Genomic DNA, 72,089 nt, shown 5'->3' with positions numbered 1-72,089 from the left:
TGTTCCTATCATGTGTACACAAGTCCATCACACAAAAGTACAAACACTTATGCTCGGACTCAATGCTCGCTAAACACGACATTAGCAGAAGCTGCCCAAAGGGTGGAGCTCAAGAGCTGAAATCCCACATAGTACATCACTACGTTCATGTTTGTTGGCTGATAATTGTGTACCATTTGTATGCAAGACAAGTTCTTGGCACACACCCTTCGGACAAAAGTCTGATGCTTTGTCTGCTGAAAATCTGATCGTGTGTATGAGGCTTTAGTGAAAAAAATAACATAATGAAAACTAAGGAACACACCAGACAGGTCAGGGATAAAGTTGTGGAGAAAGGACCACTTCAATACTGCCCACTTTCACCCCATTTCCTGCCCAGGCAAATTTTCAGCTTTCAACGCGTCGCAATTTGAATGACAATTGCATGGTCATGCAACACTATAACCAAATTAAATTTTTATAATTTTTTTCCTACAAATAGAGCTTTGCTAAATAAAAAAAAAAAAAAAGTCATCAACAAAGAAAAAATGAATTTTTTTCAAAAATGTTGGTTATAAACTTTTGTAAATAAGTACGTTTTCTCCTTCACTGATTGTGGGGCACTGATAAGCATCCCAGGTGGGCTCTAGTGGGCTGATTATCAGCGTAGACCCCCACTGTCAGGAGAGCTGCTGATCGGCTCTCCTCTACTAGCGCCTTGTCAGTGTGAATAGAGGAAAAGCTGATAAACGACACATCCTGGTTTACGATGTGACCAGCTGTGATTGGACACATGGTAAAGAGCCTACATCATAGGTTCTTTACCAAGATTGTAGATGCAGTGTGTCAAAGCGACATACCACGCTACTGATTAAGTGTGGAGATGGGGGTGCACATGTGGCTTATCCTGTTGGACGCCATATGATACCCAGTCAGAATAATAGAGCCACCCCGCGGCCGTCATTCTGCATACGGTGGGTGGGAAGTGGTTAAAGCAGAAAAAAATATCCCACGCTTTGAACGTCTGTTGGAGCACTGTTCAATCCATTATCTAAGAATGAAAAGAGTATGCACAACTGCAAACTTACCAAGACCTAAATTGACAGGCCGGGCAAGGAGAGCATTAATCAGAGAAGCAACCAAGAGGCCCATGGTAACTGGAGGAGCTGCAGAAAACGTCCAAAAATGTCCAGAGACCTTAAGAGTACTTAATAAGACATATTCTGGTAGGTTCTGCCCCCTGGACAGCTGGACAATGAGGTCCCTCTTCTGTGGTTAATATAATGGACAGCTATTTTTAGGAACACTACACTGTTTTTAAATTGGGTGCTACTGTGCCTACAGGGTTATTGCTGTTTAGGAAACAACTATTCCCCTATTTCTTCCTGAAGAAGACTGGCCCTTGGATATTTAAATTGTGCAAATAAAAATCAAATCTTTTATATAACTAGTTCTTGGCTTGGTACCTTTTTAAAGAGATTGTAAACCTCCATTTTCAAGTTGTACCTATAGGTAAGCCTATAATAAGGCTTAGCTATAGGTATGGTAAATATCTCCTAAACGTGTACTGTTTAGCAGATATTTAATTTGCACTGCGCCGATGATGTCATCGGCTCATGCGCTGTGAAGAAAAGGCCCTCCGTGACATTTCTTCACTAGCGAGTGCCAAGACTGGCAGCTCCCGCACGCATGCACAAGTGACGTCACGCGACTCCAGCCAATCACAGAGACAGTCCGCGGTCCCTGAAGGATGAGGGGCATTCATGAATGCGGGCTTTGTTTGCAGAGAAGTGTCACATAATGTGCTAGTTCCCAGGGAACAAAAAAGGATTTACTTCCTCTTTACAATCCTTTTAGTTTTTTTCTTTTTGGTTAGGGAACGTTACCTACATTTGGCACGTTTGCATAGGCTTTGGAATTGACTCTCTGTCCTCTCTCGGTCCCCTGCCTACCTGCTCAGTTCATACAGGGCTATATGGAGATTAATTTACAGAGGGAAGTTCTAAACACAACCCACTTCTGCTGTGCTCTTCCTTTAGAAAAGCCCGTAAGGCTCTGTGACACAAGAGATGTTGCTCACATCGCTTGGCAAAACAACCAAGGGCACTTTGAAGGTCAGTTCACCCAGGCCGAAACATCTATTTTAGTTTTTTGGCAGAGGATGGAGTGGTAAATCACCCAACAATTTCTTGTACCTCTTAGGCCTTGTACACACGATCGGAGATTCCGACGGAATGTGTCTGATCGGAGCGTTGGATATTCCGACTGTGTGTGGTCTGCATCGGACTGTTTCCGTCGGAAAAAAAAACGTCGGACCAAATTTTCCAACTTGCTGGAAATATTTTCCGACAAAATGCTCCGATCGGACATACTCCGATCATGTGTAGAGAATTCCAATCGGACAAAGTGCCACGCATGCTCTGATCAAATTCCTACATCCAAGCTATTGGCTACTAGCCTGAACGTAGTCCCATCGTAACTAAATTACGTCATTACGTTCTGAAAGATCGGATTTTCCGACAACTTTGTCCGACCGTGTGTATGCAACAGTTTCGGACAAGATCAGTCAGGCCGCGTACACACGCGCGGACTGTTCGCCCAACTTTGGCCACACACGACGAACGAACAGTTTGCTGAAACCGTGCGCGATGACGTGAACGGCACGTACGACGGGACGAAAAATACGACGTCCTATACACTGCATTATAACTTTCGGCGTGAAAATCCTTTCTGAGCATGCGCGCAACTTTGTTTGACGAACAAGCCTACATACGAGCGGACTGTTCGCTGAAACAAGGTTTCAGCGGACAGTTTTACGGAATTTCCGAAAAACCTTGTTCGTCAAACTGTCCGCTGAAACTGTCCGCTGAAAGCCCACACACGAGCGGACTGTCCGCCCAAACACTGTTCAGCGGACAAAGTTGGGCGAACAGTCCGCGCGTGTGTACGCGGCCTCAGACAAAATCTGACGGATTTGGTTGTCGGAATCTCCGAACGTGTGTACAAGGGCTTAGGTGTTCTGTTTGTGAGATCTCTTTGCTTGTGCTTTCAGGTTTGCACTCCTGCCAAGGATATTATAAGGGGTGTTTCCAAATGCCATGTTCAAATGTGTATAACACAGTATCAAATTAGTGCATCCAATCAATGTGTTAGCAAATGACAAAATAACATAAAATGTTCAAATAATTACCACATAATATATAAAAATCCAATAAGTGATCATATGAGCCTCCACTAAGGTGAAAAAGTTGTCTATATAGTATTCGCAACATAAAAAACAAAGTACATAATCTTCCTAATATATGAAATAATAAAGTTCTTTATGTGTGAAAATAATGGTGTCTTGTACCTTAAATTGCACCACCAAAAGGATATGCAGTACCCACCGGATATAAACTGGGACTGCACATATTGACAGACAATAATAGGAATGCTCCAGAATCAGTAAGTGGTTTCTTCCACCAGAGACATGTGCAACACACAAAGTGTCTTTTCACACCAACAACTCTATTTACTCATCAAATACTGTATAACCCTGCACCATGCATGGCCATAAATAACCATTATTTATGTGTTTTTAAGCATTTTTGGTACCTTTCCCATTCATTTTAATGGGGAGATGCAATTTTAGTGCATTTTTGAAAAGCGCACCAAAGATGCAGCATCCAAAACTTTTCAAAACGCACCGCACCGCACCGCACCGCACCGCACATGCAGCTAAGTGATGTTAACAGTCCTGTAGGATTTGAAGGAAATATTTTTATGGCGTATCAAGGTAAAAATGCAGTAAAAATACATCAGTATGAAAGGGCCCTTTAAAACCACACCAAAAACGCAGCTACCCATTGAAATAAATAGAAAACTTAGTGTAATAAAAAAATGGTTCAAAAACACATAAAAAGTGCACCATGGTTGCCTTTTTGGTACATTTTTTAAGTCACATGTCCATGTTTCAAAGGTACATGCCAACCGGAAATGCACTGGACATGCATAAAAAATTAATATGGGATTTTAATGCATTTTTTTCAGAGGTGCAGTTTGAAAGCACCCTAACTGGTGGTTGGAACATGACTGCAAACCTGACTGCTTTCTAATGTCTATGGCTTGCCTTAATAAAGGTGGTCATAGATGAGTCGGTTTTCTTCATTCAACCAGTGGGTTGAACAAAAAAACTAGCCTGATTCCCCCATCCACCTCAAATGTGTGTCTTCTGAGGAATCTTGCCCATTGTCTTTGCATTCTGACAGTGGAAATACGTCCCCAGCATCAGTATACAGAGATCAGCGCTGCTATAGAGCATACTGTATATCAAATGGAAATTTCCAACAGGGCGGTTGACCAGAATTCAATTGGTAGATCAACTTCTGTTTAACTACAGTGCCAATACAAGGATTGAATCTTGGCTAGTCCCTGCTGAACTGGCTGAATCTTGATCCATGGATGACCAACTTAAAGTATAAAAAGAAAAACCTACAGGCTTCATTCAGCTTTTACAAACAAAAAACTGATTCTTAACCAGTTGCATCTGTGTGTACCCCAGGGGGCATTTCTGCCAGATTTGGGTGATAACTGTGCTTGTTCAGATATATTAACACCAGTTGCCGGGTACCCTAGGCAGCAGGGCACTCTAGGCAGCTGCCTAGTGGTAGTGCCGGCCCTGCCTGTGCAAACAAATATGGCCCTCACATTTGCATATTCTTAAGTATGTGAACGAGGCCTAAAAAACTTTTTTTACTTCTGTCTGTGTTGCCACCAAAGAGATTTCCCCTCAATTCTTGTCCTGGGGACAGGTAGTAAGAGGAAATCTTTAGAAGCAACACAGACAGAAGTAAAAAAGTTTTTTAGGCCTCGTTCACATACTTAAGAATATGCAAATGTGAGGGCCATATTTGTTTGCACAGGCAGGGCCGGCACTACCACTAGGCAGCTGCCTAGAGTGCCCTGCTGCCTAGGGTACCCGGCAACTGGTGTTATTACCCTCTTCTCTCTGCAGCAAGCAACTAAGTCTCAACATCAGCCGGCAGCTGCCGCTCCATTCACACATAGTGTCATAGGCGCTGCAGCGGCGAAGGACTGTCTCTGTGCCCCGACTCCTGAATGAATGGAAGCAAACAAACATTCATTAATGGGCAATGGAAGGCTGCATTTGATGGGCGCTGGCGAGGCTGCATTTGATGGGCGCTGGTGAGGCTGCATTTGATGGGCGCTGGTGAGACTGCATTTAATGGGCACTGGTGAGACTGCATTTGATGGGCACTTAATTAAAAATGCGGGGTATACATGGGCAAGGCAAACGGGTGGAGTGAGGGGTGGGTGGAAAAATTAGGTTTTGCCTAGGGTGTCAAAAATCCTTGCACCAGCCCTGTGCACAGGTGTTCATTCCAGCCCTATGAAGGCAGTCACATTCATGTATATTGGGACTCGTCGGCTGCATGGACTCAGCGGCTGCTCCTAATTTGACAGCCACGTGAGTACTAGTGCATGAGATGTGTATCTTCAAATGCAGACTTTTATTACTAAAGGCAAATCCACTGTGCACTGCTGTAGATCTGAGGGGAAGATCTGAAAAGAGGGGAAGCTCTGCTGATTTTATCATCCAATCATGTACAAGCAAAAATGCTGTTTGTTATTTTCCTTGCATGCCCCCCCTCATATCTATAGTGGGGTTGATTTACTAAAGGCAACTCCACTCTGTACTACAAGTGCTCTGCAAGTGCACTTGGAAGTGAAGTCGCTGTAAATCTGAGGGGAAGATCTGAAATGAGGGGAAGCTCTGCTGATTTTATCATCCAATCATGTACAAGCAAAAATGCTGTTTTTTATTTCCCTTGCATGTGCCCCTCGGATCTACAGCGACTGCACTTCCAAGTGCACTTGCAGTGCAAAGTGGATTTACCTTTCGTAAATAACCCCCAATGATTTAGAGCATTTAGCCTGGGGAATAATGGTCTCTGATGGACAAGTTGCTTTCGGTTACCATGCTGTATCTATTGTTGTATAACAAACCCCATGGGTTATCAGAATACAAGGTTGGCTCTGCAAAAATACTTTTCATCTCCTTGCAGCAGTAAACAGTAATTTTTTTTTTGTATTCAGTTCATTAATAAGGAATATTTTTAAGCTACGTGTCAGTTCTGAGGTACTATAGTCTGATGAATCTGGCATTTAAATCTATGTGCTTAAAACACTTCAATTAACATATGCTAGGAGAAATCACTAATGAACTGGATGAATGAATGAACGAATAAATGAAGAAATAAACAAATAAAATAAAAAAGATGAATGACACACAAGCAACAGTGCTTATCCTGTTCAATAGGCTTGACAAAATGTGCGTAACAAATTTGAAATGAATGGTTCAGTAATTCCAAATGAAATGAAATATTGTGGAACAAATATACTATAAAATATTAAGCATTTTTATTCTTGAACTATTTCTCATTTTTCAATTTAAATAGCAATGACAGTAAAGCAATGTTGCATGTACTACAGTTCAAAAAACTGTGCAAAATAAAATAAAAATATGTGGCCTTAAAAATGCTGCACATTGAAGTTGGGGCTTTGATTTTAATGTCGCGTACATACGGTCAGAATTTTGGCCAGCAAAAGACAGGTGAGAGCTTTTCGTCGGAAAATGCGATCGTGTGTATGCTCCATCGGAATTTTGCTGGTCGAATTTCTGCCAGCAAAAGATTGAGAGCAGGTTCTCAATTTTTCCAATGAAAAAAGCTTCTATCGGAAATTCCGTTCGTGTGTATGCAATTCCGACACGCAAAAACTCATGCATGCTCAGATTCAGCTACGAGACCGAACTTATTGACTACTAGCTATTGAACTTCCTTTTTCTAGTCCCATCGTACGTGTTGAACGTCACCGCGTTCTTGACAGTCGGAATTTGGTGTGACCATGTGTATACAAGACCGCTTGAGCAAAATCCCATCGGAATTCCGTCAGGAAAACCATCAGAGCTTTTTCCGACCAAAATTCCGATCGTGTGTACGGGCATTACAGTTTTTAGCAGGATGAAATAAAGATCAGAATAATATATGTAGGACCTAACCTCCAACATTGCTGCTTCTGGCTTAAAGTGGTAGTAAACCCTCCTAAAAAAAATGATTTTAACAATATTATAAAATAACTATTAATTTAGATTCAAATGGGCACTAGTAACAGGCATAAAAATAGTGTTTACTGTATTTATTATTTATATCCAAAACACTGCTTCTTCACAATAGCCAGCACCATCTCAACTGTGGTCTTCCGCTTCTGAATAATTATTTATTTTCACCCGCAGTACATTTTCGTCTCGCCAATATTGCACGTGCGCAGTAAAAGCATTATCCTAGCCTCTTCTTTGTTTCCGGCTACTACGGAAACAAAGCATAGTGAATTGGTGCTTGCTTACTCCAGAAACAAAGCAGAAGCATTGCGGGATGTCGGGGCCGATGTCGACAACAGGAAATGATGCAGCCCGACATAGACACAGCATTTTTCTGGTAGGGTCTCGGCTTGCATGAACCAGATAGAAGTTACGGCACATGCGCGGGCGACGTCATCACTAATATATCGAAAACTCTCAAGGCAAGCAGCTAAATAAAAAGTTACTTATGGCAAATTATTTTAAACGCTGCAATTGATAATATAATAGAAAGTCATAAGAATGGGTATACAATTGCTTTAAAGGGAAATCATAAAGATTTTTGTTCAATTGCATTTTATTTATTTTTAAAGTTTAATGGCCTTTCACGCTATTGTGATGTAATAACGCATATGGTAATAAAATGCATGGTAAAATGGATTACATATGGTAGTGGTGTGATGCGGTGCCATTCATTCTGAATGGTCCCCCAACTCAGTCTTTGGGCAAACAGTCCATGTGCTGTCTTTTGCTTTGTTATTATTGGCAGGTTTTTGTCTTTCATTTTGTTTTGTGGTTGATTTGAAGACAGCAGTCCCTTTCAGTTGCTGTCCCACCCTTACCAAACTTTTTTGCTGCAAGGCAACAGTTGGGCTGTTGGGGTTTTCATGTATTTTGCAGGTATATTGTTTAATATTCTACATTGATAGAGCCTTTGTTTTCCCTTAAACTGCTTTTTGCAGTAGAGCTTCCTTTTAAAAAAAAGTGGGCTTTTGTTTCAGGGGTGGTACTTTGATGTTTTATTTGTGTTTTTTTTTATTTTATGTTGAGTGGGCCTTTTCAAGTTTTGGGTGCTCAAAGCGGAGCATTTACTTGTTGATAATCTGCAGTATCTCAATTCTTGCCGTAAAATCTCAGACTCTTTTGCAGCTAGTAAATTTGGGCTTGGCCTTACTCATTAACCACTTCAGCCCTGGAAGATTTTACCCCCTTCCCCACCAGAGCCCTTTTTACAATTTGGCACTGCGTTGCTTTAACCGACAATTGCGCGGTCATGCAATGCTGTACCCAAACAAAATTTTTGGCGCTATAAACAAAAAAAAGAGCGACCTTCAGGTGATGGACACTGGCACATCCTAAACAGGAAGTTGCCTCCCTATATAACCCCTCCCATACCGGGAGCACCTTTTTTTTGCCAGTGTCTAAGGTGTTGGTCACGAGTGAAGATGTGCTGTGAGGAGATCCAGGAGTGATCCTTGCTGGATTTGAATAGCATCCACAGACCGGATCCATTCAAAGTGCCACTGAAGCCAAAGTGGATGGTACCCGGGCCTCGTATACGAAGAACAAGGTTTTGCCTTTAACGCATCTCTTTGTAGAGCTGGACCCCGGGATCCAGGGCTTTGGTCATGCTTACGTTACCTAAAGATTTTCCTGGCGGGGTGCTAATACAGGGAGTGGAACCCTGCTAAAAAAGGGAGAAAAATCGGGAACCCCGATAAAAGGGGTGAAATTTGGATCTGTCTGTTACAGCATTATCCTGCAGCGAGGATAAGGTAAGGGAAGAAGCCTAGGAACTGAAAAAGTCCACCTATGGTTTTTATTCCTTAGGGGAAAATGTTATCATGCCTTAACCCTCCACTAGAGGGAGTATATGCACATGCCTTAATCTGTTGTCTTCACTTCAGCTCAGTGTCAGTCCGTGTGTGGCAGCAGCAGCTTGCACAGTAAGGATTCCTCTTGCAGGTAAGAGATCTGCAAACATCCTGCATTTCTCCCCCCTGGAGGGACCAAGAGGGGTTAGGGATCAACAATTGTTGTGGCTCCCCTTGTAATACCCCCCCCCCCCCCGCAGGGGGTGCGGAAGTCCCGGTTTTTGGCTCCAGAAGTTTTATTCTCCTGCCAGGTGTCTTTAGGCTCTGCCTCTCCCCCTCCCCTCGTGTTGGGTCTGCGGGACCCAAAGGCTGTGCGCACGGGAACATTTTGAAATTTTAAACGAAAGGGGGGGTGGGTTGTACGGTACGGAGGGGGCAGGGCCTAGGCACAGTGCCCAGTGTGGACATAATGTCCATGAGGACGCACGGCGCAGCGAGGAGACATTACGTGGAGCAGTTTCTCCTTGGCTGTGTAGCAAGGAGAAGCAAGCTGGCTACACTAGGGACACAGGCGCGGTGGGGCATGTAAGGGTACAAAACGGGCATTCCTAATATGGAAAGGACATTTTCCCCAGTGCTAGGCTGAACTTGTTTTAGTGGCATCATACTGTCAGACTATTGTTCAGCGATTAGTGCATTTAAATGGTGCCTCTGCTTTTTGTGCTTAAAACTATGTCTGCCAAAAAAGACACCACAAAGACCTCAAAAAAGGTACCAAAGATTTCCCTCCCAGGTGCTGGGAACTCCAGCCATGCCTCCACACTGTCATCCTTGCCTGAAATGCCAGTTGTGGCAAGGCAGGGTGAGTCATTGGAACAAATTGGTGGTGCAGCTGCTTCTCACATCTCAGCCCCTGTATACATGACTGAAGATGCCTTTTCCTCTGTTCTGCTGGGCCTAGAGGGAAGATTAGTGACTTTAATTGCATCCTACATTCAAAGGGATGGGAAGTGTGTTAGATCCCCCTCCCCCACCTGAGACCCTATACCAAGGGAACAGTGGATAGTGGATGAGGTGTTACCCTCAAGCAGAGAGAGAAAAAGATTACTCCTCTGTGGAGGAAACGACGGTAGATGAACCCTTTTCAGCCTCACAATCTAAGAAATTGCTGGTACAATCTCTTTTACGGAGATGGTTCGTTCCACTTTCATGCTACCCCTAAAAGAGTCAGCTGAAAGTTCAGTTTCTTCCTTGGGTTCCTTAAAACCTTCACAGCCTTTGCATGCATTTCCTGTCCATGCATTACTAGAACAGCTTATTTATGCTGAGTGGTGTCACCCAGATAAGCATTTTCTCCCTCCAAAGAGATTCTCAGTTCTCAATCCCATGGAGGAGAAATTCACCAAAGAATTGAATGTACCAGCAGTTGACGCTGTGATTTCCAGTGTTAATAAAAGTCTAACTTGTCCAGTAGAATGTACAAATGCTTAAAGATCCAACAGATAAAAGGTTGGAATTCCTGTTAAAATCCTCTTTGTCTTTACTCAGTCCGCAGTTGCTGTAATAGGCATCTGTCAATCCCTAAAGGACCAGTTTAGACAGGCCCTTAAAGAGGTTCCTGTGCAGCAAGCCCGGGATTTGGCCGAACTACCAAGAGCATTATGTTTTGCCATAGATGCCATTAAAGACTCTATTCATCAGGTAGATCAGCAGCGTTTACAGTTTGTAGCCTTGCCCTTCGGGCTAGCTACAGCACCCTAGGTGAACTTTTGTACAAAAGTTCTGCCCCCACCTCTAGCTAGGTTAATGGCACAGGGCATAACAGTCTTGGCGTATCTAGATGATCTATTGCTAATAGACCAGTCAGTGGCACGTTTGGAGCAAAGCGTACGCATTACAACCAGTTACATGGAAAGTCTAGGTTGGATTCTCAGCCTAGAGAAGTCTTCCTTAAAACCACTAAAAAGCCTGGAGTACTTGGGTCTGATCATAGACAGAGCCCAGAAGAAGGTGTTCTTGTCTCAGGCAAAGGTCTATGCCATAAGAGAGCTGGTGCAGATGGTCAGGTCAAAAAGAGATCCCTCGATTTGCCTTTGCATGAGCTTTTTAGGAAAGATGGTGGCTTAATTCAAGGCAGTTCCCTATTCCCAGTTCCATTTGAGACTGTTGCAAAACAGTGTCCTGTCTGCTTTTAACAAAACGGTTCAAGCTTTAGATTTGCCCATGCGGCTGTCCCCAAGGGTGTCCCAGAGCCTCAGTTGGTGGTTGGTAACCGGGAATCTGCTGAAAGGAAAATCCTTCAGACAAGTTATCTTGAAGGTGTTAACGACAGATGCCAGTCTCTCAGGTTGGGGAGCAGTGCTAGAAAAGATAACTGTCCAGGGTCAGTGTTTGAGAACTGAAAGGACCTTAGCCTATCAGCATCCTAGAGATTCGGTCAGCAGGTCTGGCTCTGAAGGCCTGGACATTCAGGGGTTTCCTGTCAGGATCCAATCTGACAATGCCACAGCTATGGCCTATATCAAGAACCAAGAATCTCTTAGCACAGAGATCGTCAGTCTTCATTATGGGAGTAGAGAATTGGCAGGCGGACTACTTGAGTCGCCAGCCATTGTTCCCGGGGGAATGGTCCCTTCACCCCGACACTTTTTGGGCTGTTTGTCCAGATTCAAAAAGAAGTTGGTCAACTTTGTGTCCAAGGGAGAGACTAGCATGCGGAATAGATGCATCGGTGACCCCGTGGGATCAATCCTCACTGATTTATGCATTTCCCCCTATTCAGTTGCTGCCACGACTTCTTTGCAGGATCAAGCTGGAAAGAAAGCTGGTAATTCTGGTAGCCCCAGTGTGGCCCAGAAGGTCCTGGTATGCAGAAATCCAGGGGCGTAACTATAGGGGGTGCAGCAGTCGTGACCGCAACTGGGCCCTGTTATGCAGGGGGCCCATGCAGCCCCCTCTACATATGGCCGGCAGCAGCATAGGCAGCTAGGGGTACAAGTGCACCATGAACACGGGTGGCTGGAGGTGGAGGGGGACTAGCAGCGCTCCATGCTCGACTATCGCACTGGCTGCTCTTTAGTTGTGCATTCCCCGCATGACCTGTGTCCTCGGCCGGCTCCTCAGAGTTCCCCTCTCCTGCTCCATGCATTGCCGCTCAGTCCGATGTCTGTTCTCCCCAGCCAGAGTCCCGCCCCCCCCCTCCTGAGTCCGGCCCACACTGCACTGCATACTTCTCCTGGGTAAACAAACATTAAGCACACAGATGCAGTGCAGCCCTATGAGAGCCCCCCGGGGGACACTGCAGGCTTGTCTGCCAGCTCCCTTCCTCCCTCGTCATACACAGATGATGAAAGGTCTTTCTGGGAGATATGCTGATCGCCTGCCCAGCACACTGGATGGAGCCCAGGCCAACATGGATGAGTGCGCGGCCTACAGCTTGGTCATGGTGAGTGAGAGGACCCCCACCCCCCACACACTATTACATACCCCCTCCACCCCCCCCTGGGGACAGGGACCCCTTCTCACGTGGGGACAGGGACCCCCACCTCTCCTGGGGACAGGGACCCCTTCTCACCTGGGGGCAGTAACTTCATCTGCCCTGGAGAAAAGGACCTCATCTCTTCTGGGAACAGGGACCCCATCCTGCCTAGGGACAGTCCCCCAATGGGGCACCTAAAAATGTAAAAAAAAATAATAAAAAAAAAATCTACTGATACCAGTGGTGGAACTACAGGGCTTACAAAGGTCATACCTGTGACCACGCCCTGGAGTTCCACCGCCGGACTCGGAGGGAAGGGCCCTGGCTGGGGTTCAGGGGGGCCCTTCATGGTTTCTTGCATCGGGGCCCTGAAGGTTCTAGTTACGCCACTACAGAAATCGTAAAGATGGCAGTGGAGGATCCATGGTCCCTTCCACTATGGCCAGACCTACTCTCAGAGAGGCCGATATTCCATCCTACCTTACGAACTCTAAATTTAATGGCTTGGCTATTGAAACCCACATTCTGAAAAGACGTGGGCTTTCCGGGTCAGTTGTCTCTACCTTGATTAATGCAAGAAAGCCAGCTTCCAGAACTATATATTATATATTTCCTGGTGTGAATCCTAGGGTTGGCACCCTCAAAAGTATATCATAGGCAGAATTCTTGCCCTTCTACAATTAGGGGTGGCGACTCTTAAAGGGAACCCCGTATATGTATGGGATTTCATGCAGCGGTGCCATTGTGCCGCAGTAAATGTGCGTGAGCCAGTTGGGAACCAGTTAAGGACCCGTTCACACCATTCAGAGATGTCAGTTTTTCTGCACGCATTCTGCAAGGGCACAACAAAATTAATTGTTCTCTATGTGCCCTGTTCACACCACAACACTACTATCACGTGCAGATTTTTTCATGCGCAGGAATCCGCAACCTGTATAAACTCATTGAAGCGCATGAAAACTGATGTCTCTGCAAGTGAAATCCGCGCGCCAGTTTCCATCAGTCTGCACAGATGGTGTGAACGAGTATTAAAATGTTTCTGCTGCTGGCTAATTATACAGTTCATTACTGTATTATCTGTGGTCTCTTAAAGTGGAATTCAAGCCTAACAGTTGTTATCCTTAAAAATGTATAAAAAAGGTCTGTACATTTAATCTTTTTTAGTCCACTCCAGTCTGGTCACATGGTTCTTTAGCTCCAGCTCCCCTGTGTAAGGGGTAGCTCAAAAATAGCTGGGAATTCTAGGAGCTGTGACTTCCCCTATAAGCTCCTATGCCTTAGCTGTTGTCGGCCTTCCCTCCTCTCCCCTACAGCCACCGCTCACTGACACATGGGAGCCGGAGCTGCAGGATCAAGTGACCAGACTAAAGTGAAGCCCCAGACTGTACTCTTTGTCTCTAGTAAATTTGGGCCTAGCTTTACTCAATAAAAATGTCCTGCTGCTGACCAATTTTTTACACGGTATCTTCTGTTGTCTCTTAATTCTTGTAGCAAAACACCTGCTTGTACTCATCTCTAGTACATTCCGGCATATTATCCATGTCTAAAGATTTCTTGTTATTGCAAACTTTAACATTGCTGTATCCTCTACAGATATATTAATTTTTGTAGTAAAGCCCCAGCCTGTGTTATTTATTTCTATTAAATTTAGGCCCAGTCTTGCTATTTAAAATTATCCTGATGCCAGCCAATTTTACACTGCTATGTCATCTGCTGTTTTTTAAATCTTGAAGTAAAATACTTGCCCATGCTCTTTTTCTCTAGTATATTTTGACCAATTCGCCCTCAATAAAAATGGCCTGCCGATACCCAATTTACACTGCTGTATATACTGCGATCTCTAAATCCTAATGAGAGGTTGATAGAAAACTGACCAGTAGCAGGATAATTTAGCATCAGTAAGAACAAGGATAGCCACAGTGAACCATTGGCCAATTTCAATCAGCCGGTCAAAGAAGGTCTTAAAGCGGGAGTCCGCCATTTTTTTTAATTTTTTTTAAAGCCAGCAGCTACAAATACTGCAGCTGCTGACTTTTAAAATAATGACACTTACCCGCCCAGCCCGCCAGCGATGTCAGCACCCGAAGCCGATCTCTCGATCGTCTCTCGGGTGCTGCCGCCACCATCTTGGGTAAGGGAATCAGGAAGTGGAGCCTTTCGGCTTCATTTCCCGGTTCCCTACTGCGCATGCGCGAGTCGCGCTGCGCAATAAGGATGGTCCCCGCTGTCGCTGGGATCCGTGTGTTTCCCAGCAGGCAGCGGGGGACCTTCGGAAAGGAGCGTAGATTCTGCGGAAAGGGGCGTACCTTCTGCAGAATCTACGCCGGAAGTGGGTGCAGATACCTGTAGGTAGGGAGGGTTACAATGAGCGGAAGGTCCACTTTAGGGTGGACCTCCGCTTTAATAATGAAAGCATGCATCACTGCTAAAGCTACATAAAAAAAATATATTTTCCAAACTTAAATTAATCAGAATAGGGTGCTGCTGCTGTAACTAAGCCAAGCTACCGGTAAGTATAAAATAAAAAAAGCAATTCCAGAGTCAAATATGAGCTGCCAATGTACACTATTGTTGGGAAAATTGTATTGTTCCATAACATCATGTACAGCTTGGAGTCATTCACCAAACATGTTATTTAAAGGATTTGTGTATCTTAAATATTGCCCTTGAAGCCACAAGGAAAGACCTTCTGTGCTCTCTACAGTATTTAAAAAATGTTTTTGCAGGGTTACATGTTTCTCCTGGTGCTCAGTTTCCGGTGTTTTTTCTTTACAGTAGTGCCTTTTAGCCCTAAAAATGACCAGAATTGAATAGACTTCAATGGGATTCACCTCAAACTTCAGGTTCACCAAATTTCAAACAAGATTCACCAAACTTTGATGAACTGGACCTGGGCAAATTCACCCATCACTACTGGTTTGTTGTGACCTTACATGCAGGTAACAATGCCAATGTGGTCATCTACATTCTAAGATTGCCTCACAGTTTTGCTAGAATGCAAACTAACAAAAGTAATGAATGGCTTTTTCAGAGAAATCAAGAAAAACATAATTAGATGTTACAGAGGGACTATAACACAGCCCTTCAATTGTCTGTGAAAAGCTGAATGCAGCATCATTGCACAGCCTGTCTGCTTTAGTGGCAATTACATGGTGATTTACTTGTACCCCGTAGATAAAATATTTGTCCTGCCTGCAGAAAAAAATAGAGCAGTTTATCCATTTGTCTCCAGTTCTTTATTAAAGGATAGCTTCACTTTCAACCCACATGTCAAATTTACCTTGGATCTCAGCCTCTGCAGCAAAAAGATTTGTGTAACAGTTTTCTTCCAATGTTAAGTAATAACTGCCTTCCCTGTCATAGGATCCACACAGTGTTATTCATCTCCGGCCTTGTTCTCCTGCCCATGTCTGGATGATGTAGATGTTGACCCGCTAGAGTGAATTAGAAGCTCAATTTGGGAAGTTAGAACGATCATTATCTGCTAAAACTGTTTTCTTTTTCAGCAATGGGAAACAGTCACATGAATTAAAATATTAATAGCTGTTGGCAATAACACTTACAATATAGCTTGGTGAAAGGAGCCAAATATCTAATCCATTCTTATCTTTATCTTACCTTGAGCACATGTTCTAGGCACATGCCAATATTTAAATATCCAGACCCTGTCCTGAGCTTGCCATATATAGTTTCTTACGTAGTGCTCTTCCCTGAAGGAGCCATTGAGAAGATACCCAGTTTTACCTTGCTAATACAGAGGTTGTCTGCCACAGACATAGTTACAAGCACATTAACTATCTCAGTATGGGGATGTTATTTTGTGGATTTTATTTGCAGAAACTTAAATAGGAGGGGATTTAAGGCTTCAGGATACACCAAAACAAAAGCAGAAATCAACAGGAGGACAAACTTCTTTTAAATCCCCTTGAAACAGTCTTGACTGGAGGTAATAAGGTATGCCAGCAATTCTAGCCCAGTCCATATAGTAACCTCTAAGTAACCTCTAGCCCTCTAGCATATGTATACATGAGAGTCCAAAACCAGGTGATGCCCTTTAGCAAAAATCATTTTTATCTTCTCTAGGCCCTCAGGCTAGGACCTGCTGAGACCCCCCATTCCATGGAAGGAATAAACACAAGCATAAGAACCTTTTGTTAAGGTGCCCCTGACGATGTCATATCTGACGAAATGCATATGGAAGAGCCACTTGCCACCACTACTGCGCATGTGCAGCCGAACGTAGGCCATTTTGGTTACTGTAGGAGGATTTGTCTTAATTTCTTGAATTTTTTACATGTTTTCTTGTAAGTTTTAACCATGTAAGTGCAATACGTTATAATATTAGGGTGTTCTACAATATTACACAATGTTGATCTCTTACTTTAAACATGCCACGGTCTGCTGAGAGCAAGTTGGGACCAATTTGATTGGTGGATACACCCCCACTATTAACAAGAGTTATCCTGTGCTGATGTTTGTTCCTTCCATGAGACTCGTCCTCATTGTTTGATAGAGCAAGCTTTGACCACCCTGAATAAGGGGGTCATAGTCACTGGCATTCGTAAGCCTCTGGTGTGGATCTTTGGGTGTCATCTTGCCTATCCCTGGATTTCTTTCCAAGTACATATGAAGCTAAGACTTATTTTTTTTTTTCATACTCACCCTGGAGGTGCACAGATTAGTACATTTCACTGTGTATTTTTTTTTAGGACTTTTTGTTTTATAACCCTGATATATTTACTGTTTATTGTGTTGTATAATGATTATCACCTCCAAAACATTTATCAGCTCTCCGGCCCTCTTATGGTCATCCCCTCCCCAGCAATTGTCTGGGTTCTGATAAATATTCATTAAAAAAATGTGTCTGGGCCTCCCTTCCTATATTCTGGAAGCTTCTTTTAGAGGCAGATAGGAACAATCAACCACTGACCTTAGGAAAACCAGACCAAAAAACAGATTACTACACTACAGTGAAACCAATAAATTTATTTAGCCTGACTAGGACAGAGCTCTACATTTTATATATATATATATACATATATATGTGTGTGTGTGTATATGTATTTTTTTTTTTACTGCAATGCCAAGGGATGGCACAAATGTGATTTTTTTATTTTATTTATATGGCAAAAGTGAACTTACCCTTTACGAAAGAACTTAAGGCAAATGTTTAAGCCACCATTTGAGAATATATTTATGAATTACCTGTAACTCTTCACCCTGCAATGTCTTACATTTACACTTACATGCCTGTTTGCAATCCTCTTTAGAATGAACACTGAGCTTCACAGCCCAGTTTACATTACATAACAGGGTCTGTGTGCCAGGACGACTGCCCTCCTGCACATGCACAGAGTTGACAAAATCTTGCAAAAGCCATTCAAAATGGCCAAACACTGGCCTCCAGAATAGCTGTGGAGAATATGCTGACAGCGGCGAGGCTCCTTGTAGGTGTCATCCTATTGGAACAGAAATAAGTATTTTTTACTTTAGTTTTTCTTTAACTGCTTCCCACCCAGCCACTGTACATGGGCGGAACAAGAGGCATTCTGACTGAACGTATGCGTGATTTTACAGTTTAGATCACACAGACTGCAGCCATCCCACACCAGTGGACCAACCACCATCTGTCCCTGTTCACAATGCACTTCAACATCTGTCACAGAGCACATCTGGTAAATTTTTTAAAGAAACAGAGAAAAATAAATACATTTAAAAACATTTTAAGTGCTCCTCCCCCCTGCTTGCTAGCGTTGGTCCCGAATGCACATGTAAACGATGATAGCACCACTCATGTGAGATATCGCTGCAAACGGCAAAGCGTTAGCAATAATTTCAGCACCAGACCTACTCTGTAACTCTAAACTGGTATCCTGTAAAAGCTTTTAAAGCATCGCCTTTGGAGATTTTTAAATATCATAATTTGACACCATTCTACAAGAGCTTGCAGTTTTAAAGCATGACATGTTTGATATCTATTTACTCTGCATTACTAAAACATCGGGTATTATATTGTGCTTGTGTACATTAAAAATCATTGAAGTGTATCTTTTCCCCAAAAAATTGCATTAGAAAAACTGCTGCACAAATACAGTGTAACATAAAAAAAATTGCAAAATCAACTCTTTTATTCTCTAGGCTAAAACATATATAATGTTTTCAAGTATGCCTATGCTGTGTGTAAGAAATAACTTGATAATATGACATTTTTGTTAAAAAAAAATATTATTTTCCAAAATAATTGTGGGAAAAAATTACAACTTCAAAAAATTCACTATGCCCTGACTAAATAGCCTGAACTGTCTACTTTCCAAAAAAGGGTATTTGGGGGATATCTGTACTGTCTTGGCATATTAGGGCCTCAAGAATAGGGCCGGACTGGCCTACTGGGATACCGGAAAATTTCCCGGTAGGCCGTCTGCACTAAGGGCCGCTTTTGGCTCGGAGCTGCTTGCCTGGCTGTCAGTAATACAAAGAGCAGCAGCGGCGCTGGCAGCATCCAATGCCTTCTCTTCTGATCCGGCGCCGCCCACTGAACTGCAGGCTGAACCTGCCTGATGGGAGGAGATGGAGAACGTCAGAACGCTGTGGTGCTGCTTAATTCCTCCTTCCATCTGGCCTGTGTGGCGCCAGCACCGCTCACTGTTCTCAGTCTGCATGCAGTCAGTCGTAAGGGCATAGGAGAAGTGAACGGCCGCCGTGGAGCAAAGGGTTAAGGTGCTGCCTGCAAGCTATATAATCTCTCTCTCTCTCTCTCCAGTGCAGCCCCCCTCTCTTTCTCTCCAGTGCAGCCCCCCCTCTCTCTCTCCAGTGCAGCCCCCCCTCTCTCTCTCTCCAGTGCAGCCCCCTCTCTCCAGTGCAGCCCCCTCTCTCTCTCTCTCTCTCCAGTGCAGCCCCCCCTCCAGTGCAGCCCCCCTCTCTCTCTCCAGTGCAGCCCCCCTCTCTCTCTCCAGTGCAGCCCCCCTCTCTCTCTCCAGTGCAGCCCCCCCTCTCTCTCTCTCTCCAGTGCAGCCCCCCCTCTCTCTCTCTCCAGTGCAGCCCCCTCTCTCTCTCTCTCCAGTGCAGCCCCCTCTCACTCTCTCCCCAGTGCAGCCCCCCTCTCTCTCTCCAGTGCAGCCCCCTCTCTCTCTCCAGTGCAGCCCCCCTCTCTCTCTCCAGTGCAGCCCCCCTCTTTCCAGTGCTGCCCCCTCTCTCTCCAGTGCAGCCCTCCCTCTCTCTCCAGTGCAGCCCCCCTCTCTCTCCAGTGCAGCCCCCCTCTCTCTCTCTCTCCAGTGCAGGCCCCCCCTCTCTCTCTCCAGTGCAGCCCCCCTCTCTCTATCTCTCTCCAGTGCAGCCCCCTCTCTCTATCTCTCTCCAGTGCAGCCCCCCCTCTCTCTCTCCAGTGCAGCCCCCTCTCTCTCTCTCCAGTGCAGCCCCCCTCTCTCTCTCTCTCCAGTGCAGCCCCCCTCTCTCCAGTGCTGCCCCCTCTCTCTCCAGTGCAGCCCTCCCTCTCTCTCTCTCCAGTGCAGACCTCTCTCTCTCTCTCTCCAGTGCAGCCCCCCTCTCTCTCTCTCTCCAGTGCAGCCCCCCCTCTCTCTCTCCAGTGCAGCCCCCTCTCTCTCTCTCCAGTGCAGCCCTCTCTCTCTCTCTCTCCAGTGCAGCCCTCTCTCTCTCTCTCCAGTGCAGCCCCCCCTCTCTCTCTCCAGTGCAGCCCCCTCTCTCTCTCTCCAGTGCAGCCCCCTCTCTCTCTCTCTCTCCAGTGCAGCCCCCCTCTCTCTCTCTCTCTCCAGTGCAGCCCCCCTCTCTCTCTCCAGTGCAGCCCCCCTCTCTCTCTCTCCAGTGCAGCCCCCCTCTCTCCAGTGCAGCCCCCCCTCTCTCTCTCTCTCCAGTGCAGCCCCCTCCCTCTCTCTCTCTCCAGTGCATCCCCCCTCTCTCTCTCACCAGTGCAGCCCCCCTCTCTCTCTCACCAGTGCTGCCTCTCTCTCTCTCTCTCTCTCTCCAGTGCAGCCCCCCTCTCTTTCTCTCCCCAGTGCAGCCCCCCTCTCTCTCTCCAGTGCAGCCCCCCTCTCTCTCTCTCTCTCCGTTGCAGCCCTCCTCTCTCTCTCCGTTGCAGCCCTCCTCTCTCTCTCCGTTGCAGCCCTCCTCTCTCTCTCCAGTGCAACCTTCCTCTCTCTCTCCAGTGCAGCCCTCCTCTCTCTCTCCAGTGCAGCCCCCTCTCTCTCCAGTGCAGCCCCCCTCTCTCTCCAGTGCAGCCCCCCCTCTCTCTCCAGTACAGCCCCCCCTCTCTCACCAGCGCAGCCCCCCCTCTCTCACCAGTGCAGCCCCCCCTCTCTCACCAGTGCAGCCCCCCTCCCTCTCTCCAGTGCAGCCCCTCTCTCTCTCACCAGTGCAGAGCTCCCCTCTCTCTCTCTCACCAGTGCAGAGCTCCCCTCTCTCTCTCACCAGTGCAGAGCCCCCCTCTCTCTCTCACCAGTGCAGAGCTCCCCTCTCTCTCTCACCAGTGCAGAGCTCCCCTCTCTTTCTCACCAGTGCAGAGCCCCCCTCTCTCTCTCACCAGTGCAGAGCCCCCCTCTCTCTCACCAGTGCAGAGCCCCCCTCTCTCTCTCACCAGTGCAGAGCCCCCTCTCTCTCTCACCATTGCACACCCCTCTCTCTCTCTCTCACCATTGCACACCCCTCTCTCTCACCATTGCACACCCCTCTCTCTCTCTCTCTCTCACCATTGCACACCCATCTCTCACCATTTCAGCCCCTCTCTCTTTCTCTCTCTCAGCATTGCACCCCCCTCTCTCTCACCATTGCACCCCCCTCCCACCATTGCACCCCCTCACACCATTGCACCCCCCTCTCTCTCACACAATTGCACCCCATCTCTCTCACACAATTGCACCCCCTCTCTCAGCATTGCACCCCCCTCTCTCTCTCCAGTGCAGCCCCTCTCTCTCTCACCAGTGCAGAGCCCCCTCTCTCTCTCACCAGTGCAGAGCTCCCCTCTCTCTCTCACCAGTGCAGAGCTCCCCTCTCTCTCTCTCACCAGTGCAGAGCTCCCCTCTCTCTCTCTCACCAGTGCAGAGCTCCCCTCTCTCTCTCACCAGTGCAGAGCTCCCCTCTCTCTCTCACCAGTGCAGAGCCCCCCTCTCTCTCTCACCAGTGCAGAGCCCCCTCTCTCTCACCAGTGCAGAGCCCCCCTCTCTCTCTCACCAGTGCAGAGCCCCCTCTCTCTCTCACCAGTGCAGAGCCCCCCTCTCTCTCTCACCAGTGCAGAGCCCCCCTCTCTCTCTCACCATTGCACACCCCTCTCTCTCACCATTGCACACCCCTCTCTCTCACCATTGCACACCTCTCTCTCTCACCATTGCACACCCATCTCTCACCATTTCAGCCCCTCTCTCTTTCTCTCTCTCAGCATTGCACCCCCCTCTCTCAGCATTGCACCCCCTCTCTCAGCATTGCACCCCCCTCTCTCTCACCATTGCACCCCCCTCACACCATTGCACCCCCTCACACCATTGCACCCCCTCACACCATTGCACCCCCTCACACAATTGCACCCCCCTCTCTCTCACACAATTGCACCCCCCTCTCTCTCACACAATTGCACCCCCTCTCTCAGCATTGCACCCCCCTCTCTCTCACCATTGCACCCCTCTCACACCATTGCACCCCTCTCACACCATTGCACCCCCCTCACACCATTGCACCCCCTCTCTCTCACACAGTTGCACCCCCCTCTCTCTCACACAATTGCACCCCCCTCTCTCTCACAGCATTTCACCCCCCTCTCTCTCTCAGCATTGCACCCCACTCTCTCACCATTGCACCCCCCTCTCTCCCACCATTGCACCCCTCTCACACAATTGCACCCCCTTCTCTCTCACACTATTGCACCCCCTCTCTCTCACACTATTGCACCCCCTCTGTCTCACACTATTGCACCCCCTCACTCTCTCACACAATTGCACCCCCTCACTCTCTCACACAATTTCACCCCCTCTCTCTCTCACACAATTGCACCCCCTCTCTCTCTCACACAATTGCACCCCCTCTCTCTCTCACACAATTGCACCCCCTCTCTCTCTCACACACAATTGCACCCCCTCTCTCTCTCACACACAATTGCACCCCCTCTCTCTCTCACACAATTGCACCCCCTCTCTCTCACACACAATTGCACCCCCCTCTCTCTCTCACACAATTGCACCCCCCCCCCTCTCTCTCTCTCACACACAATTGCACCCCCCCTCTCTCTCTCACACCATTGCACCCCCCCTCTCTCTCTCTCACACCATTGCACCCCCCTCTCTCTCTCACACCATTGCAATCCCCCCCCTTTCTCAAACCATTGCAGCCCCTCTATCTCTCTCTCTCTCATGGATTTCTTTAGAAAAAATTTTACTTATTTACTATAATAATATAAATCATAATAAAAAGTGAACTAATTTATTATAATAATTAAAAAAATTTGCAGGTAAAAAAAAATTGTGCATTTATTTATTTATTTTTGCCTGCAGAGCATGCATATCTCTCTCTCTCTGCAATTATGGGCACAGTCAGGCTGCGATTATGTGCATAGTGAGGCTGCATTTGATGGGCACTGGTAAGACTGCATTGATCTCTTGTATCATGTCTGCAGTCTCTGACCATCTCTTGTATCATATCAGTGTCTGCAGTCTCTGAGGGAGGTTGGAGAGGAGTCAAGAGTGGGAGTGTCGCTAAAATGGGGGTCATGGGAGAAGTCAGACGTGTGTGGACTGTGCAGAGGCCTTGCATGAACAAAAAAATAATGACGTTATGCTGTTGGGCTGGTATAATAATGCTATGGGGCTGGTATAACATTTTTTCCAGGGCTGGTTTTTATTCCCAGTCCGGCCCTGCTCAAGAAATTAGCTACTATAAATCACAGCCAGTGAGACAATGAGGAGAGAGAAGGGGTGGGGCTGACATGCTTCACGTGTGAATGGGCATACAGAGTAGTGGCTCGGGTGTGAGTCTGCGAGGGACGAGCCAGAAGAGTTGGTAGGGGACACAAGCAGATGGATCGGGGCTGCTCTGTGCAAAACAACTGCACAGAGCAGGTAAGTATACCATGTTTGTTATTTAAAAAAAAACAAAAAAAACAAGCCTTTAATATAATTTAAAGGAAACCTGTGCTGCCTAAATTAGAGAGGCTACCATAGCTAGGTATCTTCTGAAAATGATAGTTTCTTGGAAGGAAGGAAAACTCCTGATCTGCTCACTTGTATTTGTTCTGGGTCTATTAAGACTTTGAACAACAGTCATACCAGTGCAATTGGCTTTTTCAAAAGGAGAGTCTAGAGGCCCGTACCCACGGTCGGACTTTTTGACAACAAACATGCAAATTAGCTGTTTTGGAGCAACATCCGACTGTGTGTACGCTCCATCGGACAAACTTTTTCTGTTTTCATCGGACTTTTGTTGGCTCTGCGAACGGACAAACTTTTTGACAACAGAAGTCCGATGGAGCAAAGTCCGACCGTGTGTATGCAAAAGCATCGGACTTTTGTACAAGGTACAAACACGCATGCTCAGAACCATTGCAAACGATCAGACTACAATACAGAAGTTGACCAAAGGTGGCGCTGGAGTCATTGAACGTCCTCTTTTGAAGCGGCGTCAGTACGTTGTGACGTCATTACGTTCGTGTTTGTTGTCAAAAAGTCCGACCGTGTGTATGCAATACAAACTTGTGGACAACACACTTTGTACAAAAGTCCACGGAAAAGTTTGTACAAGTCCGACCGTGTGTATGGGGCTTAGCAATGACAGCCTACATATTAAGAAGTGGATGAACCACGAAACATGTTGAGAAGAGTTGACTATATATTTGTTTTCACGTTGCATTAATCAGTTTATGGTGCTGGAAAGTATTGTTTTGGAAGCCATAGTCTAGCTGTGAGCGAGTCATTTGTGATTTTCTGTAACAATGTTTTTTCACTCTTTTTAATAATGAACTCTGGAATAAAAAGTTTGTTTTAAAAAAAAATCTGAATAAAGTTTAACAACTTTTAACAGTACAATAAACAATGCATATCCCAAAGTATTACATTTATACAATACCTTCACAGAATACAAAGTGGAATAATGCTCTTGTACATAGACAAAGCAGGTTTATAAAACAGATTGAACCTGAGATGTCATTAGTCGTTATATGTCTCATAGTGTATGCATCCCTAGATATGGTTTAGGGTGACATTCTCATCATATCTCTTCCCCAGTGCATTAAATTAAACTCACTCCAAGGGTGAGGACACACTGAACAGTTGAGTTCCCATGTTAAGTCAAAAGCCTGTCAAGAATTAGGTCTAATGGAGCCAAGCCAGGGATAGCTATCCAGCATCCCCAGATCTTATTGAACTGGGTCGGGCTGCCTCTATGCTGATATATGAAGCACTCATATCTCAAAGTTAATTCCATATTAGCTAACCACATCTCTAAAGTTGGAGAGGTTTGAGAGATCCAATGTTGCAAGATCAGCTTTCTAGCTTGGAACGGTGCTCTGGATGCTGTCTCTCTGACATATTTGTCTGTTATAACCTCATCCAGTATGCCCAATAAACACGGTTTAGGGTTAAGAGAGATGGTTACTTGAAAAGTTTTGTTGATGGTGTTTACTATGCCAGTCCAAAAGAGGTGCAACTTTGGGCACCGCCAAAGGAGATGTATCAGGTCCCTATTAGCTCCCTTGCATCTCGTACACAATGGGTCTGGGCGGAGTTCAAGAGCAAACAATTTAAGTGGGGTATAATAAACCCACAATACTCAAAATATATCTTAAAAGTGTCAAAGATAAGATGGTGTGAATGATAATTAAAAAACAAAGTGCAAACGTGCTTAATAAATCAAAAATAATAGTATCAGGAAAAAATAGAACAAAGTGCATCTGTGCATAGCATATCAAAAATATTAAAAGACTTCAAAGTAATATGGTACAAAGGGTAAACCGCGCTACTCAAACAGCAAAAGAAAGTAACCTATAAGCAGCAACCCTAATCGTAATACTCCGATATCAAACTAAATAGGTGAACAAAATGAGCTGCGCTAAAAACAAAAAATTATATACCTAAAACCTAATCCAAAACTATACCGATAGACATGGAAAAGAACAATGTTAAGTGACGAAAATATGATTAGTAAATAGTATACATAAATACTATCATATCATCATATAAGTGAATAAAGTGTATACTAGATCTGAAATGAAGTTAACAAAAAAACCCCCACAAAAATTAATGTATATTAAAACAAAAATTGTGTGTGCTAAATCTAAACCAATAATAAAATTAGCAAAAATAGTATTCAAAAGCAATAAAGAGTTCATATATAATGAAGAAAAAATTGTCCAAAAAGTATTGTTGATTCCTCAAAATTGATATTAAGGTGCAAAAATATCCACAAATGCGTGTATATAGAAAATAATCAAAACAATCCTCCACCAGTGAGAAGAGGGGCCGCTTACCAGAGTTTTAGATCCCAGTGTTAGTGAGATCAGTAAGGCAACAGCACAGAGGTTTCTGGATGAACCGTCACAGGCACCACACCGTTTGAATCTCCAATACGAAGGCTCCAATCGGGAAACGAAGGTATCGTAGATTGCTGGCACCACGCTGCTTCTATCTCCAATACGAAGCCTCCAGTCAGGAAACGAGGGTATCGTGGATCATGTATAAAAAATCAAAGGCACTCGCATAGCGTAAAACCACTTGGTTTAATGAAATAGAATATAAAAAAAATTACACTCACATATGTATAGAAAAAAACGATCACATAAAAAACGAGCCGGCCGGACTCGTGTGCCGCCCGCACTTCCTGGTTGGGCGTAGAACGCGGAGACGTCAGAACGCCTATCTCCCTACGCGCGTTTCGTCACAAACGGACGTGTTCACTTTTTTTTTTTCATTTAGCGCAGGAGCCCTCATATACACAATAAACCCACAATAATATATGTATAGTTGTGACAGTCTTTGGGTTACATCTAAACAACAGCCACGCACCGATTCCAGGGGCTCCGACCACTGATCCCTGTCTATATCACCCACATCCTCCACCCATTTTTCCAAAGCCGTGTTGGGAAAATTCTCCAGTTACTCTGGCAGCAGCATTGCATAGCACCTGGAGATGAACCCTTTAGTGGGCATGGATTGCTGTATCATATTGAAAAGAGGAGTGGGAGATAGCACCGCCTGCTCCAAGGATGCTTGCGCTTTAATGGCATGCTGTAATTGAAGGTAGGGGAAGTACATTTTGTTTGACAAACCATATCTGGCTTGCATCTGGGCGAATAGGAGCAACCTTCCATTGCCTAAAATGTGATGGAGGTGAGTAACATCATATGCGTACCACCATGCTGCACACTGCAGCTTTGCCAGTTCCGGGTAAGAATTGTTATTCCAGATGGGGCTGTGACTAGTAAATCCTGACACTCTTTGTAGTTGTTTTGCTATGAATCAAATCTTATGTAGTAACCTATAGGTGGGGTAAAATTGTTGGACTTTAAGAAGGGCTGGGCCTCATGGGCTTCCGCTAGAGTCTGAGCCTCTATACTGTGTAAAGCCACAAATAATGTGGAATCAGTGTGCGTTTCCCCCTCGTCCAATACACTATTCATGCCATTCAGCCGCTGCTGCAGCTGGGCTACCAGGTAGTACAGCCAGGGGTTCAGGAAAGTTGGCCCCCATTATCCCTGGACCTCTGGAGTTGCTTCAGCCTCACTCTAGCAGGGCCCCAATTTCCATAGTAGCGAGTGAAATATGGAATTTACCACTCAAAATATTTTAAGGGCATAACCACAGGTGTATTGTGGAGGAAATAGAGCAGCTGAGGTATTAAGATCATTTTTGCTAAATTAGCGCTACCTGCCACTGACAGACGTAGTTTAGACCAAAATGTCACCTTATTCCTAAACTGCAACAGCAGGGGAATTATGTTCAAACAGCAATAGTCCAGAATCTCAGCTGAGATTATGATCCCCAAATATCCAAACTGCTCCACTATAGGCACTGGGCAAAAAGAACATAACTGGGGGTCAAGAACTCCATTCAGCGGCAACACGGCTGAGTTGGTGCAGTTTATAGTCAAGCCTGAATAAGTACCAAATTCAGTGATTATGTCCATTTGCACCTGCAAATAGGGGACCGGGCTTCCCATCAAAAGCAGCATGTCGTCTGCATACAACATGATCTTTTCATGAAGTACACCATATTTAAAACCCTCAACCAGAGAGCTGGACCTGATTTTATCTGCCAGGGGTTCTATTGCCAGGATAAATAGGAGGTGGGAGAGAGAGAACCCCTGCCTAGTATCCTTACCCAGTGAAAATACCTGTGTCCTGTCACCCTCCTGGATAGCAGCCGGGGATTATGATACCATAAACTTAGGCCGCGTACACACGCGGGGACTGTTCGCCCAACTTTGTCCGTCAAACAGTTTCGGCAAACAGTCCGCTCAAAATTAGCATGGACGGACATGGCCACACACGACGGACGAACAGTTTGCTGAAACCGTGCGCGATGACGTGAACGGCGCGTACGATGGGACGAAAAATACGACGTCCTATACACTGCATTATAACTTTCGGCGTGAAAATCCTTTCTGAGCATGCGCGCAACTTTGTTTGACGAACAAGCCTACACACGCGGGGACTGTCCGCTGAAACAAGGTTTCAGCGGACAGTTTTTCGGAATTTCCGAAAAACCTTGTTCAGCGGACTGTTCGCTGAAACTGTTCGCTGAAAGCCCACACACGAGCGGACTGTCCGCTGAAACTTGGTTTCAGCGGACAGTTTCAGCGAACAGTCCCCGCGTGTGTACGCGGCCTGACCCATTCAATTAATTTCTTTCCAAAGCCAAATCTTTCGAGCACTGCCCACAAATAGCACCACTTCACGCAATCAAATGCTTTGTTTGCGTCCAGTGACAAAAGCTCTCTCACCCCTCCATTATCAGCTGGTGTTTGCATATTTATATAAAGTCGTCTGAGGTTGACAGCAGTGGATTTATTAGGCATGAACCAGCAGTAGTCTGCATCAACGATGTCAGCAATTACTTTGTTAAGCTCCGAGCCAGTACTTTAGCCAAAATGTTTATGTCAGCTTGCAACAAGGAAATAGGTCTATAGGAATTAGGCTCCATAGCTGCCTTATCAGGCTTCAAAAGCAAAATAATACTAGCCCTGTTCATGGAAGGCAGTAAACGTCCATGCTCATGGGCCTCGTTGAATACTTTCAACAGCTAATGTAAAAGGATATTAGTGTATTGCTGGAATACCTCCATTGGCAGTCCATAATCCCCCAGTGCTTTGGAGTTGAGAAAAGAGCTAGTTGCCTCCCGGATCTCCTCTAACATAAAAGGAGCATCCAGACTTGCTCTATTAGCGTCTGGTAGGGTGGTTATATTAATAGACTGTAAATAACTTGATAGGGCCTCTGGGGTATAGGAGAAATATTCATTTCTAATCTTCTCTATGCTGTGTTGGTACCAGCAAAGTCCATTTGCCTCAAAAAAAAATTTTTTTCTATGTACAAGTTTTATACATTAAAAACAACAGTACAATAAGTGACCACCATCCACTGCACTAATGTGCTAATTACTTTTTTATGTAATTTAACCAAGATTTAGTTAAACTATAAGCACTGTTTAAATTTATATCATCCTTTGCATAAGTGCTGAAATCTCATATCAGCATAGCAGTGGGAGAGCCTGAAATATGGAAATGGAAAAGGAAAGCCACTAAATGCACTGCTGTATTATTAGTCTATAAGTACCAATGTTAGATTGAATTTGAGTTCAGACATTTTAGGAAGTACAACCAAATCCACAGACACATACCGTAATTGCATGTTTAAAAAAATGGGCAGGGTAAAAACAATAATATTTGATGAGTGGCACTGGCAGACCTAAGCACCGGGTAAATACAAACTAGGGTGTATCTTTAAAGTTGTTTTAAATCCAAAAGTTTTTTTTTTACCTTTATTCATTACTTGTATTAGGGTAAAAAAGCTTCCACTAGTTGTTCCCCCCCACCCTCCTCCCTAAATACTTACCTGAGTTCTATATTGATCCAGCGTTGTGCTCATCTGTAATAGCACTAGTTCTCTCTTTCCCTTCTCACAAGCTCAGAGACAGCAGCAGTAGACTAGAGCTTATGGCTGGAAATGACAGTAAAATGTAAAATATTTAACATGAATAAATGAATCTGTTTATAAAAAGTCAAATATTTTAAAATAAATTTTTCAGTTATGAACCTAAGAAAATATATAACAAATATATTATATATTCCCTTTAAAGTGGTAGTAAACTCTCTCAAAGATACAAGATTTAAACAATATTCAAATGCAAATATCAATTAACAATAAAATGGGCACCAAGAGTATGCCTAAAAATCATTCTTACTGTCATTTTTCATTTATATTAGAAACGCTCATCCTCAGTCTTAGCCGGCGCCATAGTAACTGTGGTCTTCCGCGTCTGGTTTCTAATTGACTTCCGCCCGCAGTAGCCTTTCCTCTCCATAATCCCACGCATGAGCAGTAATAGTGGTATCCAAGCCACTTTACAATACAGAAAAACTAAAAGTAAGTATCGTGGAATGTCGGGGCTGACATCGACACTAGGAAATGACGCAGCCCCGGCATAGACCCTTAGTTTTTCCGGCAGGGTCTTCACTTGTCGGAAAAATAGGACATACGGTGCATGTGCGCGTGACATCATTAGCAAGAAATATACAGAATACACGCAAGGCAAGCAGGCAAGATGACATTTATATAGCGGAACTAGTTTAGAAACCTGCAATTGTCAATTTAAATAAAAGTCATCGGAATGGGTATACAACCACTTTAAGATAAGTAAATTTACTCAAAATGTGTATACACTATATTGCCAAAAGTATTGGGACACCTGCCTTTACATGAACTTTAATGCTATCCCAGTCTTAGTCGGTAGGGTTCAATATTGAGTTGGCCCACCCTTTGCAGCTATAACAGCTTCAACTCTTCTGGGAAGGCTGTCCACAAGGTTTAGGAGTGTGTCTATGGGAATGTTTGACCATTCCTCCAGAAGCACATTTGTGAGGTCAGGCACTGATGTGGACGAGAAGGCCTGGCTCGCAGTCTCCACTCAAATTCATCCCAAAGGTATTCTATCGGGTTGAGGTCAGGACTCAAGTTGTGCAGGCCAGTCAAGTTCCTCCACCCCAAACTCACTCATCTATCTTATCTTAGTTGAAAAATAACTCTGCCATAATATAAAATATATTATACATTCCCTTAAGATAAGTACATTTACTCAAAATGCATATACACTATATTTCCAAAAGTATCGGGGCATCTGCCTTCACACGCACATGAACTTTAATAGTATCCCAGTCTTAGTCCGTAGTGTTCAATATTGAGTTGGCCCACCCTTTGCAACTACACAGAGTCCTGACCTTTGCACCTGCACAGAGTCCTGACCTCAACCCGACAAAACACTTTGAGATGAATAAGAGCAGAGACTGTGAGCCAGCTCTCTCATCCAACATCAGTGTCTGACCCCACAAATGCGCTTCTGGAAGAATGGTCAAATATTCCCATAGACACACTCCTAAACCTTGTGGACAGTATTACCAGAAGAGCTGAGGCTGTTATAGCTGCAAAGGGTGGGCCAACTCAATAATGAGCCCTACGGACTAAGACTGGGATGCCATTAAAGTTCATGTGTATGTAAAGACAGGTGTCCCAATACTTGTATGTGTATATAGAACCTCATGTTCTTCTTTATTATTATCAATCTTCTCTGTAGGGTGTCCCATTCACAACTTTGCAGGGCCGTGCATTATGGTAACACAAGTTACATGTACATGGCAATGTACTACTATGCTCTGCAGTGCACTGCTTTGCCAAAAATTGTTGTAGCATGGCCCCCTATGGGACTGCTTGAATTTACCTGCTCATCTGCATCGCCATGACTGTGAACCTTCCAAGCCACCTGACACTCTAGGTTCAGACATCATTGCAATACCTTTAAGTAATAAGGCAACACTCATCGGGTTTATATTCTATTAATGTTTACTGGAATACTACAGTCAAGGTGAGGTTGTACAAAGAGGTAATGGTTCAACTTTGGGATTAGCAGCTCAAACTCAGCCAAATGACCATTTAAGAAATGTCAGTTGAGACAGAAGGCAACAACAGAATATTATATACACCTATGTACAGTAGAATACCACTTGGACGTAACCTGAAAGGATAAACAAGTTAAGCAGCAATACTGACAGTACTTCTAGAAAGAGAAACCCAGGCCGGCCTGTTTAACCTCTGATCCTAATGAGAGATGCAGCTAAACATGGATGGTGTGAGGGCCCTTTAAGTAGCAATGACAGAATGTCCCCGTTGCAGATCTGATGGTCTTCACTGGCAGTCAGAGCTCATTAATTGTATTCAATAGGGTGTAGTAACAGAGAGGTAGTATATCTTGTGATGACTGTAGCTAAAGAGAATTATGTACAGTGTTCAAAATAGTGTTCAAATGAAGGTGCAGTGAAGTGTTCCCAAGGTAAAGCTGTCTGTGCACAGTGTCCCAATGAAACAAAGGAAAGGTTTGCAAAGATGGGCAATGGCCCTCTCATCAATGACCAGGCCAATTCAACGCCTTCCAGCTAGCGACTTCTGAATGGACACTCTGGCTGCAGATCCACTTGTGATTATCTCCCGACAAGGAGCACGATGCACAGGTATCTGCACTGTAGAGATGGTGCTGATCAAATGTCCAATAAAAAGCAGGCAGCACTGCATCCCTTGTCAGTCAGGTAGGAATGCTGTGGACCGCGTGGTAGGCTGCAACCCCACACTCCCCGCATGAAGAGGTCCTTCACACACGAGGCCCAGAAGGAAGAGACATGAGGTGGGTCTCTTGTTTTTTTTATAGTTCTTCCCAGCAATCTCCCTGGTGGTAGCAAAGATTCCTGGGATATGGAGTCCAGATGAATAGTCATGCAGGGGAACAGCCGTCTGTTGAAACTACAATCCCACAATCCCTTTCATTGGGCTCAACTTTGGGATTAGCAGCTCAAACTGCCCGTTTGATCTAGAAAACCAAAAATGTATCCTAAATGTGGTACTGTGAATACATAGAAAGTAATAATGTGCCACGTCCTAATATATTGTGAAGAAAGAAAGTACAAACAGGGCTATGGACTTTTTAGGCACCGTAGACAGAAAAACAATATTGTATATATTTCTTAATTGATATTGTTATTATATATTGATATGGCTACTGTTGTGGAATACGGTTTTTAAAGTGTTTGTATGAAAAATTATATTTTTTAAGAAAATTTTTTTATTTTATATACAATATTGTTTTTCTGTCTACGGTGCCTAAAAAGTCCATAGCCCTTTTTGTTCTTTCATTCTTCACGATGTCCATTTGAGAAAACGGGGCACTAGAAGGATAATATGGTACACAGATAGGGCAGGATATAGCTGTTTGTTGCAATTATAGTCCTTATTGCTACATCGTATATATGTCTGTTTTTGGGACATTGCGTAATGTAATGCCAGCCCATTCGTTTGAATGGACTGCCTTAATCCAGTGGTCTCTAAACTGTGGCCCTGGGTCCTGATGCAGCCCTTTTGTATGCCTTTATCTGACCCTTGAATAATTATTTCCGCCACTGACACCAACAATGGGGACCATTCTGACAATATTGTGTATGAGAGCTGTTTTACCTGCCAAATGATTTGTATTTCGGTCCACCCAGTGTAGTTTCACTTTCACTTACATGCCTTCTCCCCTCCCCCAGCATGTCACTGGAAAGTTAAAGAGGAAATAAACTCTCTCACTCTGATGCTTCTTTTCATTTAGTCCATTATAATAAGTAATTATCAGACTATAGCACCTGTAATCCAGCCCAAATCGCATATTACTTACTGTTTAAAGAAACTTTAAAAAAACTTGTTTCCAGGGGTTAGGCAGCACCATCTTAAGTATTGTTTTCTGAGTCCACAGTGGAGTGTATTTTCGCCCTTACATTGAGCACTTCCTGTATTGTTAACCAAGCCTCCTTCTCAATCCAACGTTTCTACGGCAACCCTGCTTCCCTGTTCATAGCTTACTTGTTTATTTCATAGTATTTACTTGTGCTGATGTCTAATGTTTGCCTTTGTCAGGCTTATCAGCTTCAGCTGATAAGACTGCAGTAATGGCCAAGTTTAGACTGTATGTGAGATCGCATGGTCACATGGTGTGTAGGAGGAAGCTCTGAGTGATTAGCAGAGTTCAGTGGTGTGCCGTAGGAAGTCCTGATAACAGATAGATAAGACATAGAGAGTGTGCCGTAAATCAGGGGAGAGCTGGGCATGCTCAGTGACTTCATTCTACAGAACAACACGGATTACAACAATACTAAGCAAGTAAGGAGATATCTACAAGCAGTGTTCATTAGGGTTTTTAATGCTGATTTACATGGGACAAAGTTGTGGGGGAGGGTTTACAACCACTTTAAAGAAAAAAACTGGACACTGATAGGCTCATCTCTCTCTGTCATTCTACTCTCTCCCCTTATCAGCAGAACTGGCTTGCTCCTTGTGCTGCTTCTCCCTCCAACAAAAAAGAGGAAAGGAGGGCGCAACGACCTTGTGCATTACCAATGGTAAATTTTATTAAAAGCTATAACCCCAATAATCATACTCACATACGAGCACGTAAAGGAGGCTTATCACTAGGGGAGACTGTGTCTCTGAACACCTGAAACCCGGACCTGATATTGGAGGGGTCAGATGGCATCACAAATGACTAACATGTTTCAAGGGTGTACCCTCTTCCTCAGAGCCAAAGCTCTCTGAGCTCTTCTGTACAGGGACTGCAGGAGGCTGATATCAAGTCAAATTCAGGTACTTACACTGCTTCCATTTAAAGCATGCATTTAATGGTCCATTATTGATTACAAAACGACATTAATTTATGTCTTCTAAAGTTCAGTTTCAAATGGAAAAAGATCAGACCTGCAGATCTAATCCAACCACCTTCAGTGCCTCCCACACACTGCGGTGTGCTCCATACACTTGCGTGGTCAGCTCACAATGTCTTTCAGAATTCTTACTCTATGACTTTCAAAGAGACCTAGCTGTATAATATTACAGTGTGCAGCCTATTTCCTTTCTGGCAGGGAGCGCAATTTAAGCATTGTTCCGTGAAGCAGTCATTTAGCAACACAATGTAGAAAGATTCAGCAAGAATTTCTGGATAGTGAGAAAAGATGAAATGATATATTTATAGTGGCTGTGTCCATTCTGAGCTGATTTCGGCAGCTCATCATGAGGAATTATCCATCCAAGTGCAGCAGTTAGATTTTCTAGTTAGCATATGAACAGAGGCTTGAAGAAAGCAGCATTTAATAGAAGCAGGACATGAAGCATGACACAATAAATTTAGCAGTGGCTTTATGAAGTCACAGCTTCATTTAAACACACTGCTCGGTGCCATTCCATTCACATCTTTGTTACAGGGAATAAGCTGCAATTCAACGATAGATTAATATAAAGTTGATCTGGGAGTAGCCCACAGATTTTGTGCTGTACAGGAGCCCAGACCCCTCCAGTTTAAAATCAGCAGCAAAGAACACTGGAGATAATTTGTCATGGTTCATTAAATTTAAACTTTTAATTAATTAATTTTTATTTTTTTTATTTATTTTTATGTTTCTCCTTTTACAAAATTATCTTTTATACTGTTATTGCTACTATTATTACTTGTGTAGTAAATATACTGTAAAGCCGCATACACACGGGCGGACTGTCTGGCCAACTAAATCCGTCAGACAATCCGACAGACAGTCCGTCCTACTTTTGAATGAACGGACTTGACCACACACGATGAACAGACAGTCCGTTGAAAGCTTGCGCGATGACGTGTACAGCACGTACGACAGGACTAGAAATACGACGTCCAATACACTGCAATGCAACCTTCGGCCGTGTAAATCCTTTCTGAGCATGCGCCATACTTAGTCCGTCCAACTTGCCTACTCACGAGCGGACTGTCCGCTGAAACCAAAGTTGGACGGACAATATTACGGAAATTCCGAAAGACTTAGTCCGCCAGACTGTCCGCTGAAAAAGTCCGCTGAAGCCCACACACGAGCGGACTGTCCGCTGAAATGTGTTTCAGCGGACTAAGTTGGACAGACAGTCCGCCCGTGTGTACGCGGCCTAAGTGTTATTTTAGAAATACACTTTTAATGCATATCCCTTTATATAGTGCTTGCAGAGGGTAGTGGACTTTCTGCTTGCTTTTACTTCTTAACCACTTCAGCCCCGGAAGAATTTACCCTCCTTCCTGACCGGAGACCTTTTTTCTTTCGATACGGCACTGCACCGCTTTAACTTACAATTGCGCGGTCATGCGACGTGACTCCCAAACAACATTTGCGTCCTTTTTTCCCCACAAATAAAGCTTTCTTTTGGTGGTATTTGATCACCCCTGCGGTTTTAATTTTTTGCGCTATAAACAAAAAAAGAGCAACAATTTTGAAAAAAATGCATTATTGTTTACTTTTTGCTATAATAAATATCCCCAAAAAATATTTAAAAAAAACATTTTTTTTCTTCAGTTTAGGCTGATACATAGTCTTCTACATATTTTTTGTAAAAAAAACTTGCAATAAGCATATATTGATTGGTTCGTGCAAAAGTTATAGCGTCTACAAAATAGGGGATAGTTTTATGGCATTTTTATTGATAATTTTTTTTACTAGTAATGGCGGCGATCAGCGATTTTTACATCGGACAATTTTAAAAACAATTTTCAGGACCATTGCCATTAATACAGTGATCAAGGCTAAAAAATTGCATTGATTAATGTAAAAATGTCACTGACAGTGAAGGGGTTAACCCCTAGGTGGCGCTGTAGGGGTTAAGTGTGTCCTTGGGAGTGATTCTAACGGTGGGGGGAGGGGCTGTGTGTGACACATCACTGATCACCGCTCCCGATTACAGGGAGCCGTGATCAGTGACAGTGTCATTAGGCAGAACGGGGAGATGCTTGTTTACATTTGCATCCCCCCATTCTTCCTTACCGTGAGACATGTCACGGAGCTCCCGCGCGCCCGCAAGCCACCTCTTAAAGGGCAACGTACAGGTACGGTAATCTGCCAGATATCGGTTCGAGACAGTTGGGAAGCCATTAAGGCTAGTACACATGATGAGGTTATCAGACAAATAATCGCCTGTCTTTTTTTGCATGCTAGTCTCCATATCGAAAGCAAATAGGTTACTAAAGTGCAAAAATTCTCATACGACAGAAAAAAAATTGGGCAGTGATGTATTGTATTTGTACTGCATTTTTAGATGAAAGTTGTACTAATTAAATGGTATTGTACAAGTAAAATTTTCATGTTAGTCCCTTCCGAAAATTTCGGACGAAAGCTGTGTACTAACGATCAGATTATTGTAAAATCGTGTCAAATGTGGAATTTTTCATCTGGTTTTCCCATCATATGTATGAGAGAATCTTTCAGACTACCAGGTGTTTCCCTCACTTTGCAGGGATTTCCTCATACTTCCGGTTGGGAAATTGGAGCGGGAAGTGATGGGAAATCTCTCCAATGGGACACAGGTGGCAAAAAAAAAAAGAAAAAGCAAAACAAAAAAGCCTGAAAGAAGTTTTGTCCCTCCTTGACTCTTCCCTTATGCTTCTCAGCTGCCACCACTCAGGTCCCGTGCCACCATTTTCATCTGTGACATCATCAGAAGGAAGCTGTTTGTCATACTTCCCAACCTTTTGAGATGGGAATGAGGGACACCTATCAGCAAAAGTATGCAGGCATAGGACACACCCCCTGCCACACCCCCCTAAAGGAGAATTGTACAAAAAAACAAGATTGGTTAAACCCACAAGTGTTTTTTTACTACTACTATTCCTTTATATTGGCTTTTGAAAATTGACAAATGCAGCAATTTAGAAATTGGTTGAAAGGTTTACACTTTTTGATAGATAAAAAGTGCATTGTATATAAATCTATATTGATCAGACCAAAATGAGGGAAAAATTAGGAGAAAAGAGGGACAGAGGGACATTTCTCCAAATCAGGGACAGTCATTCGAAATCAGGGACAGTTGGGATCTATGTTTTTCTTCTGGGTTTAGGCTGTTGTATTTCAATGACACACTACTAGGCCTATCCCCTGCCTAGGCCAGAATGAAGGAGGAGGGTAGGCTGGAACAATAATAAAAAGGTAAATTAACAAAAAAAAAAAAGGGGGGGGGGCAGGGGATATATGTGGTAGAGGGGGATGAGAAACTTTTGATTCAAGTTCCTTTTTTAAAATAAAATAAAAAATAAAATAAAAAATATGATGCTATTTCACTTAGGCAATGGGAGATCCCTCTGGATCTTTTAACCCCCGCTAGCAGCCGAAAAGGGGTTAAATCTGCCGCAGCTGTGTTTTGCCAGCATTATGACAGCGCTGCCTCATTGATTTCAATGGGAAGGAGCGGTGGAGGAGCGGTTAGTTCACCGCTCCAAAGCAGCTGCTGGCAGGACTTTTTCTGACGCCCTGCCAGTGCAATGCTCCAGTGTGAAAGCTCTCGGCTTTCACACTGGAGTCAATGGAGCAGTGGCGGCCCGTCCATAGGGGGTGCCTGGGCGCCGTGCCCCCCATGCAGTCCGGGGGCAGTGCAATATGGGAAGCGCCATGTCTATGCAATCACGAGACTGCAGACACGGAGCTTCATTTGCCCCAAAAAACTCGCTCTGTGGCGCACTCGATTGCGCCACAGCTTCTGGCGCGGTGTCCTGGCCGGGCGAGTGCATAGACTTGCACTTTCAGTTTCATGGTGGTGCTTCTGACGTCACTCCAGGAAGTGACGTTGCCACTCTTCTGCTCAGTGCAACATCCCACCTGAGAGGAGCAGGTAAGCAATGCTTCTCAACGTGTGGAAATTTTCGTTGGTCAGCGGCAGAACCCCCCCCCCTTAACAGCAGTGTTATCATCCTTAAAAACATGTTTTCACACTTTCGCTGGTCGGCGGCAGGACACCTCCCCCCCGCATTTTCATCTTTCTTTCACACCCCACCCACCCCGCCTTAACAAAATTTAAAAGAGGCATATGTGTATATGCAAATTCTTTAAAACCCTTATGTATCAGTGGCAGTGGCTTATCAACTTGTTTTCACATTTTCGGGGGGTCGGCATCAGCACAAACAACCCCCCCCCCACTCGCTTATCAACTTGTTTTCACATTTATGGTGGTCATCAGCAGCCCTCACCGGCTTAATAACTTGTTTTCACATTTTCGGTCGACGTTGGCAGCACCCACCCGCCCCCCCCAGCTTAACTACTTGTTTAAACTTTTGTGGTGGTCAGCGGCAGCACATGCCCCCCCACCCCGCTTATCAACTTTATTACATTTTTGGTGGTTGCGGCAGCACCTACATCCCCCCATCAACTTTATTAAACTTTTGGTGGTCGGCGGCAGCAACCCCCCTGCCCCCGGCTATCAAATTTATGAGTCATTTACAGGTTGCAGATATGTGCGATTTACTGGTTGCAGATATGTGCAATTTACAGGTTACAGGTTGCAGATATGTGCGATTTACAGGTTGCAGAATGCATATATGTGCAATTTACAGGTTGCAGACTGCAGATATGTGCGATGTACAGGTTGCAGAATGCAGTTATGTGCGATTTACAGAATGCAGATATGTGCAATTTAGAGGTTGCAGAGTGCAGATATGTGCAATTTACAGGTTGCAGATATGTGCGATTTACAGAATGCAGATATGTGCAATTTACAGGTTGCTGAATGCAGTTATGTGCAATTTACAGGTTGCTGACTGCAGATATGTGCGATTTACAGGTTGCAGAATGCAGATATGTGCGATTTACAGAATGCAGAATGCAGTTGTGTGCGGTTTAGAGGTTGCAGAATGCAGTTGTGTGCCATTTACAGGTTGCAGAATGCAGATATGTGCTATTTACAGGTTGCAGAATGCAGATATGTATGATTTACAGGTTGCAGAATGCAGATATGTGCAATTTACAGGTTTCAGAATGCAGATATGGGTGATTTACAGAATGTAGATATGTGTGAATGCAGATATGTGCGATTTACAGGTTGCAGAATGCAGTTATATGCGATTTACAAAATGCATATGTGTGCAATTTACAGGTTGCAGAATGCAGATATGTGCAATTTACAGGCTTCAGAATGCAGATATGAGTGATTTACAGAATGTAGATATGTGTGAATGCAGATATGTGCGATTTACAGGTTGCAGAATGCAGTTATATGCGATTTACAAAATGCATAAGTGTGCAATTTACAGGTTGCAGAATGCAGATATGTGTGATTTACAGGTTGCAGAATGCAGTTATGTGCGATTTACAGGTTGCAGAATGCAGATATGTGTGATTTACAGGTTGCAGAATGCAGATATGTATGATTTACAGGTTGCAGAATACAGATATGTGCAATTTACAGGTTGGAGAATGCAGTTATGTGCGATTTACAGGTTGCAGAATGCACATATATGCGATTTATAGGTTGCAGAAAAGGTGCCTGATGTGGTTATACACAAAATAGGCATGATTCTACTGCTTTAGTGGAGCCCTGTGTATGATGTGCAGCCTGGAATATGATGTGCAGAGCCCTGTGTATAATGTGCAGCCTGGTATATGATGTGCAGAGCTCTGTGTATAATGTGCAGCCTGGTATATGATGTGCAGAGCCCTGTGTATAATGTGCAGCCTGGTATATAATGTGCAGAGCCTGGTGTATAATGTGCAGCTTGATATATGATGTGCAGAGCCCGGTGTATAATGTGCAGCCTGGTATATGATGTGCAGAGCCCTGTGTATAATGTGCAGCCTGGTATATGATGTGCAGAGCTCTGTGTATAATGTGCAGCCTGGTATATGATGTACAGAGCCCTGCGTATAATGTGCAGCCTGGTATATGATGTAAAATTCTATAAGGGGAGTGTCTTATGAGAAGTGGGAGGGGCCAGATGTGGAGGGGCGTTGTCTTGCGCTCCCCCATCCTAAAACTTCACCAGCCACCACTGCAATGAAGTAGCTGTTTTAGGGCGGTTTGCAGGTGCTATTTTTAACGCTATAGTGCCTGCAAAATGCCCCAGTGTGAAAGCTAGTGATTGCATTTGTTTTATTTTTTTTAGGCTTTTTCCCCCTCTGTTTTCATCTGGTGATCTGGCCAGTAACATACCTGTAAGGCCTCTTTCACACGGCCGATCGATTCAGGTCCGCCTGTCAGTTTTTCAGGTGGACCTGAACTGATGCTTCATAGAGGTCCATGGAGTGTCGGATGTCAGTGGTGACATGTCCGCTGACATCCGACCTGCTACGATCCGAAAAAGTGTTATGAAGGAAAAACCTACTTTTTCATCCGTCATCGGATTGGATCGGGTGACGACGGGCTCTACGGTCCGTCGTCACCCGATCTCCCATATGGGAGAGCGGCGCTCTGACAGGTCTGTCCCTGGGCAGTGTGCAGAGACGGACCTGTCATCTTCCATCTTGTCATCTTCCTGCTCGAGCAAGCGGATATCCACTGTGATCTGCCTCGTGTGAAAGAGGCCTTAGGTGTACTAACAGATTTACATACACTAACAAATTGAACCTAAACTCCAGCTCACACTGCAGCTACAGAAACAGTTACCGTTTTTTTTCTTTTTAGATAAAGGTTTTACATGAATAAATAAAAACTGATCATCGTAAGCACCCCTGTCAGTAATATATTGATTGTCTCAACTGATACATTTGAAGGACAGCTTGTTCTGTTGAAAAACAAAAGACTTACCGGCGGGATCACCAGATAAAAATAAAGGAAAGAAAGCCTGAAAAAGAAAACAAATGCAGCCATCACATCTAAGAATTGGTAATCTGCAATATAATAAATGCTTGCTTTTGGGTTTAATACCACTTTAGGGTAAACACTTCAAAAATACCTCAAATAATATACTACAGTTGTGCTCACAAGTTTGCATACCCTGGCAGAAATTGTAAAATTTGGGCATTTATATTGAAAATATTTATAAAACATTATAAACATTTATATTGAAAATATGACCGTATGACGATCATGCCAAAAAACCTTTATTCAAGGATAGTGATCACATGAAGCCATTTATTATTTAAAATTGCAATATGCGTATATTGATTGGTTTGCGCAAAAGTTACAGTGTCTACAAAATAGCGGCTAGAAATATAGCATTTTTATTATTTCTTTTACTAGTAATGGCGGCGATCTGCAATTTTTATCAGGACTGCGACATTATGGCAGACACAACGGACACTTTTGACACATTTTTGGGACCTTTGTCATTTATACATCGATCAGTGCTATAAAAATGCATTGATTACTGTAAAAATGTCACTGGCAGGGAAGGGGTTAACACTAGGGGGTGATCGAGGGGTTGACTGTGTTCCCCAGGAGGTGTTTCTAACTGAAGGAGGGGGGGCAGACTAGAGGAAGTGACGGATCGTGGTTCCTAGCTAATAGGAACACACATTCTGTCACTCCTCAGAACAGAACAGGGATTTGTGTGTTTAAACACACACTTTCCTGTCCTGCCTCTCGTGCTTGCGCTCGATCGTAACCAGCGGTCATCACGACTGTCGGCCACGTGCATTGGCACCCCCGCTGTGCAGCGGGCATGCGCGTGCCTGCTATCCTGATCCCACGAGCCAACGTATATCTACGACGGTTAGAAGGATCGTGTTGACCTGCCGCAGTAGAATGACGTTGGCTGGTCTGCAACCGGTTAAAAAGCCACAAATGTGGGAGATTAACCTTTATCCGCTTCAGCCCCGGACCATTTGGCTGGCAAAAGACCAGAACGTTTTTTTTGCGATTCTGCACTGAATCGCTTTAACTCACAATTGCGTGGTCGTGCGACGTGGCTCCCAAACAAAATTGACGTCCTTTTTTCCCCCACAAATAGAGCTTTATTTTGGGGGTATTTGATCACCTCTGTGTTTTGTTTTGTTTTGCGCTATAAACAAAAAAAGAGGGACAAAAAAAAAAATGCATTCTTTTTTACTTTTTGCTATAATAAAACCCCCCAAAAAATATATACATTTTTTTCCCCTCAGTTTAGGCTGATATGTATTCTTCTACATATTTTTGGTAAAAAAAAAAAAAAATTGCGGCAATAAGTGTATATTGATTGGCTTGCGCAAAAGTTATAGTGTCTACAAGTTAGTTTTATGGCATTTTTATTAATATATATATATTTTTTACTAGTAATGGCGGCAATTTTATAGGGGCTGCGACATTATGGCGGACACGTCGGACAATTTTGACACATTTTTAAGACCATTGGCATTAATACAGAGATCAGTGCGATTATAAATGCATTGATTGCTGTAGAAATGTCACTAGCAGTGAAATGGTTAACACTGGGGGACAGTGAAGGGGTTAATATGTATCCTAGTTTGTGTTCTAACTGAAGGGGGATGGGAACTGTGCAGAAAAACTAACAGATCGCTGTTCATACTCTGTATGAACAGACGATCTGTCAGTCTCTCCTCAGAGAACCGTAAACTGTGTGTTTACACACACAGTTTCTGGTTCTGGTTCTGGTTCTCCACATGATCGAGACCACCGGGGGCTTGCATCGGCGCGTGGGGGGGGCGTGTACCTTCGGCGGAGCTCATGTGCCCCCTAGTGGCCACAGGGCGAAGCGACATTACATAACGTAATTTTCGCCCAGCTGAGCCCTTCAGCCGCAGTACAACTGCAGCGGCTGGTCAGCATGTCGTTAATAGCCATTTTAACCTGTGTGTGCCACCTTCTGTGTCTGTACAAAGGCCAAACATTCCAGGGTATGTAAACTTTTTATCAAGGCCATTTGGGTGATTTCTGTTATCGTTATGATTTTAAAAGGAGCCAAAAGCAGCCCTGTAACCAGCAGGCGCACTGGGCAGGCTGCAGATCACGGCGATATGCCGCTGGTGTCGGCTCCCGTGCGCATGCGCGGGAGTGACGTCATCGCGGCTCTGGCGAATCACAGTGCCGGAGCAGCGAGACCCAGAAGTCACTCGGGGATACATGGCAGCGGCGAACATGAAAACGGAGGACCGCTTCGGGGGCTTCGTTCTCAGGTAAGTTATTCATAATGAGCTAGTATGCATAGCATACTAGCTCATTATGCCTTTGCCTTGCAGGTTGCATTTATTTATTTTTTTAAATAGCCTTTACTTCCTCTTTAACATGTTCAATACAAACCTCTCAGCCTATTTGAGGTTTCTTGTGTTTTAGTTTCCTCCATGGGAACAACTAAATTAACTGTATAGATTGTTCTATGTGGTCTAGGGAAAACCATACGGTACAAAATACAACCTTGTATTAAGAGATCTGACAGAGCTTTAAGGGTTCAGAGTACTTCTAAATGGCATTTTTGAAGATGTGTGCTGTTTAATCAATCACGTCTGACAAAGCTGACAACATGCAGTAAATCACACACTACAACTATACAATGATACACAGTCTCTAGATGTAAATCACCTACTGTATATTGTTATTTAAAAATATGACAAGTATATATATATATATATATATACACACGCAGTCAGTATATATGTAGCGATTCAGCGAATAGTGACAGGCAGGGTATTCCACATCCTCAGGAAGAGTTACGCTGTGTTCCCTTAGATAAATGAGCAGCTTATGTACTCAGAATAAGCTCACAATATTTATTTAAAGCTGAGCTAAAAGAAATATGAACGCTGCCATTCCTGACCTGAGAAAGTATTGAAGCCAGTGGATCTTCAGAATGATAAGTTAGAAATGGCAGCCTTTTACTGCAATGTACTCTAAAATGACACTGCTACAAGAAAAAAAAAACAACAAAAAAAAACGTAAAAACAGTTCTCCGCAAAAAATATTATTTTCACTCTCAGGGGACCCATTGTGACAATATTTGCTCCAGTGAGGTGCTGCAGTCTCTGTTAGAATCTTCAGCATTTAAAGCCCCGCTCTTCTCCCCCCTCCTCTCTGTGGTGCCGGCATTGTAACTGTGGGCACCCACTGTGCACGTGTGAGCCGCACCGCGCGTCGTAACTGACTGGGCAGTCACCTGGGACGTGTCCCAGATGATTGTCAAGAGGGAGGGGGGGTAGAGATGATCTCCCTTCCGGTGCCGTGGTGCGCCAGGAGGAGGTGGAAGCTTGGACCCACTGAAAAGATGGTACCGGCTCCCCCCCCCCCCCAGAAATGATATGCCAAATGTGGCATGTCAGGGGGTCACCTTCCTCAAAGCGGAAATTCAATTTTTGGTTGGAACTCCTTTTTAACACTTGTAGGAGTGTCAAATGCCTGTGTCCTCCACCAAGGGCTGTGGCTCCATTCACTGACCCCTACTTTACGGCTGTGTCCTGTTGTCACATATGAGGATGGAAACACAGCATGCCTTAGGGCAGTGATGGCCAACCTTGGCACCCGAGCATCATGGGAAATGTAGTTCCAAAACATCTGGGGTTCCAAGGTTCACCATTGCTGCCCTACAGTGACAAAAGCATCCAACACTCCCAAAAGTGTTATAATTCATCTTCTCTTGCAGAGAACCATTTTTAAGCTTTTTTGGGAGGGGGTTTGGTTTTAAGACAGTGTCCTTTAGGGCCACGTATATTGTTTTACATTTTTTTTTTCTTTTTAACCACTTTCATACTGCAGTACGTGATATGATGTCCTGGGCTTTGAGTGGGGATATCTGAATGCGATTCCCTGCACCGTAAAAACAATAATAGCAGCTTAATTGTTTTTACAGGTGACGGGAAGGGACATCTCCCGCCTAAAGCCGACCTCCGGTGCTTCTACTGGCTCGCCTGTGCAAATGGCGAGCCGGAGAAGGAATCAGTTGGCAGCGGAAGGTCACCATAGAGAATACCATGGACCAGATGGTCCCCAGCAGTCTCTATGACCTTCGAGGGCCAGGCGCAACGTTATGACATGACGTTCGGCTCCTGCCCTGTATACGGCTGGAAAGGCTGAGATTGTTTTTTTTCCCTCAGTCTTTCCAGGCTAGAGGTGAGATCTTGGGACTTATAGACCCAGATCTCGCTGTAAAGAGGACCTGCCATGCCCTATTCCTATTACAAGGGATGTTTACATTCCTTGTAATTGGAATAAAAGTGATCAAAAAGAAAAAAAAAGTAAAGGTAAAGTGTAATATAAACATAAAAAATAATAATTTAAAACGCCCCCATCCCTGCGTGCTCACACGCAGAAGCGAATGCATACATAATACATTTTAATAAAGCTGGCCATAGATGAATAACATTTCTAATAACAATTCTTAGAAAAGTCTTAGCCCACGTACACACGGTCGGATATTTTGCCAACCAAATCCGTCGGATTTAGTCTGACGGATTGTGTCCGAAACTGTTGCATACACACGGTCGGGCCAAGTTGGCAAAAAATCCGATCTTTCAGAACGTGATGACGTAATTTCGTTACGATGGGACTACATTCAGGCTAGTAGCCAATAGCTTTGATGTAGGAATTTGATCTGAGCATGCGTGGCACTTGGTCCAATCAAAATGCTATACACATGATTGGATTAGGTCCGACCGGCTCAGTTGGTCGGGAAATATTTCCAACATGTTGGAAAATTGGGTTGGACGGAGATTCGGACGGAATCAGTCTGATGCATACCACACACAGTCGGATTATCTGACGACACGGTCCGATAAGACTCATTCCGACAGATTCTCTGACCGTGTGTACAAGGGCTTAGGCTCGATTCACACTAGCGCGTTTTTTGATGAATTTTGCATTTTGCAGAAATGCAAGGAAATTTTTTAACATGGGTTCCTATGGAACATGTTCACATCAATGCATTTTTGTGCCTCTGCATTTTTGAAAAGGGTCAGGGACTTTTTTTCATGCAAAATGCAGCATTTGCATGTAATAGAAGTCAATGGACCTGCATCAAAAACGCAAGTACCGCGTTTTTGCCGCGATTTGCATTTTGTGTTTTTTTTATTTTATTTTTTTTTCATTTTTTTCACTCTATATATCTGGTTGCTAAGCAACCACAGTAAAAAGAAAAAGAAAAAAAAACGCGGCAAAATCGCGGTAAAAACGCATGTCCAAAAACGCGGCAAGCACCGCAAAAAGCACTGCAAAAACGCTCAAAAGCAACATGCATAGATGTGAATTGAGCCTTAGGCTGGATTCACACCTATGCATTTTTTTGTGCTTTTTGCATTTTGCAGACATGCACTACAAAACGCGTTCCATAGGAAACAATGTTGAAAGGGAGGCCCGGAATGGCTGGACTGACAGGAAGGTAAAGAAGGGCCGGGCATGACAGTGCTGGATAAGGCAGCATAGGTAAGGGTTAAGGTTTAGAAGGAATAGTAGGGGAGGAGTAAAGAGTGAGAGAAAAGAGGGGGGAGGAGCTGGATAAAAGTGTGGAGTGGGCGGAGCAAAGGTACTGTACAGGGAAGAAGACAGAGAGAGGAGGCAGTTTTCCCACCCTTCCTCCCTAATGTTGGGTTACTGGGGTGTTTTTATTTTCTGTTTGTTGTTTCTGTTCTTCTTTTTCAGGTGGTGTGAATTGGACATCTTGACAGTGGTGTGGAAGGAAGAGGGTGCTGGCGGTGTTTGTCTGGTGGTCTTTGACGGTGGGTGGTAAATCAGAGGTCATCTGAAAGGGGTGGGGGCCCATCGCTAGTATGGGTCCCTCCCGTGTATTCTAGACGTTGGATGGATTACGGTTATGGTTATCACTGTCGGAAGTTGTCTCCGAGCGGTCACAGCTGGAGGCCTGGTTAAGATAAAATGGGTACCGCAGTGAGTTGGTTGTTTGGTAAAATTATGGGTCACCGTCAGAGATCACCAGACTGGACAGGTTGTTATATGCTATTTGTTTGTTATGCCGGATGGTTGCATATGGTTATATTTATGGTTATTTATGGTTATTTATATATATTGGATTGGAGTGTTTGAGTTATGTTAATAAAGGCTGTTATGGCCATTTTACTCCAAATCAAGGTGTGGTCTCATCTTTCAAGGTTAATGGGGATAGGGGGAATGGGGGTGGAGTATAATGGATAACAGGGTGAATGGGAAGGACCTTTAGACTACACTGGTCATGGACTGTAGTGCAAATCTGCAAAATGCAAAAAGCACTAAAACTGCATGGGTGTGAATCCAGCCTTATGCCTCGTACACACGATCGGATTTTCTAAATGTTGGATGTGAGCTTGTTGGCTGAAAGCCCGTCCGTGTGTATGCTCCATCGAACATTTGTTGGCTGACTTTCCGCCAACAAATACTGGCTAGCAGGGTCTCAAATTTTCTGCCAACAAGACTTTGTTGTCGGAATTTCCAAACGTGTGTACATAATTCCGACACACAAAAGTTTGCTCAGAATCAAGGAGAAGGAGCCGCACTGGCTATTGAACTTTCTTTTTCTCGGCTCGTTGTGTGTCTTGTACATCACCACGTTTCCACATTCGTAAATGTTGGCCAACATTTGTGTGGCCGTGTGATTGCAACACTAGTTGTTTCAAATCTTTCTTTATTATTTCTTTATAATTATAAAACATACAAAACATCCATCAACATACCTAACATCCATCAACTACTACATATTTCTAAAAAAATAAATAAATAAATAAATAATATATATATATATATATATATATATATATATATATATATATATATATATATATATATATATATATATATATATATATATATATATATATATATATAAATCAGCCCTCATCCCTCCCCCCTACCCCATCGCTCCTCACTTACAAATATTCCTTAAGGATCCCTGAGGTGCAAAACTCCTCCCACTTTTCCCAATGCTTTGAAATCGGATTCTCCACATATCCTTCTTCTCTTATTTGCTTCTCCATATAGTGTGTTTCACTCATTTCACATTTCCACTCTATTATTAATGGAGCATTTTCCTTTTTCCATTTTCGCGCTATTACAACTTTTGCAGCTGTAGTCATACAGTGCAAAAACTCTATCTCTTTCTGTGTTAATGATTTAGGTGTGAGAGAGAATAGTACTATCATTATATCTATGTTTATCCTAGTACCTGTCACTTGCTGATATATTTCTGTTATCTTACCCCAAAAATCTCTTAACTTGTAACAGCTATACCATATGTGTTCTAAAGTACCCTTTTCTATTTTGCATCTCCAACAGGTTTCAGGGTTCCTTTTATTTATTCTATTCATTACTACTGGGCTTCTATACCATCTTATTGCAACTTTATAGTTTTTTTCTTGGTCCTTTATTGCTACCGATAGTTTATGTATTCTTCCATATATCCCTTCCCATTCCTTCTCTGTCAACACATTCCCTATTTCCTCCTCCCATTTTTTCACTGCTGCTATTTTTTTAATATCACCATAGGGGAGTAATAGATTGTATATCTTAGAAAGTTTTTTATTCGCTTTATCCTTATTTAATACTATTTGCTCAAATACAGTTAATTGTCTATTAATACTTATCATTAATGGATCTATATATGCTTTCAACTGAGAGTATTGCAGCCATTTATTATTATATTCATGTCCCATTTCCTGAAACGTTGGCATTCTCCCATCTATCAGGATTTGTATTATTCACTCATGCTCCTCCATATTCCATTTAAGAAATGTTTTGCTTTTTAGTGCTGGTCTAAATTCGGGGTTGGCAAATAATGGGGTCATAGGGCCACTCATTGAGGAGAGATTTCCTTTTTTTATTATATCATCCCAAATTTTTAATGTTGTTTTTACAAAAATGGGTAACTCCTTTTCTTCTGGTCTTAAATTAGATTTTATCCATGGTTGATGTTTTATTCTAGCCCCTATTATATCTTCTTCTAGCTTTACCCATTGTTTATTTTTTGCATTATGCTGCCAATCTATAATTCTCATTATTGACGCTGCTTGGAGGTATTTGGAGAAGTCAGGCATTGCCAGTCCTCCATTTTTTTTTGTTCTTATTAATACTTCTCTTCCTATTCTAGGAACCTTATGCGACCATATAAAACTTTCTGCAGCTTCTCTTAAATCCTTCATAATCTTTCCTGATGGTATAATAGGGACCATTTGAAAAATATATAGCATAATTGGTAGTATCACCATCTTTAGAATATTTATTTTCCCTAACCAGGAATAAGTTATTTTATCATATTTTCCTAAAAGTTTTTTTACCTTATAAATTGCTTTATTATAGTTCATGTCCTGTAGAAGTTTTAAGTCACTTGGAATATATATTCCAAGATACTTAATCGTGTCTTGTTTCCATTTAAATGGGAAATCATTTAGTATTATCTTTTGCATTCCTTCTTCCAATGAGATGTTCATTACTTCAGATTTATCATAATTAACTTTAAAGTTGCTCAATTGCCCAAATCTTTCCAGTTCTTTTATTACATTTGGTATTGTAATTATAGGGTTAGTTATATATAATAAAAGATCATCTGCATATGCAGCTGTCTTATATTCTTTACCTTTAACCTCTATCCCTTTGATATCCGTATTTCCCCTTATAGCTTCCATAAGATGTTCCATTATCATAACGTACAGAAGTGGGGATAGGGGACACCCCTGTCTAGTCCCATTTGATATCTTTATATAATCTGACAACATCCCATTTGTCCTAACTTTTGCTCTTGAATTTTTATATAATGCAGTGATCCTATCTAGCATTTTAGGTCCCATTCCTATTTGCCTCAATACTTCCTCCAAGAATTGCCATCCCACCCTATCAAAAGCCTTCTCGGCATCTATAGCCAGAAGGCAGGCAGGGATGGCATTTCTCTGAGCGTATTCCATCAGTGTACATGTCTTGATAATGTTATCCCTTGTTTCTCTACCCTTCATAAAACCCGTTTGGTCCAAATTTATATGATCTGATATAATTTCTGTTATTCGTCTCGCTATTATCTTAGAGTATATTCTTATATCTATGTTTGTCAAAGATATAGGTCTATAGTTTTTACAAATTGATTGATCCTTTTCAGGCTTTAATATTAATACGATATGGGCCTCTGTGCTCTGTACTGCAAATGGCTGTGTTTGAGAGATAGAGTTATATGTTTTCTTAAGAATAGGCGTGATTAAACTCTTAAATGTCTTATAGAATCTAGCGGTATACCCATCCGGGCCTGGACTCTTTCCCAGTGCAAGTTCTGCGATTGCATGCTCTATTTCTTCTATTGAGATTTCACGCTCCAGATCCTCAATTTTTTCTATTGAGAACATGGGTACCGCTGTTTCCCATATATAGTTTCGTATCGCCTCACCCTTATTCCCTTTCTCCTTATATTCCTGGTTTTCTTTTATATTATATAACTTGGAGTAGTAAGTATGAAAAGTTTCAGATATTTCCACTGGGTCATATGTCATTTCCCCATTTGGTTTTACTATTTTTTCTATGTAACTTAAGGGTTGCTGCTTTTTTAATGTTCGGGCCAACACTTTCCCTGATTTATTTCTGAACTTATACCACTGTGTTCTATTTTTGTCTCTTATCTGTAGGGACTCTTCATCAAGCATTGATTGCATTTCCATTTGTTTTTCCTTTAATCTTATTATATCAAATGGTTTCATACTCCTCTTATGTAACTCCTCTAATTCTCTAATCTCTGTTTCCAATTGAGATTGTTTCAATATTTTTTCTTTTTTTCTTCTTGCTCCATGCTTGATGAATATTCCCCTCAATACACATTTTAATGTTTCCCATTGAATTGGGAATGATGTTTCATCTCCTTCATGAGTTATTAAAACTTATTTTATAGTTTGTTGTATCTCTACCTCACATTTATTATCTTTGATTAGATTATCATTCAATCTCCATATCCCACTCCTTTTCTTTGTCGCAATTACTGCAAACTCTAGATATATTGGGGCGTGATCTGACCATAGAAATCCCCCTATCTCTGATATTGGCTTCATTATTAAACCTTCCCTATTTACCAAAAAATAATCTAATCTGTGGTATGAGTTGTGAATATTTGAATAGTATGTATAATTTTTATCCATTTGATGTTGGGCCCTCCATATATCAGTTAGCTGGTATTTTCTCAAGACATTTTTAAATTCCTTTATTTTAATGTTATTCTTTTTTTTTTTGCATATTAATATTTATAGTGTCCCTTTTTATATCCATCAGGAAATTAAAGTCGCCTCCCACAATTACTATTCCCTCAGCTTTCTCCATTGCGTCTGATAGGGCTTTTATTCCAGTCTCTATTTGCCCATAATTTGGAAGGTACAAATTTATTATTGTAAATATTTTTCTATACAGCTTAAGTTTTATTATTAATAACCTCCCATCCTTACCTTCATATTTTTGTATTATTTGGACTGGTATATCCCTATGAAACGCAATCGATACACCTTTTGATTTAGAGTAAGGAAATGTATCATGTATCCACACACTATAATTTCTATTATTTATTTTAGGTATGTGATCTGATCGAAAGTGTGTTTCTTGAAATAGCACTATATCAATTTTCTGTTTATTCATAAAATTCAATATTTGATTTCTTTTAGAGGGGGAGTTTAGACCTCTGACATTAAAGGAGCAAAACCTTACATTTCCCATAAAGAAAAAAAGAAAAAAGAAAAAAAATAATAATAAGAACACGCAAACACTTACTATACTAACACAAATATCACTTAATACCTTCCAATCTACTTCCTTATCCTACCCAATCCATTACCACTCATTTGCCCTAAAATTTACACCCACATATACTCCAACCCACCCCTTTGACACCTCTTATCCCCTAATTATTGACTATACTAGTCTATCTTACCCTAGGTAAGGTCCCTATTGAGGGGGTATCTGATACTGCTGATCTAACTTTACTACCATTCGGCCGTTACATGCTATTTTTCCATTCCTATTCGAATTATTCTCCTTTTCTATATACATCTATTTGCCTTATCATTTATTTATACATCTTCCATCTTACCATCAAGCTTTGAGCTATTTTTTCCCCTTCCAACTATAATGAGGAGACCATAGGAAAATAAACCAGGGGAGAGAGAGGGATATGGTGGAGAGTAGTGAAGAGGGGGAGAGAAAAAAAAAAAAAAATTAAAAAAAATAAAAAAAAAAAAAAATAAAAAAGGGGAGGGGGGAGGGGGTAATATTACACTCCCATTACTAAGTGTTTAATTAAGGTTAGATATACCACTACATATCTAACATATCCAAACTATATATTAACCTCCCATATCAATAGTGTTTTATTAACCCTAAATTAACATAACCAACCCCAATGTGTATATTTAATAATCTTGTTAACAAATTCATTATTACTATTAAGGCCTGTGACATACCAAATATAATACATCCATACAATTTAGTGACTCTTTCTTGCCTTTTCGACTTACTTCCTTTTACCCATTACCATTATACCCCCCTACATCCCCTCCCTCCCAACACCTATCCTCACCACCCCTTCCACCCTTTACCCACCTATATCCAACCTCCCCCCAATCCACTCCCCCTCCCCTCCACCTCAGCCCCCATTTCCCTCCTATCTCCTTCTAATAAAATCCTTAGGCCAGTCTAGTATTTTCACTTCTGGAAGCTGCAATTTCTTCTGAAAGTCCTATAAATCAGCCATTTCTCTAAATATTACAGTCTGTCCTTCATGCTGAACCTGTAGCTGAAAGGGAAATTTCCATCTATATTGCTTATTTTTAATCCTTAACTGCTCCAATAATGGTTTCAGAGCCCTTCTTTTATCCAATGTTAATTTAGATAAGTCCTGAAAAAAAAGCAAATTTGATCCTTCATACTGTATATGATTATTTTTCCGTACTGCCGCCATGATCTTCTCCTTAGTTTGAGGATAGTGAAGTTTACATATCACATCTCTAGGCATATTGACATCCCCTTTCCTTGGTGCCATAGCCCGGTGCACTCTATCAATTAATATTTCTGCTTTTGATAAGTCCTGCAATATATTACTAAAGATCTTTTGAATTACTTCCAGGAGCATTTCTGAAGTCACGCTTTCCTTTAAGCCTCTTATTCTTATATTATTCCTTCTACTTCTGTTTTCTTGCTCATCCATAGTACTCACTGCTTGCTTTAAATCCTTTCTTGCTCTTGCATTTTTTCCTTCACCTGCTTTAGCTCCTTCTCCAAACTTTCCATTCTTATATTCATACCTTCTATTTTACCATGCGTTTCCAACGCAATTGTTTTTATCTCTTGGATTTCTGTTTTATACGCTTTCTCCATCCTCTGAACATAGTGATCCATATCCACCCTTGTGGGTAAGGAGGTTATATAAGCTTTAATATCCCATTCTTCCTTCCCCTTCTCCTTTTTGTCATCTATTTCCATTTCCAGGATATCTATGGGGGAACTATTTCTAGGATGATCTACCATTTCTTCTCCTGATATACCAGATACTAAAGATGATTCCACAGAGTTTATTACCTCCTGAGATAACTGTGATGAATGTGTTATATGTGATGTTTGCATCGATATTTGAGGCTGTAATTGTTGGAAAAGTTCCTTAATATGAGTGGTTTGTGTGGCTTGAGCCTCTGTATTGCTTTTACCTTTACTGTCCTTTTTATTCCCTCCAGAGCAAAGTGGTTTATTACCCTTTTTAGGTGCCATTATATATATATATATATATATATATATATATATATATATATATATATATATATATATTTTCCTTTTCTTATCCTCCTCCCCTTTACTCTATTCCCATTTATCACTGTTTATGCTCCAAATCAAAGCCTCTCATATAACCTCTCATATACTATTCAAAAGCATCTACTTAAGATGGCTGAGGAAAAAAAAACACACCATAGAAAAGATGCTATTAAGTTGCCAGTAATCGCAGATATAAAGGTTGCTTACAGATTATTGGTAGCGATTTTCAAGCTTCATGGGGATATGCAAAAAATGCCAGAAAAATGCAATTAAGTTGCCAGTAATCGCAGATATAAAGGTTGCTTACAGATTATTGGTAGCGATTTTCAAGCTTCATGGGGATATGCAAAAAATGCCAGAAAAATGCAATTAAGTTGCCAGTAATCGCAGATATAAAGGTTGCTTACAGATTATTGGTAGCGATTTTCAAGCTTCATGGGGGATATGCAAAAAATGCCAGAAAAATGCAATTAGGTTGCCAGTAATCGCAGGTATAAAGGTTGCTTACAGATTATTGGTAGCGATTTTCAAGCTTCATGGGGATATGCAAAAAATGCCAGAAAAATGCAATTAAGTTGCCAGTAATCGCAGATATAAAAGTTGCTTACAGATTATTGGTAGCAATTTTCAAGCTGCATGGGGATATGCAAAAAATGCCAGAATCATGCAGTCACTCAGCCCCCCCTGAGCCTTTAGTGATATCACTTTATGCAAAATGGCATCACAGTTTGTGCTCCACCTCGAAACCTCCCATATACTATTCAGCAGCGACCAGCGATAGCAGATGAAAAATAGAGTGCAGTTTAGTCCCCAATATTCACAAGTATATAGGCTGCTCACAAGCTGTTAGCTGTGCTTTTTAGGCTTCAAAGAGAAAAGCGCCCCCCCTGAGCTTTCAGCAGTATCGCCTTGTTCAAGATTGCTTCTCCTTTTACTTTTTTACTTTATTTACTTCTTTTTACTTTATTTCCTTACTAACCTTGAACAGTGTCCATAGAGTGGTGGTCAGCATCATATTTTGCTTGTTCAGCTTTACTTTCTCCTGTCACCTTTCACCATCCTTTCACCATCCAGCTCCGTTCTTTTTCGTACCCCCCCCGGAGGTTCACGAGCTCTCCCGAGGTTCCCCGAAATCTTTCCGGGATCTCCCGATCTCTGCCGTCCTCTGCCCGACTCCTCTGTGACACTTCTGAGGCTTCCGAAGGGAGGATCACATCTGTCGGCTCCGTCTCTCAAGCCTTAGACACGGACCGGCGCTCGGGTCCACTCCCTCCCCCAGCCTCTCTCAGCTTCAGATCTGGCGGCGCAGGGACCGGCACTCCACGGGGTCCTCCAATCCACCGGACGTACGGCTCCAAAGAACGGCGTTCCACGGGCTCTCCACCTCCTCACAGTGATCACGCCAGGCACTCCATCCACTTAGCCACAGGTGAGGGGGTGAAAGGGATATCCCTTATGCAGCTCGGAAATTTGGTGTGTTAGCAATCCCTGAGTGAGTCCTTCCAGGGAGATTTCATATGCGGCTTAGAGTCTCCATAACGTAGCTTAATTTCTGTGCAGATATTAATATATAGGCTCCATAATCTCTTTATGCCACAGCACAGGCACCAGCAGCAGCAGCTTCCTACACCAGCGTGTCAGCATGCCGACCTCATGGAGCTCACCTAGTCAGCAGCTCCTCCCCCCTCCATCAGGTGTCCATCTCAACACTAGTTGGAGCCAATAACCTTCGAACACAAATCCACGGTTTTGTTGTCGGAAAGTCCGATTGTGTGTACGGGGCATTAGGTAGATTTGTATAAAAATTCTCAGAACATTTGACTGTCGTTTGAAAGGCTTAGTTTGGTTTTTAATGTTTGATTTTAATGATTTGATGATGATTTTGATAATTTTGGAATAAATGTACATACACTGTTTTTTTCTGCTCCTTCAAATTTTCTCATCACTGCAGTTAAAATTAAATGTCAATTTTACCCACTAATAATTATAAAAAAAAACAACATTTCTTAGAACCTTGTTTTCCTACGAATCTTTGTTCAAACACCTTTACAAAAAAACTGCTTATGTAGGTAAGGGATGTTTGTAGTTTAAAACAAACTCTGCAGCTCTTACTATGAAGATGAAAAATACCTTTGATATAAGTGCAGGCCATTTACATACCTTATGAATCAGCGGCGACCCATGCATTGTGGGCGCACGGGCGCCGCCCCCCCGACACCACCCTATATATGTGCCCGGCCCGGCTCTTTGGTTTTTGACGTGTGTTTTGACATACATTTTGTTATACTTCAGTAAAACATTAGAACAAGACAAGGATGTGTCTGACTTTATGTTTAGTCCAGGGGTTTCCAAAATGTATAAAAAAAGAGGGCCAGTTTACTGTCCTCCAGACTTTAGGGGGGCCAGACTGTGGCCATTGGTAGTTGAAATTGTCCTGGCATCAGTGAAAGTAAACAATGCATCATTGGTATTAGGGGGAGGAATAGGACCCCATCGCTGGTGTCAGTGAGAGGAACAGTGCCCCATCGTCGGTGTCCGTTTGAGGAATAGTGCCCTGTTATTGGTGTCCGTTTGAGGAACAGTGCCCTATAATTGGTGTCAATGGGAGAAATAGTGCCCCACTGTTGATGTCAGTAGCAGAAATATTGCCCCATTTTTGGTGTCAGTGGGAGGAATAGTGCCTTGCATCAGTGAAAGGAGAAGTGCCCCAAGGGCCTGATAAAGCCAAACTAAGGGCCACATCCAGCCCCCAGGTTGCAGTTTGAAGATCACTGGTTTAGCCCTTCAGCTAATATTGAAATTAGAGGAAAAAGTTCGTAAAGAAGCCTAAAATAATTATTAACAGGTAATGTTAAAATATGATCCAAAATAAACAGCTATGCATATTTTAATTATACTTAAAGTGGTCTTAAACCGCAAGTATTAAAAAAAAAAAATAAATGAACTCTGCAAGACAATGGTGCTAGTATGCATGAAATACTTAACTTAGAATGAAGCCCTACAGCAGCATGCTGTCACCGCTGGCAGGGCTTCCATCTTTACCCAGTCTTCCTTCTGAGTTTGCATGCTCTGGCCATCTGATTGGCCGAGGCACGGTGACATCACTCCCGCACATGCGCGTGGGAGTCTTGGCCATGGCATGAGTTCTGAAGTGACGGCACAGGTATGCCATCCCTTCAGAGCACATGTGCAGGTGATGTCACTAGCTGCATGCAGTGTGAACGTTTAGGAGATATTCACCATACCCACAGATAAGCCTTATTATAGGCTTACCTGTAGGTAATAGTAAAAGAAATGACTTTACTTCCACTTTAAAGCCCTATCAAATTCCTTTATTTAAATGACATACAAATACTGATGTTACAAAGTATGCTTTTGGACATCTAAACACAGGCAATGTATAATTCAACTGACACAGGACTCAATCTATATCTTTTACACAGAACATAATAAAGGCAACTTAATCTGTGGGTAATCTATACAGTCATACCGTACAGAATAGAAGATCATTTTATTACAAAGTGATATCATTTCAGTCAACATGATTGATTTATCCACAGAAACATATTGGAGTCAGTTAAAATTTATAGGATTATCCCCAGGCTTATGTGTTTTGTGGCTGAGGTTTACTAGCAAATGGGAAGTAAATTGTGGGCCTATTAATAGCTTGTCTACTGGTGAAGGTCATTGCTCTGATAGTGTAACCAGAGAAGCCATCAAATTGCTACCATGACAAATATATGTATGATCTTGTGGATAAAAGGGACCAAAGGAAGTTCATGGCACAAAAAAAAGTAACATTTTTAGAATCCCTTACCTGTTCACGAAACCCCCTTACTGTACATTGGTTGGACTGTCTGTTTACAGTCTCTGACCTCTTCTTCAATAGGAAGAATATATATATATATATATTAGGGATGAGCTTCGTGTTCGAGTCGAACATAGGCGCAGTGCATTGCTGGCTCATGATTGGAGAAGCATGCACTGTGACCCCGCATGCTTGGCCAATCACAGCGCCAGCAGCGAGGAGAGCCATGATTGGCCACAGGCAGGATGCCTGTGGCCAATCTTAGCTCAGGCTGTGTAGTACTATATAAGGCCGCCAGCGTGGTGGCCTTGTGTAGTGTGTTGGGGTCTGAAGCAGTTAGTGGGTGTTCTGTGTACCTTCAACACAGTATACACTGATCGTTATCGGCCAATTTTTCGTTCTTGCTCTTCTGTAGTGGTTGTTGTCTGCGTGCCCTGACCGCAGTATACACCGCTATATTCACCTATATAGCTAGCGATATATCTATCTTTTATAATAGAGCTTGCAGTCAGTGTTAGGAGCTTGTGCGTGCTGCCTGCATGCTCTGAACCCAGTATACACCGCTATATCCACCTATATAGCAAACTATCTTGCTCGTTTTAAATAGAGCTTGCAGTCAGCGGTAGGAGCTTGTGCATGCTGTCTGTGTGCTCTGAACCCAGTATACACCGCTATATCCACCTATATAGCAAACTATCTTGCTCGTTTTTAATAGAGCTTGCAGTCAGCGGTAGGAGCTTGTGCGTGCTGTCTGCTTGCTCTGAACCCAGTATACACTGCTATATCCACCTATATAGCAAACTATCTTGCTCGTTTTAAATAGAGCTTGCAGTCAGCGGTAGGAGCTTGTGTGTGCTGTCTGCGTGCTCTGAACCCAATATACACCTCTATATCCACCTATATAGCAAACTATCTTGCTCGTTTTAAATAGAGCTTGCAGTCAGCGGTAGGAGCTTGTGCGTGCTGTCTGCGTGCTCTGAACCCAGTATACACCGCTATATCCACCTATATAGCAAACTATCTTGCTCGTTTTAAATAGAGCTTGCAGTCAGCGGTAGGAGCTTGTGCGTGCTGTCTGCGTGCTCTGAACCCAGTATACACCGCTTTATCCACCTATATAGCAAACTATCTTGCTCGTTTTAAATAGAGCTTGCAGTCAGCGGTAGGAGCTTGTGCGTGCTGTCTGCGTGCTCTGAACCCAGTATACACCGCTATATCCACCTATATAGCAAACTATCTTGCTCGTTTTAAATAGAGCTTGCAGTCAGCGGTAGGAGCTTGTGTGTACTGTCTGCGTGCTCTGAACCCAGTATACACCGCTATATCCACCTATATAGCAAACTATCTTGCTCGTTTTAAATAGAGCTTGCAGTCAGCGGTAGGAGCTTGTGCGTGCTGTCTGTGTGCTCTGAACCCAGTATACACCGATATATCCACCTATATAGCAAACTATCTTGCTTGTTTTAAATAGAGCTTGCAGTCAGCGGTAGGAGCTTGTGCGTGCTGTCTGCATGCTCTGAACCCAGTATACACCGCTATATCCACCTACATAGCTCTTCTCTATTTGAGCCATCTGCCATCTGCAGGAGTTAGTGGAAGTTGTGTGTGCCTCCAGCACAATATACACTACCCAATTGCTGTTTCTCCCAACTCCCTTCAGGCCATTACCATGTCTGGAAGGCCAGCAAGGAGAGGCAGACAGGCCCGAGCCGATAAAAGAGGGCAAGCAGGCTCTGTGTCTAGAGACAACAGTGCTGGTCGTGACGCGGTGCATCGTCATCATCAGTACGTGGCCATGGGACACGCTTGTCCTTCTTTTCGGCAGCTGGACATGTTGAGCTGCAACATGCACACGACTTGGTAGAGTGGAAGACCAAGCCCTCTTCATCCTCCTCATCCTCTCTCACCCAGTCTCAGGGTACTAGCAAAGCAGCTGCCAACGCATCGTCTTCCCTCCTCTCAATGTCATCATCAGTGACTCCTTCCCTAGACCCACCACGTCCTCCTGAGGAGTCTCCTGAACTCTTTGAGCACAGTGTTGGGTACATGCTCCAGGAGGATGCCCAGTGTTTTGTAGGCTCTGATGATGATACTCAGCTAGAGGAAGGCAGTAGCGTGAATGCAGAGAGAGGGGATGCTCAAGAAGGACAGCAATCTGGCAGTCATGTTCCACAAGCTGCAGCATACTGCCAGGTTTGCTCCAGCGATGAAGAGGGAGGGGATGATGAGGGCACTGACTCCACGTGGGTGCCTGGTAGGAGAGAGGAGGAGGAGGAGGATGCACATGTCCAATGAGGCAGAATGCCCTCCGGGGGCCAGCTTAGGGGCAGCACACTGACTGAATCACACCGCAGAGCTCTGCCTTTGCAGGGCGCTGCCTCTGCACGTTATTCTAAAAGTTCTTTGGTGTGGGCCTTTTTTGAGACGAGTGCATCAGATCAGCTATTTGCAACATATGTCTCAAGCGTATCTCACGTGGCCAAAACATCAGCCGCTTGGGCACCACATGCTTGACCAGACATATGTTGACCTGCCATGCAGCTCGTTGGCAAGCGTACCTCAAAGACCCACACCAAAGAACAAAGCAGACCTCTCCTTGCTCCTCATCAGCTGGGATCTCCAATCCCACTAGACCTTCAGTCCTCTCTGAAACCTGCTCTGAGAGGAATGAAGGTGTAGAATTAGGTGTGTCACAGCCAAGTGCTTCTGGGCGCTCTGCTAGCAGTACACCCACGTCCGATTATAGCAGGCAAATGTCCCTGCCCCAGCTGCTGGACCGGCGAAAGAAGTTCACCAGCCATCCACATGCCCAGCAGAATGCTAGCTTGGCTAAATTGCTAGCACTTCAACTGCTGCCTTTTCAGTTGGTAGACTCGGCCCCCTTCCGTGAGTTTGTACAATGTGCGGTTCCTCAGTGGCAGGTCCCCAAACGCCACTTTTTCTCACTGAAGGCGATTCCGGCTCTCTACCGGCATGTGGAAGGCAATGTCCTTGCCTCGCTGGACAGGGCGGTCAGCTTTAAGGTGCATATTACCGCTGACTCATGGTCCAGCAGGCATGGACAGGGACGTTACCTGTCTTTCACGGCCCATTGGGTCACTCTTCTGGCAGCTGGGAAGGATGCAGGACAAGGTGCAGTAGTGTTGGAGGTTATTCCGCCACCACGCCTCCAAAATGCTACTATTGGTTGTGACACACCTCTCTCCTCCACCCCCTCCTCTTCTTCTTCCTCCATGGCCTCTTCCAGTGCTCTGTCCTCAGAACCAGCGGTGCTCTGTAGGCGTTCCAGGGGCTACGCAAGTACGCAGGCAAAACGATGCCATGCCGTGCTTGCGCTGGTTTGTTTGGGGGACAGGAGCCACACTGGGGCAGATGTTTTGTCAGCTCTGCAGGGGCAGGCTGAGAGGTGGTTGACGCCACGCCAGCTTAAGCCAGGAATGGTGGTTTGCGACAATGGCACCAACCTAATCTCCGCCCTCCGACAGGGACAACTGACCCATGTGCCCTGTGTAGCTCACGTCCTTAACCTGGTGGTGCAGCGGTTCTTGGGCAGGTACCCAGGCTTACAGGATGTCCTGAAGCAGGCCAGGAAAGTCTGTGTGCATTTCCGCAGATCATTTAATGCCTGTGCTCAGCTGGCTGAGCTCCAAAATGAGTTGAACCTGCCCAAGAACCGCCTTATATGTGACATGCCCACCAGGTGGAACTCAACGTTGGCCATGCTGCAGCGGCTGCACACGCAGCAGAGGGCCATCAATGAGTACCTGTACGACTACGGCACCAGGACAGGGTCAGGGGAGCTCGGTTTTTTCTCACTACGCCAGTGGGGCATGATCAGGGATGCATGCACTGTCCTGTCACCGTTTGAGGAGGCCACAAGGATGGTGAGCAGTGACAGTGCATGCATCAGTGACACTGTACCTCTTGTCCACCTCTTGGAGCATACGCTGCATGGAATAATGGACAGGGCACTTGAGGCAGAACAGAGGCAGGAAGAGGAGGACTTCCTTGCCTCTCAAGGCCCCCTTTATCCAGACAGTGTTCCTGCTGTGCCACCCATCACACAGGAAGAGGATGAGGAGGAGGAGGAGGAGGAGGATGATTGTGTCAGCATGGAGGTGGAGGCTGGCACTCAGCATCAGCAGCAGCAGCAGCAGCAGCAGTCTTGTAGGGATGATTTACAGTCCCAAGAAACCCGTGGGCTTGTACGTGGCTGGGAGGAGGTAGCTGCGGATCATGTTGTCCTTAGTGACCCAGAGGACTCCGGACCGAATGCCTCAGCTAACCTACGCTGCATGGCCTTCCTAATCTTGCAAAGCCTGTGGAAGGATCATCGTATTCTTCGGATCAAGGAGAGGGACCATTACTGGCTGGCCACTCTCCTTGATCCACGGTACAAGGTTAAGGTTGCCGACCTTATCTTGCCATCGCAGAGGGAGCAGAGGATGAGACATCTCTGGGAGGCCTTGCAGAAAGGTCTGTGCAACGCGTTCCCAGAGACTGGGAGGTTACAAACTCCTGGTCCTGGACAACGTGTTGCTGAGGCATCGGTCAGAAGGAGCGGTGGAGAAGGTGGCCGTCTGACCGATGCTTTCAGACAATTTTTTAGTCCTCAGCCCCAAGGTATGATCGGTTCCAGCAACCATCGCCAGTGTCTGATTTACATGGTGCAGGAATACCTAGGGGTAAGGTCAGACTTGGACACCTTTCCCACCGAAAATCCTCTGGCTTACTGGGTCTTGAGGATGGATCACTGGCCAGAGCTTGCACAGTATGCAATTGAGCTACTGGCCTGTCCTGCATCCAGCGTTCTTTCGGAACGCACCTTCAGTGCTTCTGGTGGCTTTGTTACCAATCACAGGGTGCGCCTGTCCACTGAATCAGTTGATCGACTGACCTTCATCAAGATGAATCAGTCTTGGATCACCCACAGCTACCAAGCACCTGAAGCTGATGTAACCGAATAATTTTTTTGAAATATCACATCCCTTCAAGACTGCCTATGCTGATGCTGAGTGACTGTCCTGTTATGTTGATTGTCTATCCTCTTCCTCCTCCGCTGATATGTTGGAAGAACATTTCTGGTTCTGGGTGATGCCATCAGCCCATTTATTCTGCCCCTGTTTAACAGGGGCGTTTAATTACAATTTTTGATGCAATGCTTTGCAGCAGGGCTAATTCCTGCACTACAACTAGAGTATATGGGAGAGGTTGCAGTGTGGTGGGACCAGCACCAGTGCCTAAGGCCCAATTTTTCTGCCCCTGTTTAACAGGGACATGTAATTACAATTCTTGATATAATATTTCACACGAGGGCCTGTTCCTGTGCCCACCCAGAGTAACTGTGAGGACTTATAGTGTTGTGGCACCAGCACCACAACCACCAAAGGTAAATTTTTCTATCACTGTTCAACAATGGCATGTAATTACAGTTCTTGATATAATCGTTCACAGCAGGACGCTCCAGCGCCCACCAAGAGTCACTTTGAGGGCTTACAATGTTGTGGCAAAACCAACACCTTGTTCCGCCATTTCTCCAGGGCATATAGGGCAGGCCCCTACTTTCAAACATCCAACTTACAAACATCTCCTACTTGCAAATGGAAGGAGACCACAGCAAGTGAGATGAAAAAAGATGGACGACAAAACAAATTATACAGGGGTGATAACACTTCCCTATGTTTTCCAAAAAGCTTAAAAATCGTTTTTTTGACTGGAGCTACACTTTAAAAATGTACCAGTTGAAAATTACAAACAGATTCAACTTAACACAACAAACCTACACAGTCCCTGTCTTGTTTGCACCGCCTGTATACTGCTGTTCTGAGTATATAGGGCCTGGGGGCCACACGCATTTCCTTTTTTTAATATGGGTACGGGGTTCCCCTTAATATGCGTACAAGACCCAAAGGGGCTGGTAATGGGCAGGGAGGGCTACCCATGCCATTTTTCTCAATGATTTTCAACCATATTGCAGGAACCAGATATAACATTAAAACCACAAGCAGTTTTAAATGATGTTATTTCCGTTAAATGTCATTTTGTGCAGGGACTGTTCTAAACACGGGAAACACGTGGCACTTCACAGGCATACTACAGACACCCCCCAGGCACAATATTTAAAGGAATATTTCACTTATTTTTTTTTTCACTTTAATCATCATTAAAATCAGTGCTCCCGCCAAAACGGCCATTTTTAAAAACATTTTAGGCATTGACCCATGTCCCCTGGGGCAGGAGCCAGGTCCCCAAACCCTTTTTAGGACAGCATCTTGCATATTAGCTGTTAAAATTAGCACTTTTAATTTCGAACGTTCGAGTCCCATAGACTTCAATGGGGTTCTAAAGTTCGTATGAATTTGGGGTCCGTTCGAAAGTTCTGGTGCGAACCGAACCAGGGGGTGTTCGGCTCATCCCTAATATATATATATATATTTTTTTTATTCCACAAAGATTTTATTAATGCGAAACAGGATACAATGATAATGCAATTTACATATTTTTGATACAGTCATCCATGACAGAGAATCAAAATAGTAGATCACGGCATGTTTGTACAACTTGGGTCATGGGAGTGACTGAAAGAAGAGCCAAAGCCATAGGGCGCCATATACTCTTACAAAAACATTTAAACTGGTAAAACATTATGAATAAGCTAGTGCTGGTATGTTTGAATTGAGACACTGCGAATGTGACTGGCGTTATAATGACTGGTTGTTCAGCTTGGGGATCCCTATCAACCGTTCCATCCAATTTGTCCATGAGGATATTGGCCAAGTTTTATGGATAGGTTAGGATTTTTGTGTCTCCGGTAGGGGGGAATTGTCTTGCAATGCTAGAACTGGCATAGTGGAGGATAGGTTAAGATAAAGAGGGCCAAGTAGGGGACAAGGGGGGGGGGGGGGTGGTCGATAGGGGAGAGTGGTGTGAGGGAAGGGAAGGTAGGATCAGGCAGGAAAAGGTAGGGTGGGGGGGGGGGACTGTTCCTCTCTCGGACTCCCCAGAGTGCATGTGCCCTAGGGATTGAGTCTGCTCCAGCCTAGGCTCTCAGACTATCAGGGGGAAGTATGATTTATAGCGTTCTGTAGTTTTCAAGTGTGACCAGCAAGCCCAAGTAGTGTTGAATTTCTGTATGCGATCCTGTGTTGTGTATATTAGTTCCACCATCTCCTTGATCTTTGCAATCCTGGTCAGCCATTCCCTGATAGTAGGGATATCTGTTGAACGCCAATGGACCGGGATGCAGAGTCTGGCTGCATTCACCATGTGCATGGCTAATGATTTAAGATAAAGTTGCTTGGGCAGGGTTGTGTGATGGAGGAGATACTGGGCTGGGTTGTAGTCTAATTTATAGGTGGTAGCTTGAGTAATTATGGCATGTATTTCCAGCCAAAAGGGTTGGAGTGCGGCGCATTCCCACCAGATGTGGAGCATCGATCTGGTTCCTTGTTTACACCTCCAGCAAAGGTTTGGGATCGAGATTGAAAACTTATGTAGGCGGGAGGGGGTCCTGCACCATTTTGTAACTATTTTGTAGCCATTTTCCTGAATTGCAACGTTCATTGATCCTTTATGTGCCTGGGTTTATATAGTTTCCCACTCCTCATCCGTGAATGTTATTTGCAAATCTCTGCCCCAAGAGAGCAGTGAGGCATCCTCTTGGGGGGTGGGGTGTTCATCTTGGAGAAGGGAATAAATAAGCGAAATGAGATGTCTTTGCGGTGTGTTTCAGGAGAAGAGGGATTTGAACGCTGTGAGTTCTCTTGTCCAAGTGCTATGAGTGCCCTTTGTAGTGAGAAAGTGTATCAACTGTCTGTAGGACCAGAATGGGAATTCCTTGGTGCGTGAAATAGCTTTCAGATCATCCAGGGTTCTGAGGCAGCCTTTATGGTAGAATTGGTGTTCATAGATGTCATCATGAAGCCACTCCTGTAGCAGGAATGAGGCTGTTTCTCCGGGGGGAAATTCTGGGTTTCCCCTAAGGGGAGTCAATGGGCCTAGGTGTGAGGAAATATGATTGGTCGATAAGGCCTTGTTGAATGCCAATAGCGAGGGGTAGATGAGGGGGTGTGTTTTGATATCCCTGGGCCATTTGCTTGGTGGCAGCCAAGGGGTAGAGAGTAATGGGAGGCGTGTGAAGGATTCTTCTAGTGAAACCCAAACCTTCCCCAGACGGTGTGTTTTCCAGTCTATCAGTCTGGTTAAGTGGCAAGCTAGGTAATACCTGTGTAGATCTGGGAGGCCGATAACCCCTTTGTTCTTGGGTGTAGTTAGCCTGGTGTATTTGATGCGGGGAGCAGTATTTGTCCAAATGAACACTGTACACGCTTTTTCATATAAAGAGAAAAAGGAGGGGGGTAGGTGAATTGGGATTGTCTGCATGAGGTAGAGAAGTCGAGGGAGTATAATCATTTTTACTAGGGCCGAGCGTCCAAACCATGATACATTAAGAGTAGCCCACTCTTTTAGGTCTAACTGTATTTTGGATAGGGTATGTAGGAAATTCTTATTGTAGAGGTCTTCAAGTCGGCTTGTGATTTGGATGCCAAGATATATGATGGCATCTTTTTTCCATTGGAATGGGAAGGAGGTTTGGCAGTGGAGGACTTTGTGTGGGGTTAAATAAATGTTTAGGGCAATGGACTTGGAGAAATTAATCTTAAGATTTGATATTTAGCCAAAGTGATTAATATCTTTCAACAGATTGGAAAACGAGAGGCGAGGTGAGCTAAGTGTGAGAAGGATATCATCCGCAAACGCTGCTACTTTGAATTCCTTACCGTGGATGGGGATTCCCTGTATGTCTAGGTTATCCCGAAGTCTGTTCAGGAGAGGTTCCGTGGATAGGACAAAAATCAAGGGGGATAGTGGGCAACCTTGGCGAGTGCCATTAATGATAGGGAGGAAGAATATTTTTTTAAGTGAAATGAGTCAACCAGTAAAATGTAAGTGTTACTAAACCCACAACAGTAAAATAAGTCTGTATATGCCGTAAAGCATGTTATACCCACTGTGCCACCTAAGGGGTTAATCCTCTGCATTCCAGAGTCACCAATATATCTCCTGATAGTAAAGAGCCTTGGAGTCACTCTGCACATGCTCAGTATGGTATGTATTGGTAGAGAGTTTTTTTTTCTTGGTAGAGTGCATGTGATCAGCACAGGGCCAATCAGCCAGAGGGTTGGGGGTTCTGCATCCTCAAAGGACAATCAGGGGAGAATGAAAACTCCTTCCACAAGCTAACCAGACAGTGAAAGAAGTCACAGGGCTGCTCTAACTGCTAATGAGAAAGGTATTTACTAAAACTATTGCATTTCCATGTTCTGTGTACTATGGGAGATCAGATATAGTGAATGCAGGGTCCTGGGTTTAGAAAAACAATAAGATTTTCTTTTCATTTAGTGTTATTTAAAGGTGAAATTGCTAAGGGTAAATTGATTCTCATGGGTTAAAGGAGCTCTTTTCAATTATCCTGAACCTGTCAAAACAGTTCCTCTTTAGACCTATTATTTAAAAAAATTTAAAATGAAGAAAAAAGGATGGAAAAAAAGTAAAATACAAATTTAATGGGACAATACACATATAAAAAAGAACATTAAGAGTGCTTTGTGTACCACAGAGTCACTCCACAGCCTGTATTTTATGTCCCATTCATAAAGTGTAGAGAAAACTTCATGAATGGTGGAGAGGCTAAGTCATGTGACCAGACTCCTCATCTGTTTTTTTTCTTCACCTGCGTGTAGGAAAGGGCAATCTACTTTCTCCACTGCAGCTGGGGCTCATTGGCAGTTTTCCCATAGCTGCAGAGGAAGTCAAGAGGAACACAGTTCTTCTATGATTTCCTGGGTCACTGGGGAGGAAATACAGTTGGACACTTCTGCCCCATGTGACTCTGGCAGCAACCTTGGGTTAGGCAGAACCTATTTAGGGCCCTGGCTTTCCGGTTTGGCACACATTTGCGAGTTGGTAGAGTAGGGACAGGTACCCTGCCTGTTAAGGACAGTACTAACATTATGGAAAGGTTCCTAAAGAGGAGGGAAAGCATAGGGTTGCAACTCCATTGGTCAAAATGGACATGAGACGGCCAGGCCGCATTATGCTCTTTTTACATATGCTGTATGTCTGGCTTATACTCACTCTCGTCACATTACTGGAAGTGTACCCGGTTGGGTAGCCTTCCCACCGGATTAGTTATGAACTGTTGCTGTGCTATTTTAATACTAGTCTTTCATTGCACCCCACTGTACAAATTATTGTTGCCGCAGCACGCTGCAACCCACCTGGTTGTGCATTCAGTCCAGTCAAAACACAACTCTTTACACGGGTGTAAGCTTAAGTACACCCATGAGAACAAGGCCCTAATGTCGTTGAACCCTTTAAGTTGTCTTAAATGCCTGGATCCTGTCAGAATTGTGATCAGCTCTCCCAGCGGTCACATAATCAGAGCCCATTCTGCTTGCTCTCAATTAGAAGCCTTGACTTAGAACTGTCAGTGACAGCTAGGCCAGTGTGCTGGGTGCGCCATGGATGCATGTATGCAGTGGCTGAGTGTTCAGGCCCACTTTTCTTGCTGCTGTATATATGTGTTACTTGGTTGGCAGGAGGTTTATAGCACTTTGCTTGTCTCAGAGTACCAAAGCAAGTGGAGCGCTAAGCACATTTGTAAAGCACACCACTGTGATTAACCGCTTCCCGACCAACCGCCGCAGTTATACTGTGGCAGGTTGGCTCATCTGTGCGAACCGTCGTAGCTATACGTCGGCTCGCAGGGTCGAGATAGCAGGCGTGCGTGCGCCCACTGCGGGGGTGCTGATGCTCGTGGCCGACGGTCACGATGACTGCCGGCCACGAGCCATCACGAGCAGGAGACACAGAACAGGCACGAGTGTGTGTAAACACATACTTCCCTGTTCTGTTCTGACAGCAGTGACAGATCGTGTGTTCCTATTAGCTAGGAACCACGATCCGTCACTTGCTCTAGTCAGTCCCCTCCCCCTACAGTTAGAATCACCTCCCAGGGAACACAGTTAACCCCTAGATCGCCCCCTAGTGTTAACCGCTTCACTGCCAGTGACATAATAAATGCATTTTTATAGCATTGATTGCTGTATTAATGCCAATGGTCCCAAAAATGTGTCAAAATTGTCCCATGTGTTGCCATAATGTCGCAGTCATGATAAAAAAAATCATAGATCACTGCCATTACTATTAAAAAAAAAAAAAAATGCTATAAAACTATCCCTATTTTGTAGACGCTATAACTTTTGTGCAAATCAATCAATATACGCTTATTTCGAAAAAAAAAAAATATGTAGAAGAATACATATTGGCCTAAACTGAGAAAAAAAAAAAGCTTTTTTTTAAAAAAAAAATGGGCGTATTTATTATAGCAAAAAGTACAAAATATTGTGTATTTTTTCAAAATTGGCACTCTTTTTTTTGTTTATAGCACAAAAAATAAAAACCGCAGAGACAATCAAATACCACCAAAGAAAGCTCTATTTGTGGGAAAAAAAGGATGTCAATTTTGTTTGGGTGCAATGTCGAACGACTGCGAAATTGTCAGTTAAAGCAACGCAGTGCCGAATCGCAAAAAGTGTTCTGGTCAGGAAGGGGGTAAATTCTTCTGGGGCTGAAGTGGTTAATAAATGTGTGTATTATTTTTTTCAATGCAGTGGTATGTTTTTTTGGTGAAGTCTTGATGCCTTTGTACATTGGTCCATAAACAAAATAAACAAAATTATTCTAAATACACGCAACAAAAAAAAAACCTCTAAATAATGAAAAAAGTATCCCATTTTTTTTTATTTGTTTAAGCAGCTTAATGAGCAAAATTGAGTCTATTCCAAAAAGCTCACATGGCAAACACACTCACAGTATACCTGCATTTTGTGATGTGTTATCTGCCTATTAACTGCTTAAGGCTTAATAAAGCATTGTTGTGTAACTGAAATGTATTGCCAAAATATTGCCATTGTTATGTGATCAGTTTAAATGCAAATATTGATTAACAGATCGCTTTTGGATATGGCCTCTCAAACTGACCACTTCAACAAGTCTTCTGTATAGTTAGCATCTTGCAAGGTTGTACTTGCTTCAATGTATATCTATAAAATCAGAAGTAGAATTTTGAACTTACTGCTCCTTAGATGTGGTCACTGCATTTATTTTCTTTTTTAAGCTTTTTTTCTATTATTTTCACATGGCAACCCTGACAGTAACACACTTCCTGTTATAGGGTGCTGTATCTATGAAGGAGCAGCACTGTCACCTTAAGACGGGAAGTGAACTAGCACTACAGAACACCGTCCTCATCTTCATGACATAGGGGGGGGGGGTGTTCTTTAGTACCCATAGACAATTGGGAGCAATGTTATTTGATAACAATGCAGCAGAGTCACAGAGCACAGGAAGCCCTTGTACACACGGTCGGATATTCCGACAACCAAATCCGTCTGAGTTATTCCGACGGATTAATTCCAGATGAGGTCCGGAAGTGATGTTGCATACACACGGTCGGACCAAGTTGTCGGAATTTCCGGTTGCCAAGAATGCGGTGACGTAAGCCGCGTACGACGGGACTAGAAAAGGGAAGTTCAGCACCACGTCCGGCACCCTTTGGGCTCCTTCTGCTGATCTCGTGTGTATCGCGAGTTAGTAGAAGTTTGGTGAGAGACAATTCGCGCTTCTCAGATGAGTGATTCAGATCGCTACTGCTCTTCAGTTTCTGCTTGTCTTTGCGTATCTGATAATCAGTGCGTGTAGTCAGTAAGTATTTGTTTCTCATTGTGGACTATATCTTGGTATAGTACGCTTTGATTTGCATTGCTTATTGTCTGCTTGCTTCTGCTATTCAGTTCGTTCTTTCAGGCACTGCTGTTTATCGGTGCTTTCTGTTGTCCATTCTGACCAGTCGACCGTTTTGAAACCATGTTTCGTCTACGTACTCGTCGTAGAGTTTGTGCTGTGCAGGGGCTTCGTGTTGGGGTTCTTACTTTGACACAAGCCCGGTCCATGAACAGGGAGGGGAGGCGTTTGTGGACCAAGAATTGGTTGCGCCAGCATGACCAGTTCTCGCACATGCCTTTGCTCCGTGAGATCCGGGAGAATAATCCTGATGATTTCAGGAATTATCTCCGGATGACAGCTTTGCTGACCCCTTATATCACCAGGCAGGATACCTGCATGGGGCAAGCCATCACTCCGGAGCAGAGGCTCATCGCCACGTTGCGCTACGTGGCGATCAGCCTCTGTCAGGGAGAACGTGTCAGGGAGAAGCCTTCAGGACCTCAAGTTCTCTACAGGCATCTCCCCCAGGCTCTGGGGGTCATTATCCCAGAGACCTGTTTTGCCATCATTCAGGTCCTGCAGAAGGACTATATGAAGGTAAGTTATATCTTTAACATCACATTCTATGTATTTCATGTTTGCTAATGTCTTGCATTTCTTTCCTCATTCCCTAATTACCATCATTGCAATATGCTCTAATTCATATACTCTGCCCCTTTGTCCTCATGCATATTTGCCTCACTAACTTCCCCACCATGCTCTTCTTGGCCCATAAAACTATAGTCTAGTCACTTACCAATGTCTTTTGTCAGCTCCATAGTATTGCTTTCCCCTAAACACCCCCTAAAATGTCTACAAATGTGATGTGTGTGCTTCAATTCATGCAGAGTGACTTTTTTTTTTTTGGTTGGTCCAAACTCATTAGGAACCCCCCTCCCCCCAACTGCTAGCTCAGCTGATAGCAATCCTCTATCTGCTGACTTTACCAAAGCCAATACACACTATATCTACCTTTTTGATGGTCACATTTATAGATGAATTCACCTAAGCATGTAGTGCAAGGGCCTGCCTCAATACTTTCAAATGCTATAATTTTTTAATTTTTTTCCCCTATTATTCTCTTGATATGTAATAGCAGAATGTCAAAATGTGCTTCCATTTTGTTTTCTTTTTGGTATTATGACACTTATTACCTGTCCGTGGGCTGCCAATAGTGTAACTAAGGAGGGGCTTCCCAAAGTATCACACATTATTTAGGCATTCAGCTCTCAATCAAGTAGAGAGGGTTACCTGTCCAAAACATCCCCCCCTCATTTTTTAGCAAGGGCCCATCAGATGGGGGGGATGGGGGGTGGCGGAGGGATGGGGGGGGGAGTGATGACTCTGATAAGGGGACCTTATACTTTAGGCTTTAAATACTCAGTTCCCAAAATGTTATA

Source organism: Lithobates pipiens, unplaced genomic scaffold (genome assembly GCF_037356315.1).
Source record: "Lithobates pipiens isolate NorthernLeopardFrog02 unplaced genomic scaffold, aLitPip1_a1.2 Scaffold_1, whole genome shotgun sequence".
Classification (NCBI taxonomy): domain Eukaryota; kingdom Metazoa; phylum Chordata; class Amphibia; order Anura; family Ranidae; genus Lithobates; species Lithobates pipiens.
This window is presented reverse-complemented; position numbering follows the sequence as displayed.